Source organism: Capricornis sumatraensis, chromosome 2 (assembly GCF_032405125.1).
Source record: "Capricornis sumatraensis isolate serow.1 chromosome 2, serow.2, whole genome shotgun sequence".
Lineage (NCBI taxonomy): Eukaryota > Metazoa > Chordata > Mammalia > Artiodactyla > Bovidae > Capricornis > Capricornis sumatraensis.
In genome coordinates, this window is record NC_091070.1 from 117,484,620 (window position 1) to 117,555,969 (window position 71,350).

At 48.9% G+C, this 71,350-nt stretch overlaps 1 protein-coding gene across 2 annotated transcripts; it reads right to left on the reverse strand.

The window, feature by feature from the left end:
- Positions 1 to 5,778: 5,778 nt before the first annotated feature.
- Positions 5,779 to 60,231, reverse strand: IL6R (interleukin 6 receptor). 2 transcript variants are annotated; one of them, XM_068963324.1, is made up of 10 exons: positions 60,138 to 60,231; positions 40,513 to 40,761; positions 39,453 to 39,576; positions 35,469 to 35,641; positions 35,029 to 35,195; positions 32,967 to 33,108; positions 20,812 to 20,855; positions 19,387 to 19,456; positions 15,557 to 15,650; positions 5,779 to 9,448 (listed from the first exon to the last, which is right to left on the reverse strand). In XM_068963324.1, exons 1-10 carry the CDS (start codon positions 60,220 to 60,222, stop codon positions 9,202 to 9,204), a joined length of 1,395 nt encoding a protein of 464 aa, XP_068819425.1. In that variant the 5' UTR covers positions 60,223 to 60,231; the 3' UTR covers positions 5,779 to 9,201. The 2 variants fall into 2 exon arrangements, with proteins under 2 accessions (XP_068819425.1, XP_068819429.1); XM_068963328.1 differs by lacking the exon at positions 60,138 to 60,231 and adding an exon at positions 46,830 to 46,848 and having other exon boundaries at positions 5,781 to 9,448.
- Between the last annotated feature and the right edge of the window lie 11,119 nt (positions 60,232 to 71,350).

Genomic DNA, 71,350 nt, shown 5'->3' on the forward strand with positions numbered 1-71,350 from the left:
ATGGGTGATCAGTGAGTTCTCTCCCCACAGGTGAGCCACATGGACACAGGCGGGGGAAATGGGAATTAGGTCCACCTCCTGGACCACCCTGTGCTGGGTCTGACGGGTCATGTCCTGGGCTTGGGCATTCTTTCCCTGCTGAAGAGAGGCTCCATCTGTGGATCTGGTAGCCTGAAGTCCTTCAGGACAAGTCAAGCTCTGATAATGAACATGCGATTATAAATTAAGGAGACTCTGAGCATGGAGATCATCATTCCCAGAGTCCACAAGTAGCACCAGGGTGACTTCCCTCATATTGTGAATCATTTGTTGTGAGTCACGGTTATCATCTCAATTCAGACTTAAAGCACTTCCTACATGACATTTTTTCAATGATTCCTATTGGCTTCTTTAAGCTATTCTGAGTTTATTTTTGTGTATGGTGTGAAGGTGTGTTCTAACTTCACTGATTTACATGGTTCCTACCGCTTTCTGATTTGTGTGTATAAATAAACAAGATTACCAGTTTGGATGAACTGAAGGAAAGAGATATTACCTGTGCACATAAAAGCCAACAGGGTGAGTAGAGGGGTAAATTAAGAGTTTAGGATGTTAATATCTATCTTATATATAATAGTCATACACACTGCTATATATAAAAGAGATAAACATTAAGGACTTACTATATACTATATAGCACATTATGTTCAGTATCTTATAATAATCTATAATGGAAAACAAAATATATATATAAAACTGAGTCACTTTGCTGAATACCTGAAACTAACACAACATTGTAAATCAACTATACTTCAATTAAAAAAAAAAAAAAAGCCAAGCCAAGTAGTTAGTCAAAGTATCAAGCAGTGTACTGTGAACAAATGAGAACTGTGGTTTACATTAAAAGATAGTTGAGGAAGATGTGTTCGTATTCATTTTTTTTTTTGGTTGCTCTGGGTCTTTGTTGTTGCATGCACGAGGGTTTTCTCTAATTGTGGTAAGGTGGGGCTTCTCTTACTGCTGAGCACAGGCTCTAGGCATAGCGGCTTCAGAAGCTGTGGAGCGTGGGGGCCTCATTCGTTTCAGCTTGCTTGCTCTGGAATGGGGGCTCAGTAGCTGTGGCACACAGGCTTAGTTGCTCTGAGGCATGCGGCATCTTCCCTGACCAGGGGTCAAACCCATGTCCCCTGCACTGGCAGGTGGACTCTTATTCACTGCACCAGCAGGGAAGTCCCTATTTGCATTATTTTAAATGGTACGTTTGCAAGTGAAGCATTCCCCCTAAAGTCCTTGCACATTTAAAATGGAGAATGTCAATGCTTTTAAAAGGTTTACTCAACTTCAACAGTTACTGTCTCATAGTCAGTTTTGCTTTATCTATGATCCCCACCTACTGCTTGCACTCTTTAACAGTTTTTTATAGGCAGTCCAACCTGGTTGCACTATTCCAAAATAGAGGGATTATAACGGTTTAATGAAAAGCTTTCTAACTGTAAAAAACATATAGGCTCATGAAAAAAAATTTTAATATGCATAAAAGAAAAAGAAGGAACAAATCTGGTCTTCAGCAGCTTCCTAATGCTCTTAGAATGTCGAAAAATTGCTCTGCACATTGCATGTCCAAGGCAGGACTCACCTCAGGCCCTGTACCGTCAGCCTCCCAAGGCCACCCCTTCCCCCTGGAACCCTCCTGTTTTCACTTTCCCTGTCCCTTCCTTCCCTGACTCCCTAGACTAGATTAGTCACTTAGACAGCAAGAGCATTTGCTTCCTAATTGCCTGGCTCAGTGAGTGAACTGACAGCATCTTTGGGAAGGGATTGGTCTTCTTACATCCTGGCATGGTGATGGAGTAAACATCCCCTGAAGGTCTCAGCCCAGAGAGAACCACCTCTTCCAGCATGGTGATCATTCACCCTTTCAGACACAGTGGACATAAGAAAGTTCTCATGCCATAAATAAAGCACAGTTTGGGGATTTCAAGGTAGTTCATTCAAGTATTGGTGGCACAGTAGTAAAGAATCTGCCAGCCAATGCAGGACATGCAAGAGAAGAGGGTTTGATCCCTAGATCCAGAAGATTCCTTGGAGAAGCACATGGCAACCCATTCTAGTATTCTTGCCTGGGAAATCCCATGGACAGAGGAGCCTGGTGGGCTAGAGTCCAGGAATCTTAAAGACTTAGCCATGATTTAGCGACTGAACAACAAACAACATTAAAATATACACCAAGGAAGCAACCGAACACCAGATCAACTACTCAGAGTTCAGAGGAAAAGATACGGGACTGATACAGAAGGAGGGGAAGTGGTTTGGTTTCTGATGAAGGATCATTAACCGTAAGGAGCTATTTGCTGCCTCCGCCTCTGCGGCCCATCTCCTCTGCGGCTCCTATTTTGTGAGCCTCGCTGAGGTCTGGTGGCCTCAGGGACACACCTTCATAGCTCAGACTCCCAGGGTCTCGGCTTCCGTGCTGATACATGTGATAAACCAGATGAAGACTCCAGGGTCATCTCCCCATGAGGGTGAGTGGGCCGGGCCCCCACCCAGCACAGGGGCAGAGCACCTAGCCTGGGAAAGGGGCTGGAAAGGTGGGCCCATCCTGGCGGTCACCAGGGGCTGAGGGGCCACACAGCAAGGGAAAGAGCACTGGCGTGGGGTCAAGCAGACCCAGGTTTAGGGTCTAGTTCAGCCTCTTACCCAGCTCAGGAGTCTTAGACCACTATCTTCGCCAATATGAGCCTCTGTGGTTGCATCTGTAAACTGGTGAAAACACTTACCTCTCATTAGGATGAGAAAGAATACCCTATTTGTGAAGCACATGGGGAGGGCCCATAAACAGCTGTCATTATTATTAGCTAATCTTGATATGCCATCTTGACCAAAAAGGGATGGTGACCTTCTGGATAACCAGTGGGCCAGTGGTGTAGCTCTTTGCTGTCCACAGGTTTTGTCCCCTGCTTAGGCCCCCAGTAACGTGTTGCCATAGAACCTCATCTCCCACGCTGCAGTCTCCCTCACAGAGACCCTCAGAGCTGGCGGCACGGCAGGAGAAACTGAGCACCTTACACCGATGTAAACAGACGCCCACTTTCGTGATCTGGAGGCTCTGGGGTTGAAGCCTGGGCATCTTGTAATTCCTGGACCCATCCACAGACATGATCGCCTGGAATCTGGGGCCCCAGAGCACCCACCTCCTCATAGAAACAATCAGGGCCCACAGTCACCCTCGGGGTCCGGCACCACCTTCTCCAGACCGATCTGCAAGCCCTGCTGGTGGTGGTGACTCCAGTGTACACCACGTGTACCTGTGCCCTGCAGGTAGTGAACACACTGCCCACACGAGCAGCTGCTGCTGACACAGCCCTCCTCCATCTTTCCCCCCGCCCTTCATCAGTCGCTGGGGACAGACCCTAGAATGTCCCAGTTACACTGAATGGGACATTTCATCATTTCAGAACGTTCATTGTTCAGCATATGCATTTAAAAACCAAAATAGGGGACTCCCCTGTTACCCCTGCGGTTAAGACTGTGTGCTACTGCCAACGTAGGGTTCAATCCCTGTCAGAGCCCTAAGATCTTACATGTCGCTCAGCATGGCCCCCAAAATTAATTAAATAAAAAACAAACTAGAATTCAACTGTCCTCCCGATAAATTTCGTTCTTTAAAAAAATCATGAAGAAGAGAAGTCGCTCAGTTGTGTCCGACTCTTTGCGACCCCATGGACTGTAGCCTACCAGGCTCCTCCATCCATGGGATTCTCCAGGCAAGAGTACTGGAGTAGGTTGCCATTTCCTTCTCCAGGGGATCTTCCCGACCCAGGGATCGAACCCAGGTCTCTCACATTGTAGGCAGACGCTTTACCAAAATGGACTTGTGGTTGCCAAAGGAGAAGGTTGTGGGGGAAGGAAGGATTGGGAGTTTGGAATAAGCATCTTAGTTCCCCAACCTGGGTCCTCCACAGTGAAATGAGAGTTCTAACCACGGGACCATCAGGGAATTCCCAGAAGCAAACTATTATTAATATATAGAGAGAATGGATAAACAACAAGGTCCTCCTGTACAACACAGGGAACTATATTCAATATTCTGTATAAACCATAATGGAAAAGAAAATGAAAAAGTATGTGTATATATATAACTGAATCACTTTACTGTACAGTAAAAATTAATACATCATTGCAAATCAACTGTACTTCAATAAAATAAATTTTTCAAAAAAAAATAAAACGCAGCTTCTCATCACACGATAAACTATTTTCTTTGCGGACATTCGGCAGCCTTACTAAGCATTTTGAAGTTACCTGAGAAAAAGAAACAGCCTAATTGAATACTGCATATTCCCATAGTGCGAGTGTTTCGGGATCTTACTGAAAAATCTCACTGTACTCATGTTTGGATAGTCACTGAAAATTGCTGGTGTGAAATAAGATGTAGCTGAGGTTGTTCTAAGGTTGTTTTAAGTAACACACATCAGCAAGAAGACCAGAAGTTTCTCAGAGGGACCAGGGGGTGGTCAGTATTTGAAGGATCGTGTGGGGCTGGCTCCCCTGCTCAGGACTGTTTATATGATATAACCACTCGGTCAGCTCACCCAGCCAGCCCACCTGGCCACTACCGTGCCTGAGAGGCTGCCAGGCCCAGCCCGGCCCTTGGCTGCTCGGACCAGCTTCAGGCCTTGCAACAGCACGCTTCTGCCATGCAGAAAGGCACCACAGTTCCTGCCTCTGGCCTGTGCTTCTCACAGACACGGGGGAAGGTTTGGTGTCCTTCTGCATCAAAAAATAAGGAAAGCGGTTTCCTTAGTGGTCGTTCCAGTAACTGAGTGTTCCTTGCCATTCTCTACAGGATCCCCCATCTGCTCTCTCATTTCTCTCTTTTGGAAAGAGCACCATAGCCTTACCAACCTAACAGTGATGTGGTGAAGAGGGGGGCCCACCCTCTTCCATTTCCTGCTCCTTACACTCACTCCCACACCCTCTGTGGGGTCCACACAGCCAAGCCACCATGGGACATCTGTTTCCTGCGTCACTTTCTGCAAGACAGGGACCAACCTCGCAAGAAACCGTGGCATCCTCAAGGATGGGCCCCATAGGTGTGGTCGGTCGTGTGGCTTTCTTTTGATTCCCCGGGGGTTGGGGGGCTGCGCAGCAGGGCCTGGCACTTCAGCTTTCGGACTGAGTTACACAATTTCCAGGTTTCCATGCAGTTTCCTCCTCCCCAGCCCTGAACTGTTTACACACCAACTCTTATCCACAGAGCATCCACATGAAGGCTTTCCTCTGTTTGGAAGATTTGGGATGGCAGTGTCCCAAGGTTTATGGAAGATCCTTTTCAACAGGGGACAGATGCAGCCTGATGATGGAGAGGTTCAGGGTTGACTTGTGATTCCGTTAACAACCCCTGTTCAATAAACAGTCTTCTGATGAATAATGGCCCTTCCTTTTCCTTCCCCCCAGCTCCATCACCTGATAATGATGTAAAAAAGGCCAAAGCACCTACGCCCTTTCCAGAAAGCCCAGGGCTCCTTTGGGGAAATAACTTTCCAAATGAAAGTCTTTGAGAAATTGCAACTTATTTCTTAAACTCACCTGATTTTTTTCCAGAGGTAATTTAATCCTGCATTAAGGAAAAGTTCACCCCCCAAATGGTTCTCCTTGACTTTAAACCCATGTTTCTTCACCCCTTTCCCCGAGTAACCATGCAAGTCTTTCCTTGAAAGGACCCAGGCGCCAAAGCATCATTATCTCCCAGGCATATTTTTTAGAACTTCTTTATTTCAAACATTTACAATTTTCATTTTAAATGCAAAATAGCTGATAAAAAGAAAAAACACTGAAAAAAATTATACTGACCCTTTGCCCCATATACAGACATCACCAGCCTTTGGTATTTGCTTTCAGATAATTAGGTTTAAAAAAAAAAAAAACAACCAAACTTAAAACTATTATTTCTCTCCAGAAAAAAATAAAGTTGAGGTATTCTATTTAACAGATGTGTGCTCTCTATCCAAATACGGTTTCTCTATTAATTAATAGCCTTGCTACACGCTGTTCCAATCCTTTCCTTCTGAAGTAGATCTGCATTTGAGCATATGTTCATACATCTGACAATGTTCCTTAATCATCATTAAGGTTGCCATAGAAACTTGCTGGTGCTGGAGCCAGGCTACACGGAGGACGCGATGCTAGAAGGACCTTTTGGGGATGCTCGGGAGTGTCTGGCACAGAAGTGGAGCCAGCTTGGCAAAAGCCCCACTGCCAACTGCTGCATGGGAGGCTGGGATCCAGGCTCATGCTCCCAGGGACCACCAAATTAAGATAAATTCTTACCAACTCAATCTGGAGCTGGGTGTCAGACTCCTCCCCAACTGGGGCAATCTTAAGTGCCTTTGATGAAGCGATATAGCCCAGGACCAAAGCAGCCAGGCAAGACATTCCTGAACATTCTACAGGAAACCCACAAACCATGATCACCCCCAGTCTGTCCCACTGAGCTCTGCTGAGCCGAGCTCTGCTCACCACCAGGTGGGCTCCCAATCCGTTCCAGGAGCAGATTCCACCCCTTGTAATGGTGTTTCCTTCCCTCGGGGACAGCAGACAGATAACAGAGACTGGGGTGAGCCCAGAGCCTGGCAAACAAACTGCCAAGGACAAGGTTCCATCAGGGCAAAGGGCTTTGCAGAAACAGTCAATGCTACTTCCTCGACACTTAAAAACAGAATTTTTTTTTCATTAATGCTACAAGAATTAATGACCACTTTAACTGAAACCCTGAACTAGCATATTTTCAATGTTTCCCACCCAGCAGGATAAGCTGTCCATCTGTAATAAAAAACTGTTGCTGGGCTAACATTTCCTTCTGGCTGTGTAGCAGATTGCTACAGGTATTAGGTGAGTAGCATCACACGCGTGCTGCAGAAACACAGGTAAGAACGACCTGTGAATTGAAACACACATTCACTGACCATAGATTCAAAGACAGAGAGAGCGTGGGGTGTATACCTATGTACACCGAGCAAGAGAAGACAAATATTTTTCCTTCATCTATACTAGCTTATAAAAAAATAAAGGAGGGGGGGAGGCAGTTCCGTTCAAATAATAATGAAAGCAATAACAATTTGGAGATCAAAGCTGCCTAGCTCTCAGCAATCATGAGCTATCTGGATTTCACATCTTCCACCAGCACCGCTGCCTGGCTCTGCTAATATTACACGTGGGTAAAACTTTGTCAAGAGTTAACTGTGGGCAGAGAATCATCCTGTCTCATGCAGATTCTCATTTTCTATATTTCCCTTTAACAGCATTTTTGCTGGTCTCGGTCACGAAAACTTGAGAGAAAAACAAAACAAAACCGCCTGCCTCACTTTTGTCAACTTCAGATTAGTTGCCAAAGGCAGCAACAGAGTCTGAAATTTACAGCCAAAGCCAGCAATGAAAGTCACCACGTAGCCCAACGTCATAACAGTTTGAGCCTGGCAAACAGTAAACAAAACATGACTATTGCTGTCCTTTTCCCACCTGTCTGGTGCTGGTGGTGGTTCTTCTAAAACGGGAGACTACTAGAAAAGTGTTGTGGTCTGGTACATTTTTAGTGGTGGGTTACACGACTGATTTTAATCACAGCTTCTTTCTGGGACTTCCCAGGATACTTGAGGGTGCTTGTCTGGGTAACCACTAACTTCACTGAATTTTCGAAGCCTAGACAGAAAAGCACACTGCAGTGGTTAGCGCAGCGTCACGCCTAGGCGTTCAGTCGGTGCTCCAATGCTAGGGGAACTCAATCACATTCAAGGAACTAACTAAAAAGAGGAAGGCATCAAGCTTAGGATTTTTTTTTTAATGAACCTCGTCGGATACCGGAGGATTCGTGGCTTTCAGTGGTGGGGATTTTCAGCTGACCTGCTGAGTAATCGTGGGAGGCTGGCTTCCCAGCACTGTGACCTGGGAGCTGGACACCATTTCCTTCTCGACCGCCTGGGGGAGTAGTAACAAGCTGCCTTTTCCGCTAAATTAGAAGAGAGGCAGAGTTGTTTTTTCTCTCTCTTTTTTTTTTTTTTTCACTTTTTAAGGCAAAAACAAAATTTAGAAAAGAGTTTCTTCTCTTATAGGGGAAAATCTTTTCTCGTCCTTGGTCACTTGATTCAGTTTTGTGCTAAACAATGCCACTGTGCCTTTCCCCTGTTATTTATATACTGACTCTCAACTAATACTGGATGCTCTACCCTCTGAAGATAAAAGAGTCAGCAGTTTTTTAAAAACCTAATTAAAATCCATTCTTGCCAGGTTCTTTTGTCTTTTTGCATAAATATTATCTTCCCTGGTTGCTCAGGCTCAGTTGAAAACAAAATAAACAAAGCTGGCGCAAGGCAATGTTAATTTCACAACTGGCAGATGCCTTCCTGATGCCAGTTCTCCTTTTGGGGAGCTGGGGAAGTCGGGGAACGGTGTGCAGAGGCCTCCATCCCCCTCAGCAATGCTACTACAGATAAGCTTGGAGACCCTGCCCCACTCCCCTCCTTCCTCTCCTGAAGTCCTGGGATCCAAAAAGGGAAATCGAGCCAGTGCACTTGCTTCTGGATTCAGCAAGTGCCTAGGACGACCATTCACATTCAGAAAATGCTGATGAGGAACTAATTATAATTCCATTTCAAACCATCAGGCCCTGAGATACTATCTGCCCCCACCTCCGCTGCGGGGAAAGAAAAGCACAAGAGACCTCCCCCCCATACGTAGGCCTAGAAAAGAAGGAATTTCGAAGGCACTTGGGTTTCTAGAGTTTGCTGTGGGTCAAGACATAAGCGACTCGGGGAGTCTGGCTGGAAATCCATCCCACCCGTCTGAGGTTGCAGCTCCTCGTGGTGGGCGGGAGTGGGCGGGTGGCCAGCGGCTCATCCACACCAAAGCTGGGGGCGTCCCAAACCTCCCCAGTCACCCAGCTCTGCCCACCTGAGTGGCCAGTAGAGTCTTGACACCCGTCTCTTCACAGGGGCCTGAGTTCACTCACCCTGTAATCAGGGCATTGGGGTCAGGGTGATTCAAAACTAAACAAACACAGCAAATCTTTTTTTCACCCAGCGTAGAATTTTCTGTGAGGCGCTTCTGTAAAGGTGAAGCCAGAGGCCCCAAGTACCTGAGATAAGCTGGCATGGCAGTGAGGAGCGACTTATGCGAAGCATCCACACAGTCCAGGGGCCTGACGCCCCAGGCTGCTAGGCCTACCCATTATCTGGGGAAGAAGTAGCCTCTGTTGCTGACATCATAAGGGCTCCCAAGGCCCTTAGCATCCGGTCGGCTGTTCCTCGATGTGTTGTCAGATTCAAGGCTGCTGGGGGACACCGGTGGGGAGATGAGGGGGACAAGCGCTGGGGTGGGCTTGGGCCTCTCAGGGACCAGCTGGCCCAAAGAATACGGCGGGTGTGCACTCGTCTTGCCTTCTTTCAGAGCCTGCAGTTTCCCCGTCTTGTTGAACCTTCACAGAGATACACAAAGACAAACCACGCAAATGTTGAGTTCCTGCTGTGGCAAACCCAAGAGAAAAACACCAACAGCTGGCTGCCCTGGTGGGCTGGCACTCTTGGGTCTCAGCTCCAAGGACTGATAACTATTTATTCATTGGCTGCTTTCTGTCACTAGGAACTACATAATCCTCTGAAGAGCTATCAAAAATACCCCAAGGGAATAGGTATGCATGGTGGGTCCAACTTACCAATGGGGAAACTGAGGTTTGGAGTGCCTCTTTATAGCACCTGAGAACCTAATTTGTCCTTTGTTCTGCTCCACTCAGACGGTAAGGAATCCATCTACAATTCAGGAGACCTGGATTCGATTCCTGGGTACATAAGACTCCCCTGAAGAAGGGAATGGCAACCCACTCAAGTACTCTTGCCTGGAGAATCCCATGGACAGAGGAGCCTGGCAGGCTATACAGCCCACGGGGTCGCAAAGGGTCAGACACGGACATGACTGAAAGGCTAACACAACCGTAGAGGCAGCCCAGAGGGACACGCTCAGTCTCAAATCCATTTACTCGAAAAAGAGAGACAGTATTCTTTCAGTGGGGAAGGAAAAGGACTGTCCTGCTCCCACAACAGCCCTCCTTCGCTTCTGGCTTCCAATATGCTCACAGTCCCCAGTTCTCCCCACGCCCCTGGGTCCCCTCCCACCACACTCGCACATGCACACAGCCTCGGCCATGGGCACCACTTGGGCACGGGTGACTCATTTGACAGGAAAGTCGATGTTAAACAGGAAGGAGATAGACATCTCTCTGATCACAGCTTCGTTCACCCTGCTCCACTCTGGGCCCAAAGCCAGGGCTCAGTAACCGAGAAAAGTCTCTTGACAGCTCAAAGAAAGATGAGATGGTGATAGCAATCTTCAAAGGTACAGTCAGGTCTCCTCCCTGCGTCGATCGGGGCAGCCCATCTTCCCCCCGCTTCCCACTTTGTCACCTACTAACTTACTGCCCACTGACCCCAAAGCGGGAGCAAGGTGGTCTCTCTCAATTCTACCAAATGTCAGCTACTTCAGGAAGGGCTGGGAGGGGGAAGGGGAAACCAGCCTCAAAAACAAGGTTTGGGGATTTTCCTTAGGTTTCTTTTTATATCGACAGGCTATTCCTGTCCTTGTTATGATAAATAATTGATAGCTGGCTCCAAATATGCCATTGGCTCTTAGCCTGTTATCCAAATGGAACAAACAGTCTGCAGAATGTGACTTGGGCTTCGCCATTCAGGCACTGCACAGGAAGAGAACACAGCAGGGGCGCTTACTGGAGCTATGCTGGGTTCTTGGGTGGAATCCTCCTCTCTCATGAGAGAACTGAAGACAGAGTCATTACACTCTGGATTTCAAAATATTCAGACCCTCTGATCTGAGATTTCCACTTCTGGGAATATATCTATCCTCAGGAAAGCACATAGCTATGGAGAAAGCTTTATGCACAAACATGTTCAACACAGTCTTGTTTATAAAAGCAAAGCAACAGTCCAACTACCCAATAATAGGAGGTTGGTTAAGTGATCTTGGGTATATCCATCTAACGGAGAAGTGATGAAAGTGAGGTTTACAAAAAATTTTAATAATAAGAAGAAGTGCTTATGTTATATAACTAATGCTACATTTAAAAGGCAGGATTCAGAGTTATGGATACAGAATAATCATGGTTCTGAAAAACAAACCCTGGTGGTCCAGTAGTTAAGACTCCTTGCTTCTTATGCAGGGGGTACGGGTTCAACCGCTGAATGGGTAACCATCATGTCACATAGCCAAAAGCAAACAAACAAACAAGAGACTATGCAGAGGAAAAAGGCTTGGAGAAAATTCATCTAAATGTCAAGTGCTCTTGATCTGGGTGTCAACTGCATGGGTGTCTTTGTGGAAACGCATGGGACTGTACACGTGTGACATCTGCACTTTCCTGTATGTTTGTCAGACTTTTACATTTTAAAAATTTAACAGTGGCTGTCTCTGCTTAATGTGTGATTTTTCTCCCTTCTTGCTTTGTTGTTCCGTCCCCAGGTCGTGTCCGACTCTTCGAGACCCCATGGACTGCAACACACCAGGCTTCCCTGTCCCTCACCATCTCCTGGAATTTGCTCCAGTTCATGTCCATTGAATCAGGGATGCTATCCAACCATCTCATCCTCTGTCACTCTCTTCTCCTGCCCTCAATCTTTCCCAGCATCAGGGTCTTTTTGAATGAGTCAGCTCTTCGCATCAGGTGGCCAAAGTATTAGAGCTTCAGCTTCAGCATCAGTCCTTCTTTGCTATTTGTCAGTATTCAGCAAACTGCCGATATTTAGGAAATCATCCTGTGTCACAATTTTTGTTAAGTTTCTATTGATGTTACTTAACCCATATGGAAAGCAGTCTCTCTCCTCAGATGTTTTCAACTGGATGGGTAACTGAGAAAGATCAGCTTTTCTTCTTTTGAACTATTTTGAGGAGTGAATGAGACTTTTTCAGCAAATCACTAAGCTCAAAGGGGACTTAGAAACCTCTGGGCCTGTGGTCCATCCAAACCTGGCACTGCCCTGCCCTTGGCAGGTGTCTGAGCACTGCCTGGAAAATTTCATGGACAGAGGAACCTTGCAGGCTACAGTCCATGGGGTCACAAAGAATCGAACACAACTGAAGTAACTGAACGTGTACGCAGCAATATTTTGTTTTAAGAAAAGTTTCTACAACTAAAAGAAAATTTTTAAAAAACACTTTAAAAACTTAAAAAACACTTATAATTAACCGCGGGGATGGGAGAGTGTGATTTTAAAATATTGAAATGAGACAATACATTCAATACAAAATGATTTAAATCATAGGCATGTATATAGGAAGTCCTCATCTAATGGTGTTAGCCATTCTAAATAAATGTGCAGAAAAGTAACTCTCTGCTATGAAAATCCTATTTTCCCAGTGCCTGATGGCTAAAGTAGAGAGATACAAATGGGGGGCACACTGCGCCACAGGAAGTACAGTGGGGAGAATGGCCCTTTTAAGTTACAACATCCATTTAAAAAGATAGTACACCTTCTTCAACAGCACACTTAAACTTTTAAAAATTGCCACGGATATTGATGGAAAAATACTTAGGAAAATACTGTGCTTTGCTTGAGACACAAAATAAGTGTACTAAAAATAAAAAGATGGGGTCACAGGTTGGTGGGCTTCACTTCCTCCATCTGCCTCTCATTCTATCCGCTATAACAATCTGGCCACCCCAGTGGTCATGGTGGCCCAGCCATTCTGGCGCCCCAGGCTCCCACAGCATCTCTTGATGCTCATTTTTCTTTAGCTGCACTGAGTCTTCGTTGCTGCGTGTGGGCTTTTCTCTAGTTGCAGGGAGCAGGGGCTACTCTTTGTTGCCGTGCACAGGCTTCTTATTGCGGCGGCCTCTCTTGTTGCAGAGTACAGGATCTAGGGCTCGCAGGCTTCAACAGTTACGGCACCCGGGCTCAACAGCTGCGGTTCCCGAGCTCTAGAGCACGGGCTCAACGGTTGTGGTACACAGGCTTAGTTGCTCTGCGGTGTGCAGGGTCTTCCCAGACCAGGGATCGAACCCACATCTCCTGCATTGGCAAGGGGGTTCTTTACCACTGAGCCACCAGGGAAACCCCTACTGATTCTCTTTTCTTGACATGGGGGACTTTGGAAATAGTGTGATTTTTCTACACATGATCTTAGCCAAAAGGCCGAGAAGCGATGTGTGATTTTTCATTGTTTGAAATTAACTGGCCTCTTTCCAAATAAATTACCCTTATACGGGAGGATGGAAACTCATCAGGCTAGGAAATAAATAACTGCTATGTTCTCTGCACAGGGCACTGTGACTTCAGGGACTCTGGTTGTGTAGCAACCAGCCAGTGTACAAGCACCATCAGCACATTAGCAAACTAGGTCTGTGATGAGCACTGTGGCCGGTATCCAGCTTAACACTTCTCTCCTAGTGGTTAACAGCACAGCAAGAGAGCACCGCTTGTTAGGGGGGCCACTGGCCAACAGTGGACGTATAGGACCAGGCCCACCTCTGAGCTGACTGCAGGCTGCTGCGGTGGGCAGGCACTCTTGGGACACGAGTCCTTGTCCTGTCTCTGCTATTAACAAAGTATGTGTTCCTGGGCAAGTCAGCTCATCGCTGTTGTATCATTTGTAAAATTCAAGAGTTTGACTAAATGACCCCTAAGGCCCTATCCAAGAAGCGTAAGCTGTGAGTTTGAACCCTAGCCTCCTCACCCTTTCTAGCTGTAATCACTCTTCTTTCTTTCAGCTTTAATTTTCTCACCTGCCAAGGGGAAATCATAATCATGACATTTACTCTACAGGGCCTGTGGTGGGTTATGATAAAGACCTTTTGAAGCCCTAATGATAAAGAAATAAAAAGAGAACACAGAAGTACGTGTCTGAGGTAAGGCAAGGAATCCCCCAGAACAGGGGTCTCCAACCTCCGTGATCTAACGCCTGATGGTCTGAGGCCAGGCTGATGTAACAGTCATAGAAACAGGGCACAAAAATGAAACGCACTTGAGTCATCCTGAAACCACCCCCCACCCTCTGGTCCATGACTGTCTTCCACAAAACTGGTCCCTGGTGCCAGAAAGGTGGGGGGACCACTGCTCCATAGGGTCTCTGGTGGATTATGAGAAAGTCCATTTGAAACCCAGATGATATAGATACGGAAAGAAGAGCTGTCTGAGGTGAGGCAAAGAATCCCTTAGAAGGGAGTAGGAAGACCTCTGAAAGCTGGCAGGGCCCCTCTCTGGCCCAAAGGTATAAAAGACAGTGAGTTCTTGGCTCCTCCAAGGAGTTACTCTTTAAGAAACTTATCTTCTGCACACCCTTGGAACAGCTTGCTTGCTACTTCATTGAAAAATCAAAGCAAAACAACCCCAAACACAGTTTGAGTTGTTATCTTCCTCATCTTCCAACCCAGACCGCCTTGGTGGCCGAGCTATTCCGGGGTCACTGTGAGACTCCAGTGAGCTAGCACGTGGAAAGCTGTCTGCCAAAGTCTTACCCCTCCTTCCCAAACACCTCAAAGACCACCTCTCATAATCACGGGGTAGAATCCTTGCAAGTTACAAACAAAAAAGACAGGAAAAACAGAAAGAAATAGGATGGAATTTCTTCTCTCCTTATATTATCATTGGAATTTACCACCATCCGAAGCCAGAGCCCAGCCTCATTTCCTTTAGGGCTTCGGCATATGCAAAAGTGCCAGTTCCTGCAGTAAAATCGTGAACACCGGAAGTTTTCTTTATCGCCCATTCCCTGGGAGCACTGTTAGGTGACTTCTCTGCAAGCTTGGGAATGAGTGGAGAGAGCCTGGGATGATTAGGCATGGCACTACAGTGACCAGAGTGCCAACCAAGCCCTCACCACGACTGGAGAGAGGCACCAGGATAGGACATTTAAAGGTGACCCACTAGGTCTGCTTATTTTAAAACACAGAACATCCCCAAGGAGGTAGTCTAGCCAGGCACTCCAGAGGCACCCGTGCACTTCCGCTGCGGTGCTTCTCAAGTGGCACTTTACTCGTCGTAGCCTGTGGCTCTTAGGAGAGGGAGGGTATGTTCCTATTGCAATCCCAGAGCCTAAGGTGTTTCTTCAGTGTTTAACACACACTGTCACAACCAGGCTTTCCTGCCTCTTCTGCTCCCTCAGGCCACCCCTTCTCAGTCCCTTTCCCGGCTCCTCCTCTTCACAATATTCCAGTCGCACTCCACAGATGACATCTTTGGCCCCATCTTCTCCTGTGGCCCCAACTACCACCTGCCTGGTGGCAATGATCTGAATGGCCTCCCAAACTTGCCCGCTTGGGGTTTCCCCAGGGGTACCAACACGTAAGCCTTGTTCTTCTACTTGGTTGCTCTGCTTAAGCCAGAAACTTGAGGGTCCGACCTGGTTCCTTCCTCTCCTTCATCCTCCTCATCTAAGCTGTCCTCAGATCTTGTCCGTTCCGCCTCTCGAATATATCTGGACTCCACTCGGGGCTCTCCAGCCCAAGGCCACCCTCCTAGCGCCGGCAAGGCTGGATGTGAGGCCTGAGATCGCCGCGGGGCCGCCGCGGGGCCCTTCTCACCTCAGGATGACGCAGATGCAGAGCAGGGTCCCGAAGGCCAGGCTTCCTCCAGCCACCAGGAACGCAGGCAGTGGCACCAAAGAAGAGTCTGGCACTAGGGAGAAAAAAAAAAAAAAGTGAGAGGGAGAGAAAGAAGAGGAGGAGGAGGAGCAGAGGAAAGAAGGGGGGAGAAAAACAACCCACTCAGCAGGTGCCGTCAAAACCTCAAAAGAACCTCACCCCTAGAGGAGGAAACAGCCCTGCCTGACAACCTTGCGAGTGTTCTGGCCAAAGCCAACTCCAGAAGGTCTCCCCCAGCACAGTCTGACAGACCCCAGGACGCCACCACTTGGCAAGAGATACACCTCCAGCTGAGAGCTTCTGAGTGCCTGTGGCCAGCCACAGACTCCCACTCACTTTCAAAGCAGCTTTTCTAGCGGCACTCAGCTGGCCCCACAAGGCACAGGGGCGTGCAAGAAGCAGAGCCTTAGGGGACCTCATTGACAGCAGCTCCTGGAGGCTCAGATGCTTTAAATCAAGCGCTTGGGTGCAGCTGCTCCCACTGGATCATCACTTCTCACCTGTCTCCCCAGCTGGTACGCAAGCCCCAGCCATCTGAATTTCAGTCCCTCTTTCTCACGCATATTGTCTCCTGTGCACGCATTCTCTTCTCCCCCAGAATGCTAGTCCACCCTTGCTGCACCCCTTTCCCTTTGCTGGCCAGTCCCCCTGCTTGGCCTTTGAATCTCACATGAGATGATGGCACTCCCTTTGAGAAGTGATCCTGCTCCACGCTGGCCCGCCTTGCTTACTCTCCCAGCTCCACCTCCAGCCTAAACTCCCTGAAAGCAGGGACCATGTGTGTCTTTTTCACTTTTAACATTCCAACTCCTCACGTGGTGCCTTGCACAAAGCAGGCCCACCAAACTGTTTCATTGAATGACTGCGAAAACAAACTAGCTTCACAAACAACCATGTCCTTTCCGGAGAAAACTCCTTCCCAAGGCTGCCAGAGACAGACCCTGGACTAGACAGAGAGTAGTCTAAGCAAAATCATCATTCCCTTCTGCTGAAAATGCAGATACTTACAGTCTCATGGACTTCGGATTCAGGCTCTTCCACCCTAAATGGAACCCACTGCTGATAAAGACATGATGCCAGTCATCACTCCGGGTGTCTAGTAGATGCAGGCTTCGCCTTGAGCCCAAACTGGGGGTGGGCACTGACCACAAGGACAGGTGCCTCCCAGTGCGTCCCACGTCTCTTGGCAGAGACGGCCGTTCCGTGTATGCTTGGCTTACTCTTTCACTAACACTTCATCATCTTTTGTATTTTTCCCTTCATTCATTCAACAAATATTTACTGAGTGTCACGTGCCAGGCTTTGTTCTAAGCCTCACGGATACAGATAGTGGGATGACAGAAAGACTCCTGGCTTCCTGGATCTTACAGTCTGATCAAGGGAGACAGACAAACAAATACGTGTCTAATAAGATGTCAGCACTGACAAAGGCAATGATGGAAAACAAAGCGTAGAAAGGGAACGGCCTCCCTGGGCCGGGGGGCTTTTGAGCAGAGGCCTGGATGTATGAAAGGGCTGTCCAAGGGGAGGTCGGGGGAAGAGCATCCAGGCAGAGCAAGCAGTGGGTGCAAAGGCCATGAGGTGAGCACATGTGGAAGTGAGGAAGGCAGAGCGGATGAGCGAGAGAAAGGAGGGGCTGAGACCTAAAGATCAGGGCCTGACTTCAGGGAGACTAGGGCCTTTGTTAGGCCTTTGGCTTTTACTCTGGGAGACAGGATGGTGTTGAGCCAAGAAGAGCTTAAATTTGTGTTTTAAGAGTCATTCTGGCTTTTGGCTGGAAAAGAGTCAGTTGGGGGTTAAGACAAAAGCCAGGAGGGACATCCAGTGGGTTAGAGGCTGACTCCACACCCCCAATACAGGGAGTCCAAGTTCAAGCCCTGGTCAGGGAACTAAATTCTACATGCCACAACTGAAAAGAATCCAGGTGCCACAGCTAAGGCCCAGAATAGCCAGATAAATAAATTTAAAAATGAAAATAAATATTAAAACAGAAGACTAAAAGCCAACCGCCCAGCAGGCAGACCCTAAAGTCGTACTGGAGAAAAGATAGCAATGGCTGGGCCAGGTGTTGGCAGTGGAGGGGGTGAGAAGTGGTCAGCTCCTGGACAAACCTCAGGATACAACTGGCAGGACCTGCTGAAGGACCGGGCATGGGATGAGGTATAGAAGAGGAAGCCTGTCTTACCCCCCAGCCTCAGCAACCCAGAGGACGTGTTGTCTTTACTGAAATGAGGAAGAAGGATGAGAACAGATTTGGCCTGAAGAGGCAGGGAGGCATCACGCATTCTCTTTTAGACACTTTAGGTCTGAGAGTTTTAGCAGGTATCAGGTGGACACGTCACCTAGGTAGCTGGATGCACCAGTCTCGCTGGATCTTCGTGGGAAGGTCAGAGACAGGGCTATACATTCGGGAGTCATCAGCCCATAGACGGTCTTTAAAGACACAGGGCTGGATTAGACAGATCCTCGGTGAGAGTGGCTAGAGAAGACTCAAGGGTCCTTCCTCCACAGTATCCCCTGAACTGCCTGTTGCCCCAACCTCCTGCTGTCCCACCCACATCATTCAAGGTTCATTCAAACGGCACCTCCTCTGTGAACTTTCTGTGATTCCCTCAGGACTCTAAACCCCACTTTGCTTTACCTACGGCTCCCTTTGGGCCACTCTCTTCTAGTTACTGCTTCACTCTTTCCCAGAGCCTGCCCCCTGGGTGGGAGACTCCTGGGGAGCAGGGATGGGTTCGACTCCAAGTTCCCAGCGGCGCAAGCAGAGTTCAGCCTCAGGTGTTTGGCAGGTCCCCCTAAGTGTACTGCACCAGGTAGGGCTTTGCAATAGCATGGCAGGGCATGGGCAGCCAGGTATGGCAGGAATCTGCCCAGTTAAAGGTATGGAGGCCAAGGACTCCCTCAGAAAGCCCAAGAGCCATCAGGTGAATGCGTTCAGCTACTGGGCCTCCAGAGTCTGGACTCCATGAGTCCCATCCATATATTAACAGTAAAGCAAACACAGGAGCTGGGATCTTTTCCTTCCCTTTTTTTTGGCTGTGCTAGGTCTTGGTCGCTGTGTGAGCTCTTCCGCAGTTGTGGCAAGTGGGGGTACTCTCTAGCTGCGGTGTGCAGGCCTCTCGTGGCAGTAGCTTCTCCTGCTGTGGAGCACGGCTTCCAGGGCACTTGGGCTTCAGGAGTTGCAGCACGCGGGCTCAGGAGCTGTGGCTCCCAGACACTCGAGCACAGACTCAATAGTTGCGGTGTCCAGGTTGTTTCTCTGCAGCATGGGGGTTCCTCTAGGATCAGGGATCAAACTCGTGTCTCCCCAGTTGATTGCCAGGGGGATTCTTTACCACTGACCCACCAGGGAAGCCCTGGTTGGGATCTTTCTCGATAGAAACGTTACTAAGGTTGCCTAGTCTTGCAGGTATAGGGAATCAGAAGCATTGGAATGAAGGCCTTCCCAAAGATTTATTTCATTCCTCAAAGGTGTATTTCATTACAGACGCTAGTAATTTTGTTTGTAGCACATTTATTTGTATTCTGGGCCAAATGTGACGTAGTTTACTGATTTATCTTACTCTTCTTACGGTCCCTTCAGTATATCTTAGCTAACAATATCAAACTTGGAAGTATAAAGTAATAAAAGACTATTTCTGCCATCAATCCTTTTCATTAAGCAGACCAGCCCTCTGCCAACACTTCCAAAAAGAAAGGACTTTCTGCTGAGACGAGTTCTTTTATGCCCCATAAGCAACAGAAACACAAAAATATCTAGTCCTTACCTGGGAAACTGGTTGTTTTTGCAGAATCTTTGGAGAAAAAAATTTCATTATCTTCAGTAGTAGTAGGTGCCTAAAAGAAACATTCCTCACTGTGAGCCTCTTTCTGCAGATTCCACCATCATTCAGGACCCAGCTCAGGCACTATCTCCTCCTTCACCTCCTGCCTGATCCACACATGGCAATCCTTTCTCTGGCTCATGGACCTCTCCTTGTCTGACCCGTCACTCTCAACTTACTTGTATCTATAGCTCACCTACTCAGGGTGGGGATTTCTTCCCACATGTCTCTCCACCAGGAACTTAAGGGCACATCCCTTCCACAGAGGAGATACTCAATAAATAACCTGAAACAGCAGATGTATTATGGGTCTGGTGCCAGGGCGTGGGTACTACCACTTACTGGGAAAAGCTCAAGCTAGAATCTTGGATCCACCACTTACTAGTTATGGAAGGCAGGGGAAATTTCTTAATCCACGTGGGCATCAGTTTTCCTCCCTTGTAGGCATGATCATGGACTTGCCAGGTGGTGCTAGTGATAAAGAACCCGCCTGCCAATGCAGGACACATAAGAGATATGGGTTCGATTCCTGGATTGGGAAGAGCCCCTGGAGGAGGGCATGGCAACCCACTCCAGTATTCTTGCCTGGAAAATCCCATGGACAGAGGAGCCTGGCGGGCTATAGTCCTTGGGGCCACAAAGAGTCAGACCTGACTGATCAGTACAGGCATGATCATTCGGGCACCCAAATCTTGGTGACCATAAGGGTCAAATGAGGAAGGAGATGCCAGGCTTAGAGCCTAGTGAGGCGTGGCAAGTTCTCAGCATCAGTTCCCGCCACCCTCCAGCCCCGTGAGTGTGGGCTTCACCCTGGAGCTGTTTCTGCTGGTCCCTGGACAGTCCTGCATCCAATAGGGCCAAGATGCAAGACCCTGGCTCCTTCCCCATGCTGCCCAGCTCCAGGAGTGGCTGAGCCTCCCCGCTTAGCATTGAGGGAATTAAGGACCAGGAGAGGAGATGTAGTTCAATGGGAAATTGGATTACACAAGGATTTGTTAAGCAGCTTCAGAGGTAATCCTCTTTTCAGAAAATTATGACACCAGGAGTCCACAGGGGAAGAGCACAGATACACAAGCTAAGCTATCGGGATGCCCAGAGGTTCAGAGATGAAACAGCAGCCACCAGACACACAGCTGCTCAGTGAGTCGGGCCAGAACCAATCCACACTCTACGTGGCCTACATCACTGGGACGAGAGAACCGCTCTTCCCCTGCTTTACAGAGCCCCTGTGTTCAGACTAGTTGCTCACATCCACATTTCTGGTAAGTGGTAAAGGTGCAATTGGAGTCAACTTCTGCCTGACGCCAGCCCACAACCCTTAACTCTAGGTGCTGTTGCCATGACCCTTTTATAAGAACATGAGCTCACCTGTGTGGAGGTGGGCAGCTCGGTCGTAGTAGAACTCCTGGGCTCTGTGGATAGAAAAGTCATTATTAACGATTCATGAACACTGAAGTCCCGACTGATAGAATAAAATTAACCATAATGAATCTTACGGGGAAAACGAGCAACTATCCAACCCTAAAGGACTAGCCGTATAAATTCTGATATAATCATACATTGCAATAGTCTTTAAAAATATCTCAGAAAATAACTAAGAATATGATATAATGTTAAATAAAAAATGTAAAACAAGGAAAAGTCCATATAGTGTGATTCAAAGTTTTCCATGCGGTGTGCTAAGTTGCTTTAGTCGTGTCCAACTCTTTGCAACCTCATGGACTATAGCCTGCCAGGTTCCTCTGACCATGGGATTATCCAGGCAAGAATACTGGAGTGAGTTGCCATTTTCTTCTCCACGGGGATCTTCCTGACCCAGGGATCGAACCCATGTCTCCTGCGACTCCTGCATTGCAGGCAGACTCTTCACCACACAGACACCTGGGAAGCCCATGTTATATGATATACCATAATATATATTCTGAATACTCATTGGAAGGACTAATGCTGAAGCTGAAGCTCCAATAATTTGGCCACCTGTTGCAAACAGCCAACTCATTGGAAAAGACTGTGATGCTGGGAAAGATTGAGGGCAGAAGGAGAAGAGGGTGACAGAGAATGAGATGGTTGAATGGCATCACCAATGCAATGGACATAATCTTGGGCAAACTCCGAGAGATGGTGAGGGACAGGACAGTCTGTCGTGCTGCAGTCCATGGGGTCGCAAAGAGTCAGACTTAACTTGGCAACAGAACAACAGAACAACAGAACAACAACAACAAATACATATTCATACACAGAAAGAAACAAAAGGAAGGATATACAGTGCCAGAGAGAAGCACCATTAACATTTTAATCTCCTTTATGCCCCTTTTTCAGAGAAGGCAATGGCACCCCACTCCAGTACTCTTGCCTGGAAAATCCCATGGATGGAGGAGCCTGGTGGGCTGCAGTCCATGGGATCGCTAAGAGTCGGATATGACTGAGCAACTTCACTTTCACTTTTCACTTTCATGCATTGGAGAAGGAAATGGCAACCCATTCCAGTGTTCTTGCCTGGAGAATCCCAGGGACAGGGGAGCCTGGTGGGCTGCCATCTATGGGGTCGCACAGAGTCGGACGTGACTGAAGTGACTTAGCAGCAGCATGCCCCTTTTTGCAATAAAAATACTTATCCAAACCACAGATTCTCTAGGACTTTGCTGGTGGTCCAGTAGCTAAAACTCCACACTCCCAATGCAGGGGGTTCAGGTTCGATCCCTGGTCAGGGAACTAGATCTCCTATGCTGCAACTTAAGATCCCACATGCTGCAACTAAGACCCGGCTCAGCCAAATAAATAAATATATGTTTTTAAATTATGTAACAACAGACTCTTACAGCCTGGATGGATTTAATATACTGTGCCCGAGAAGGGAGGTGGGCTGGGCACCCTTCTGGGCCCCTCCCCCTCCATGGGAACCACGTTGCTGCAGAAACCCCAAGGCTGCAGAAGGGCAAGTATCAAAGCGAGAACGCTGACACGAGGCCTGACTCAGCCGCAAACGTGGGCCCAAGGGACCAGGCACTGAATGCTCTGGAGTTTAAAATATTTTCTTTGCAGTTCATCATTTTTCCATCAAGAAATTAAAAATACCACAGAACCAGTTTATACAAAGATGTCGAGCCTCCCTGAGTCAGGAGTAGAAAGACTAGCAAGGGGTTGGAGGAGAGGGTGACCCTTCTGCTCAGGAAAGAAATTTCCAGAAGGGGCGTGCCTTCCCCAGGAGGGGAAAAACACCACACACCAGCAGCACTGGAAGGGACACAAGAGCGTGTTCACCCTCCGCACTGTATGGAGAGCCCAGAAAGGGAAAGCAACTTGTCCAAGGTCACAGAGCAACTTAGCCCCAGATCAACTTTGGATAAATGGGAGGGACACAGTCTCTTATTCTTTTGTGTTCTTCCAGCCCAACCTAACAGGGAACAATTAGACTCAGAGCAGGGGATGACTGAAGGATTAAAGGAGGGTGTGGGGACGCTAGAGTGAAAGCTAAAACCAGGAGACAGGGACAACTCTACATAGGAAATATGGTTGACCATGGATGGTGGTTCTTAAACCCAGACATGTTCAGATTCATCAGTAGTCTTTTAGGTCCAATCCCTGACCTATAGCCTCAGAATCTCCATGCTAAGTTTCAGCCATCAGGGTCTTTAAAAGATCCCTCAAACCCAGAAAGATATTTCAGGAAGAAAAGGAGACCAGTATACTTTGGACCCTCAGCTCTGACCCCCAACATGATAAGAGGTCCAGAAAAGGATGTGTAACCTTTGGTGGCTCAGATTTCCAGAGATAAATTAGGAATTTTCTCTCAAATAACCCAGGAATGCTACCAGACTGAACAAAATTTTTCCAACACATAGTTAAGATTGTCTTACATAACAAGTCTTTTTAAAAACCTCCCTAGATGACAATAATGTTAGTCTCTGAGTCGTGTCCAACTTTGCGACGCTATGGCATGTAGCCTCCCAGCCTCCTCTCTTCATGGGATTCTCAGGTAAGCATGCTGGAGTGAGCTGCCGTTTTCTACTTCAGGAGAGATGACAACAGGAACCCCTGACTCAGACCATTTGTCCCCTGAGATGGAAGGTGTATTGCTATTACTAATAAACATTTCCATTTTACAGAAGAAACTACAGCTCAGGGGAAAATGAGTTTAATAATAATATTATTAATACTAACTGCATGCTAATAAAATATTGCTAGTACTTCTACCGTTGACCTTGGTCGACGCTCACTCCACTCCAGTCCCAAGTGGTTCTTTGCCTACGTGATGTTCATAATATCTCACAAGGCAGGTACTATTATCACAGGTTTACAGACGCAGAGGCTCAGGAAGGCTATAAAACATTAGCAACAACAGAGAGCACATTTTTTCCGTTTAGACCAAAGTATTTTATATTTCCTAGTGTTTCACTGCAGCTAGCATGTGGAATGAAAGAGGGGAAGGAACTGGCATTCACTGGCTCCCATATGCCCCTGTGTGCCAGGAAGTAACAGGCATAAGGACAGTGGCGGCGGTCACGAGACCACAGCAGCAACAACTATGACAATGCCTGACATTTACTGAGACTTTACTACGTGCCAGGCACCATCTTTCCTATAATACTTTACACGAACTAATTAATTTAATTCTCACAACAGTACTCTGAGTATTCTGAGATTGGCAATAATGTCACCCTCACTTTACAGATGTGGAAAATGAGACACAGGGAGGTTAAATAGCTCGCCTGAAGTTTTGTAAGAAATAAGTGTTAAAGCTTTCTGACTCCAAGAATAAACTTTTTTCCACTTTATTTAAAAAAAATCATCTCTAGATCGAACATTTCTCAAATTCAAGGACTGTATCTTACTCATCTTTGTGAACTCACTACGTAACACGAGCCTGCATCTTGCTGAAAACCTGTGGAATTAGTAAAATTTCAATTATGGAAAATCACCTGGGGACAAAAAAAAAGACTGATACATTAACATCCAACACGGAGTGTGTCCCCATAATAATATTTCCAGATCAGACGATGTACTTTTATATTCATAACAAAGTAAATGAATGAATGACCATATCCAGCAAGTGAGGCTGAGAGAAACTACCTGTGAGTTTTTTCCACGAGTTTTTAAAACAAAAGACATATTTCTGTTGATTTGAAAATGGGTTTGGGTTTGCTTACTTGGGTTTTGGAATAGAGAAATTCAATACAAAAGATGGCAGAGGCCTTCATACCAGATCTGTAGTTTTGGTCAAGGCACTCAGCTTCTATTAGACCTCACTTCTTTGTTAGTAAGGAAGGGGGTGGCTTCCTTCTACACAAGGCACCTCAGATCACAGGCTGAAGGACCTAGCACGTGCCCAGCACACAAAAACATCTGTTTAAAAACTGACTCTAAATTCAGAACACAGAACATAAAACATTTTCTAACACAATACTTTTAAGTTGTATATTGAAAGTGAAAGTGAAGTCACTCAGTCATGTCCAACTCTTTGCGACCCTATGGACTGTAGCCCACCAGGCTCCTCCGTCCATGGGATTCTCCAGGCAAGAATACTGGAGTGGGGTGCCATTTCCTTCTCCAGGGAATCTTCCTGACCCAGGGATCGAACCCAAGGATCGAACCCAGGTCTCCCGCATTGCAGGCAGACGCTTTAACCTCTGAGCCACCAGGGAAGCCCAAGTTGTATAAAAATATGGGCTACTAGGCTCCAGGGTTGGAGTACAGAGAGGGAACAAAGGAGTGGGCTGGGAATAAGAAGAGGCAAAAGAAAGAAAAAGGAAGCCAGAGGGTGACAGAAAGATGAAGGAACAAGGGGAGAGGGACGAACCACAAAGCCAGACATTTACAGAGAGGGGGTGGGGTGGAGACACAGGGACCCACAAGCTGAGCGGCACGCCAGGCAGCGCCCCTACTCTGAACGACATGCCTTCCCTCACACCCTATAAACCACCAACCAGAAAGTTGATCACTTTTCCCCCATTTGTGCAGGACTTCCCTGGTGGCTCAGACGGTAAAGTGTCTGCCTACAATGCGGGAGACCCAGGTTCAATCCCTGGGTCAGGAAGATCTCCTGGAGAAGGAAATGGCAACCCACTCCAGTATTCTTGCCTGGAGAATCCCATGGATGGAGGAGCCTGGGAGGCTACAGTCCACGAGGTTGAAAAGAGTCGGACACGACTGAGCGACTTCACTTTCACTTTTTTCCATTTTTTTCAGAAAAATGAAAAAGGCCAAAACCTCACACTGAGGAGTGGACAGTCTCCTGAGGAGAAAAAAATCACCTCTACCTGGGCCCCAGCACCACCCAGGACAGTCTGTGGAGAAGTCTACTAGTCTGAGGCCAAATGAGAAAAAACAAAGTAGATAGCTACATAGCTTAAGTGTCTTCCTTCTGAGATTTAAGCCCTTGTTTCATCCTCTTATGAAATGAGTGATGGTCAATGGCAATAGCTCCTTTTTACTTGGGCTTCCCTGATGCTTAGACAGTAAAGAATCTGTCTGCAGTGCAGGAAACCTGGGTTGGATCTCTGGGTTGGGAAGAGTCCCCTGGGGAAGGGAATGAAAACCCACTCCAGTATTCTTGCCTGGAGAATTCCATGGACAGGGGAACCTGGCAGTCAAACGTGACTGAGCGACTAAGCACAGCAGAGCACTTTTTACTTAACCGTTTAACTTTAGGTCCTTACTTAGCAAACTGAAAAGCTGGTGACCTTCTTGGGTACCCAAAATTCTTTTCGAAATTTTATAGAAATCCCAGGAAACTGTCAGCTATGCACAGAAATGGAGCAGGTAGGGAGGGTGTGGAAGGAAGTGATGCAGTGGTGGGCCCAGAAAGAAGGTGGGTGAAGAGGCAGACAAGAGTGCCAAACTGCTGGTCCCCCTGGAGGGGGAGAGGCGAGTGAGGGCCAGGCGCGAGGGATGGTGGGCAGGCAGCCGGAGAAGGCCCTCTGCTCCAAGCTCAGGAGTTTGAGCTTCACCTGGAAGTTAAGGGGAGTCATAGCTGTAGATCAGAGAGCAACATTCAGGCTTGTGATCTAGAAAGAGGCCCATGGCAGTGGCGTGGAGGACACCCGGTGCTCTCCCCCCAGAGACAGAAGTCAGTTTCACAGATCCTCGTAGGAACTCTGTTGAGGGACATCCCTCGGTCCAGTGGCTAAGACTCTGCACTCCCAATGCAAGAGGCCCACAGGCTGCAACTAAGACCCAGGCACAGCTAAATGACTAACAAAAAGAATCCTGCCAACATGGGACAAGAACCTGAGCCAAGGGAGAGGGTGGTCCGGCCTGCTATCCTGGGCATGTCCTGGCTCAGAGAGAGGGCTGGATGGTAGTGTCCATCGCCAGACAAAGAACACGGGGAGGTTTGTGGTCCAAGCTCTGGGCAAACTGGAGACAAGAATCCAGAGCTCAAGGGACAGATGTGGCCTGAAACACAGGTGAATTGCTAGCATCTGGTATATACTCACATGTGCCAGGCTGGGTGTGAACTGCTGTCTAAGCTTGGTTAGTCCTCTCAGCTCAGTGAGGCAGGTGTTTGCTTTGGAAGTTCTGAAGCAGGCCTATCATTCCCATCTGGAAACCAAGCAAACCTGGGCACTTCCCTAAGGTCTCGCGGGGAGGGGCAGTGCCAGCGACCAGAGCCCAGTCCGCCCCACGACAACACTGCACCCAGGGGACGCGATAAGGCCGCCCCATGGAAGCGGCACCACGGCAGAGTCAGGCGATGCCTGGGGAGCGGTGAAGGGGCACGGTCTCTTCAGAAACGTGTCCCCAAGTACCCTTTAACCTGCACAACTTCCCCTCGGGCCGTGCCGAGGGGAGGAACGCAGTGAAGTCCCCCAGAATGGGATGACTGCAGGGTTTGAGGTGATAGTATGTGGCTGAAGGGATTGGGCCAGGGAGGCCCACCTGCCCGGACAGCGTGCAGCCCAGCCTCTGGGTCCCCCAAAGGCCATGTGGACGCAAACCTCTAGCACCTCCTCAGCAGTGTGACTCCCAAGCATGGGTCCCCGCTGCTCACTACCTGTCACAGGTGGTTGTTAATATTTCCCAGGTGTCGGTGAGCAGGGTGTGAGAGGGAGTCAAAGGGATTCATGAAAGCAAGAAACAACCCTCTTGTGCCTAAGGGGGCTTTTCCCGAGCATTCTGCCCCAGCTCGCTGTGTGAAGGGCCCACAGGCTTGCTGGATGCCAGCCCTGACAAACGCGAGGAACTCCCAGCCTGCAAAGAGCGGCTGAGCAGCCGCCTGTCAGTGTGCCACCTCTCCTTCCTGGCCTGACCTCAGAGTGACATCAGCCCTGACAGGCAGGGACTCCGTGAGTCACTGTGGCAGGTGCTGCTGGCAGTCACCTGGCCTTCCTGGCCAGAGCAGGGCCCCCAGAACTGTGTGACTCAGTGCCCCGCCCTCAGGCTGGGAACCTCGCTGCCTCCACAAGACTGCGCGCAGCCAGGTCTCGGCCTCAAGAGGGCAGCGCTCGCTGCAGCCCAGGCGCCTGACTCCCCTCCCCCACACCTCTACCCCGCACCCCCTCTCCCTTCAGGCCTTCCCGGGGGGCCCCACTCGGGCCTCCCACCCACACACCTGTGCTCCCCCCGGGCCAAACATCCCTGCGTTGGTTCACAGTCCATGTCCTTGCACGTGCTGTTCCCGCGGCATATAATCCCCATTCTCTACTTGTAGGGAAACCCCTACAACACCCTCCAAGACATAAAGCAAATGTCACCTCCTCCGTGAAGCCTTTCTTGCTCTTTCTAAACTGCCCGGAGTGCTGTCTGCTCCACAGCCTTATCAATTACAGTGGGATGCTACGCCAGCCCCTCCCCCATTTCACATTCCCCTCTACATTCCAACTCAGTGAGTCCGGGACTGTATCCAGGGCGGCAATTCTAGGACGTCCACAGCCCCGCTCTCTTTATCCCAAGAGCTACGGGCTCAACAGTTGTGGATCCTCCCGGACCAAGAACCAATCAACACAGCACTCAAATTACTAATCCTCCTACACTGGCAGTGCTAGTTATCATCTCTAAGAAATGTTTTTTTCTCTAAATTCATAAAAACTCTCCAAAGGGGACAAGATAAGTCATGTTATCTCCATTTTACAGATGACAAGACTGGGGCTCTGAGAGGTAAACTAACGTTACCAAGGTCACACAACCTGATTTCCAGGTCCAATGTACTTCTCTTGGCCTCTGTGTCAGGACCTCCACACCTAGGCAGGGGCATCCTACCTGTCTGGGCTTTAGGGATGGAGGCAGGTCTTTGGGGCTAGAAAGCCCATCAATGTCGTATCTAGTGCACTGACATGTCTCAAACAGTCAAATAACTCTAAAACATATGTAACCTCAGTAAAACATACATAACCTCCCTCTCATTTTCCAGAAGCACTCCCCAGTTTCCAATCCTGTTGCATGGGAATAATCCAGGTTCCTCTTGCTCTGCCCTTAGTGGAGAGGGGAGCAGCTGGTTTCTCCCTTGGCGATATTCACCACTGGGGTTTTGAAGACCCTCCCCTCAAAACCCACACAGGTACAGAATAGGAGCTCAAACCCTTCAGCTGCTTATGTGAGAAGTGGTCAAAAGAGTTCTGTCTGAGCTTACGTGATCACTGTAGCAAGTCATAGAAACATAGGACCTGAGGTTGAACAGTCAAGGACATGTGCCTACCACACCGTCCTCCACTGGCAGGAGACGACAACAATTTAAAGAGGCACATCCACAGATGAGACCAGCTTTGAGGGAAGGTCCCCAGACAGGTAAGGAATCCACAAGCCATCCCATTCAGCAGTCTGGGAACAGAAGCACGAGCAGATGCAAGTCCCCTGGGAATTCCAGAAACATTCAGAGAGAGCAGACTAGCAGACTTATCAGGGGTTACCCTGGAGACCAAGGCCCAGTGAGACCAGAGCTGGGTTCACATGAGAAAGAATTTTCTACTTGAATAGATAGTTCTCCAAAAAAGATATACAAATAGCCAGTAAACACATGAAAAGATCTTCAACACCACTACTTATTATGGAAATGCAATACCATTGTGGACCCAGTGGGAGAAAGAGAGGGAGGGACAAACAGAGAGTAGCATTGAAGTGTACAGACTGCCATTGCAAAATAGCTAGCCAGCGGGAAGCAGCTGTGAAGCGGGGGAGCTCAGCTCAGTGCCCTGTGAGGACCTAAAGGGGTGACATAGGGCTGGGGGTGGGAAGGAGGCTCAAGAGGGAGGGAAAGTATGTATACTTATAGCTGATTCGCGTTGTTGTACAGCAAAAACTAACACAACATTGTAAAGCAATTCTCCTCCAATTAAAAAGCACTCCACAACACCACACCCGTAAGGAGAGATATTAAGAAAGAAAGAAGAAAAGAGACAGAAGGGAAGAAGAAAGGAAGAAAATACTAAGTGCTGACAAGGATATGAAAAAAAGAAAACCCTGCACGTTGCTGATAGCAATGTAGGAACGTACAAAGGGGCAGCCACTGCGGAAAACACTATGGCAGTCCTTCAAAAAATTACAAATAGAATTACCATATGGTGTAGCAACTATGCATCTGGGTATATATTCCAAAGAACTGAAAGCAGAGATCAAAACATATTCGTACAGCCACGTTCATGGGAGCATTATTCAGGACGGTCAAAAAGAGGAAGCAAGCCATGTCCATCTACAGATGAACAGATAAACAAATGATGGTATATGCATACAATGGAATATTATTCAGCCTTAAAAGGGAAGGAGATTCTGACGCAGGTTACAACATGGATGAATCTTGAGGAAGTTATTCTAAGTGATACAAGCTGGTCAAAAAAGACAAATACAGTGTGCTTCCACTTACATGAAGTACTTAGAGCAGTCACACTCTGAGACCAAAGTAAAGCAGTGGCTGCCAGGCACTGGAGGTAGGGATGAATGGGAAGTTACTATTTAACTAGTATAGAGTTTCAGTTCTGCAAGGTGGAAAAAGTTCTGGAGCTGGATGGTGGTCAAAGTAGCACCACGATATGAAAGTGTTTAAGGCCACTGAACCACACGCTTTAAAAATGGTAAGTTGTAAGTTATTTGTGTTTTACCACAACTTAAAAAAAAAAAAAGAAAAGAAAGAATTTTCTAACAAAACAAGATTTTCTAAAGCTGTTTGTGACCATCCAAATTAAGTGCTTGGGATAAAAGGTAAACAGATGTCAGCCTGTATCCAGAACATTTCCACCACACAATGTTATAAATGATTCACTCCCCTCCCAAAGGCTCCTAAGACCATGTTAATGTTTGGTATTCAGCATGTTTTGGCTCAAAGTCCTTGTACAAACCAAAGACAGCTATGGACAGGTCAACACAATCTAGCCTGAAGGATGTTCTGATTTATTTAAATGACCTTTCTAAGGAGGATAGAGTAGTTAGGCTTCCCTTCTTGTCCAGGTCTCATCAGGAAATAAACTTTTGAGGATAGGGTCCAACAGAAGGCTGCCTCCTGCTCTCGATGGACAGAAGAGGGGACGGCAGCGCCTGACCCTGCGTGAGCCTGCACTCGACACCGCCCACTCCGCCGGCTCTCCAGGACAGGAAGGACGAGGACTACATACTGCAAAGCCAGGGTAGAGGAAAGGCCGTCTCATCACAGCATCCGTTCTGGGGGAAGAATGCCAGCTTACATAGAAGTCTCCCGGAAGCCGGAGACAGAAGGAAGTGGCGGAGGTGGGGCTGGGTCTGGACAACTTATATCATTTCTGTCCTTTCTTTTTTATCCAAACATACTCAATAAAATTTTCTTTCTTCTTTGCTGTGTCATGTGGCAAGTGGGATCTTAGTTCCCTAACCAGGGATCAAATCTGAGTCTCCTGTACTCAAAGTGTGGTGTCTTAACCACTGGACCGCCAGGCAAGTCCCTATTATTTTTTAATTGCCTAGTATTTAAGAACAACTAATTTGGTCCAGTTATGCTGCAGGGCGAAAGAGATCTGACACAGAAGCAAACCTGGAAACTATTCTACAGTAAGAATGGACAAAAAAGAAAGGGCAGAAACGATAGAAGTTGTCCAGACCCAGCCCCACCTCTGCCACTTCCTTCTGTCTCCGGCTTCCGGGAGACTTCTATGTAAGCTGGCATTCTTCCCCCAGAACGGATGCTGTGATGAGACGGCCTTTCCTCTACCCCGAGAGTAGTAAGCTCTCCATCTCTGGAAGCATTTAAGCAGAGGCTGGGCTACCACTCTGGTTTGTAATCAGGGAGATTCCTGCACTGGATGTAGGTCAATTAAATCCTAATGTTTCATAGGAAGGAGTGAAAAGATAACATCTCATATTATTTTCTTGGGGAAAAAAATCCAGCCATGTTAGTTTCTTGTTTGGAGAGGAGGGGACAGAAGAACTAAAAACAGCTTGGTCTAGCGAGCAGGGCTGAAAATGGGAAGGGGTGGGACAAGAGACACTGGTTATTATTATAAGCCCTTCTCTGCTTCTTTGCCATGAGCATGTATTAATTTGATAAAAGTTTTAAAAGTTAAAAAAATAATTCCCATGGGTTTAAAAAAAAACACATTAGTCATGCAGTTGCTAAACAATACATTTCCCAAAAATAATTAATTACATGGGAATACCCATGAAATTTGACATATGAATACATAAACACATATAAATATACCTAGAAGAAGAAAGAAGTACAGTAAAATGTTCTCACTGGTTTTCTCCAGGTGGTCAGAATACCGGGAATAATTATTCTTTGTATTTTCCTGGAATTTTTCAATAATCACAGTAATTACTCACAAATGATCATTATTACCTTTAACAATTTTTTTCAAGTAAAAAGCATTAGTAACTGTGGTAGATTAAGTATAGCTACAAGTTCTTCCTATCAAGTTGTGGAGCGGATCTTCCCCCTTGAGTCTAGGCCGGTCTGCTGGAAGATGACAGACCTCAGGGAGACCCGAGGGCCCCCTCCACTAGCCAGCGTCGACCGTCAGACATGGTGAACTGAGGCCATCTAGGGCAGTGCAGGCCTGATGCACAACTAACCCAGACCGGCACAAGAGCTGCCCAGCCGGCCATTTCTCAAAATCTTGAGCAGATAAATGGTTGGTGGTGGTGTTTAGCTGCTAAGTCATGTCCAAATCTTTTGCAACCCTATGGCCTGTCCTCTCTCCATGGGATTCTCCAGGCAAGAACACTGGAGTGGGTTGCCATTTCCTTCTCCGGGGGATCTTCTCCACCCAGGGATCAAACCTGAATCTCCTGCATTGTAGGCAGATTCTTCACCACTGTGCCATGAGGGAAGTCGGACTTGTTACATCCATCCTAAGTCACTTCAGTCCTGTCTAACTTATTTGCAGTCCTATGGACTGTAGCCCGCCAGGCTCCTCTGTCCATGGGATTCTCCAGGCAAGAATACTGGAGTGGGTGCCATGCCCTCTTCCAGGGGATCTTTCTAACCCAGGGATCGAACTTGTGTCTCTTACGTCTCCTGCACTGGCAGGCAGGTTCTTTACCACTAGCACCACTTGGGAAGACTTGTTACACAGCGACAGATAATTGATATAATAAGAAAGCTGAAACGCTCAGTTATCACATACCTGTCCAAGGGATGCCGGTGACCTCGGGGCTCCACTCGCTCCACAACCCATTCCCAAATTCCTCCTGGGCCCGAAGCTGCACCACATGCCTCATGCCGCTCCAGGCATCATGGATGATGCAGTGATACGAGAGATCCTTCATCTGCGGGTGAGAGGCACAATGGACTCTGTGGTGGAGCCTGAGCGGCACCTGTCAGATTCACAGGGCCCTTGCAGTCCTTAGACACCCCTGTCCTTCAGGTTCTCCCTCTTTCAGGTCCAGCGGGCCACTCAGCTGGGCAGGAGGCTCACAAGAGGTGAAGTTGCCCTCAGGACCAGCAGGAGAAGAAGCTAAGTCACTGCCCCTGCCCCCAGGCACCACAGAAACTTGCCAGCACACCCTTGACTCGTAGGCAGCCCATTTCTACCCCCCAGGTCACACTCTCGCCCTCACAAATGGGCCCGTAAGGAGGAAACTGGCCTGGCATTATTATTCCCACTTTATAAGTGAAGCAGCCAAGGCTCAGAAAGGTCCAGGGACTTTGGAAAGGCCGTGCAGGTAGTGAGTGGCTGACCAGGACCCAAAACTCATTTTTTTCCTTCTAGTACCCATTGCTGTGAAAGTGCTGCACTCAATATGCCAGCACATTTGGAAAACTCAGCAGTGGCCACAGGACTGGAAAAGGTCAGTTTTCATTCCAATCCCAAAGAAAGGCAATGCCAAAGAATGCTCAAACTATCGCACAATTGCACTCATCTCACATGCTAGTAAAGTCATGCTCAAAATTCTCCAAGCCAGGCTTCAGCAGTACATGAACCGTGAACTTCCAGATGTTCAAGCTGGTTTTAGAAAAGGCAGAGGAACCAGAGATCAAATTGCCAACATTCACTGGATCATGGAAAAAGCAAGAGAGTTCCAGAAAAACATCTACTTCTGCTTTATTGACTATGCCAAAGCCTTTGACCGTGTGGATCACAATAAACTGTGGAAAATTCTGAAAGAGATGGGAATACCAGAACACCTGACCTGCCTCTTGAGAAATCTGTATGCAGGTCAGGAAGCAACAGTTAGAACTGGACATGGAACAACAGACTGGTTCCCAATAGGAAAAGGAGTACATCAAGGCCGTATATTGTCACCCTGCTTATTTAACTTATATGCAGAGTACATCATGAGAAACGCTGGACTGGAAGAAGCACAAGCTGGAATCAAGATTGCTGGGAGAAATATCAATCACCTCAGATATGCAGATGACACTACCCTTATGGCAAAAAGTGAAGAGGAACTAAAAAGCCTCTTGATGAAAGTCAAAGAGGAGAGTGAAAAAGTTGGCTTAAAGCTCAACATTCAGAAAGCTAAGATCATGGCACCTGCTCCCATCACTTCATGGGAAATAGATGGGAAACAGTGGAAACAGTGTCAGACTTTATTTTGGGGGGCTTCAAAATCACTGCAGATGGTGACTGCAGCCAAGAAATTAAAAGACGCTTTCTCCTTGGAAGAAAAGTTATGACCAACCTAGACAGTATATTGAAAAGCAGAGATATTACTTTGCCAACAAAGGTCCGTCTAGTCAAGGCTATGGTTTTTCCAGTGGTCATGTATGGACGTGAGAGTTGGACTGTAAAGAAAGCTGAGCACCGAAGAATTGATGCTTTTGAACTGTGGTGCCGGAGAAGACTCTTGAGAGTCCCTTAGACTGCAAGGAGATCCAACTAGTCCATTCTAAAGGAGATCAGTCCTGGGTGTTCATTTTAAGGACTGATGCTGAAGCTGAAACTCCGATACTTTGGCCACCTCATGCAAAGAGTTGACTCATTGGAAAAGACTGATGCTGGGAGGGATTGGGGGCAGGAGGAGAAGGGGACAACAGAGGATGAGATGGCTGGATGGCATCACCGACTCGATGGACATGAGTTTGAGTGAACTCCGGGAGATGGTGATGGACAGGGAGGCCTGGCATGCTGTGACTCACAGGGTCGCAAAGAGTCGGACACGACTGAGCGACTGAACTGAACCCATTCTACCATCCCCTGAGTATCTAAGGGCTCTTCACTGTCCAAGAATAAAAGAAAAATTTACCGTCAGTGTTGTGAATGTCTTTGACTGTTCGCTCCGGTATCGGAGCTCAAACTGTAGCCTGTAGTAATGTGAGTTCCAGGAGGGGGGGTCTTGCCAGGTGACCCTGAGCCAGCGGGGGTTTCTGTCCACTGCGCTGACCGTGATGTTGCCAGGTGGGTCGGGCTGCACTGTGGGGAGAGGGAGCACAGCTCCTGTGTGGCAGCAAGCGCGGTGCAGAGAGACCCGGGAGGACGGCAAGCCCCCAGCAGGCAAGACCCCGCCTCCAGCCCCCACCCACTTCGGCACACACATCCCTGCCACAGTCAGACCCCTGGCAAGTAAAGCACAAAGGCACCAGCTCACCAAACCCTTCACCAGGCCACTCCAAAAGGCGCATGAGGAACATTAAATTCAAAAAGAAACAGCTAAAGGGCAGAGGGAGGCCTGAAGAGCTCACGTACGGAGTTTGAAGCCGTCAAATCCTAGGGGGCTGCTGGACTTGTTCCCGGCACTGTTGGCAACACACAGGGACACTACGTAGAAAGAGCTATCTCCCTCAGGGACAGCCAACTGGCAGGAGAAGCGCTGGGTCTCGGGGGAGTACTGGCATGGCTTCTGGAAGCCTTGCGCCGGACTGTGGAGACAAAACAAGGGCAGGGCTCACTATCAGGTGCGGCACTTACCCAGGACTGGGGTGAGCCGGGGGCCGTGCTGAGATGCTGAGGCTCTGGGGTCTCACCCCGGGGGTGTTCATCTCCGCTCCACACACTGAGTAACACTTGCGGTCTTCAGTAAATTCTCCAACCTCTCCAAGCCTCTGTTTCCTTACTCAAAAATGGTAATGTTAATAGTACCCACCTCACAGGGCTTTCTTAGGATTAGTTGAAAAATGAGTGTAAGACATCTAGCTCAGCCCCTGCCACCGCCGTCAAAGGGGCTGAACTAGAGGTCGAACTCAATCGCCGTGGCATCACGGAGGCCATGCATTCAGGCTCTCTGCCAGGCCCTATGCTTTGGCCTCTGCGGGGGATGCAGAAAGGAACCAAGAGGCCCCACCCTGGCCCCAAGATACTAACAAAAGAGACCTGCCCTCAGAGGACTAGGACAGCCAGTGGAATGCCATTCCAGAAGCTCGAAGTGCTGGAGGGGTTTGCAAGGAGATGGGAGTGTTTCTGGCAGGTGAGCCCAGAAAGGATTTCTGGGTGATAGAGATATTGGAGTTGAGTCAGACACTCTCCCACCTAGTCTGGAAGCCTGAGACTTCACCCATGTATGACATGTATGGGCCTGTGAGGCCAGGGCAGCCAACCACCTCACTGCCACAGGACAAATCAACCATCAACCTCTGTTTTGAGTCTGAACCCCAGGCCCAGGACAAACTCTTTTCTTCTTGGAAGCCCGCCCCCACCTTCCCAGTCTGAGTTAGGGCCTCCCTCCCCTCCTTCCACCATCACCCAGCCATCCATCCCGCAGGCCTGTGGCGTGTCTCCTACAATCTGTGGGCCCTAAGAGCAGTGCGTGTTAATCGCTCAATCATGTCTGACTCTGCGACCCCATGGACTACAGCCCTCCAGACTCCTCTGTTCATGGAATTCTCCAAGCAAGAATACTGCAAAGGGTTGCCACTCTCTTCTCCAGGGGATCTTCCCAGCCCAGGGATTGAACCCAGGTCTCCTGCACTGCAGGCGTTTTCTTTATTGCCTGAACCACAAGGGAAGCCCTAAGAGCAAGGGCCAGTCTTTTTATTTTTATTTTTGGCTCACGCAGCACAGCATGTGGGATCTCAGTTCCCCGACCAGGGATCTAACCTGCACCCCCTTGCGTTGGAACCGTGGATTCTTAACCACTGGGCTGCCAGGGCAGTCCAGGGGCCCAGCCTTGTTTGCCTCCTGTCTCTCCTTCAGCCTGGTAGAGCACCCAACCCACCGCAGATGCTGAACTTGACAAACACTTATGGAGAGAGTGAGCAAGCAAGTGCAGTGGGGCAAGGGTGTGACCGCAGGCACACACATAAGCAAAAAGAGCAGAACACACAAAACCTCTTTGCGTTTCACCCTCACAGTCCCAGGATGGGCCTGAGTGGGTTCTGGGGGGACCTGAGGCTCTCATGAGGGCTCCCCATTCCCCCTTCCTCACACCAGTGAAGACAGCCCAGGAGAGGCAAGTAGATGTGCCTGAGGCTGCTGTCAGGAGCGGGCTGTGAACAAAAACGCCCTGTCCGCTCACACTATGTCAACACACCAAGTCTTCCAATCAATTGAATAAGCTTTCCCTGGGCTGGTCTGGGCAGTTGTCGGCCACAGTACGGAACATCTCATCTAAGCAGAAATGCCTTGCACGTCCCAGACAATTTATATCCTAGCTCAGCTTCAGGTTGTGGAGACTTCTGACCCTCCCCGACTTGGAGTGTGAGCCGTCAGTCCTAATGGCAGCTGCGTCTTGTGCAGACGGGCAATCTATACACATCTGTGCAGAGACCAAAACACAAAAGTCACCACCAGGTGACTCTCTGGAGACGGGCACAAGTGCAGACCAAAACTCCCTGACGACATCACTGCTTGAATTTTTTGATACTCTGATGACCGTCAGCTCAAACTCAGGGATAAGCATGTAGACTAGCCCCTTAGTCTGGATGGACTTTCCAGGGGTCACAGCGGTAAAGAATCTGCCTGCCAGTGCTGGAGATGCAGGAGATGTGGGTTTGATCCCTGGGTGAGGAAGATCCCTTGGAGGAGGGCATGGCAACCCCCTCCAGTATTCTTGCCTGGAGAATCCCGTGGACAGAGGAACCTGGTGGGCTACCGTCCAAAGGGTCACACAGAGTCAGACACGACGGAGTGAGCACTCAGTGGGACCTTGGCTCTGAGATGGAAACAGAGAAAACTGCAGAGGTGTGATCATCCACCTGCTCCACATCCATGCCTGAACTCGTCCCACTTTGCGCTGTTAGAGCTGAGTAATATTCCACTGTAAATGTGTACCACAATTTCTGTATCCATTCATCTGTCAATGTGCTGTTAGGTAAAGTGTCCAGAGTGGCAGTTAAAAGGCAGCAGTTTAAAGGCAGACAAAGAAGTTTAAAAGCCCATGAAAAACAGAGCAAAGGGAAAACCTACAGCCAGGAGCTTCAGCAGGAAAAACGCACCCAACACGCCCGCTTCCCTAGTTGGTCTCAGATACAAGCCCTGTTTGACGCGGGCAAAACAAATCAGACACGGAGGACTGCTTTGGGGAGGGAACAAGGACATAAAAGAAAAACGTAAAATAGAGCGGCCCCACTCCGATGGGGTCAGCCCACTCTCACATCTTGGGGGTGCACTTTGTCATGCCCCTTGTTTAATAAATCCTGCCTGAGTGAGCTTTCTAGTCTCGTTTAACTCTACGACAAGACAAAGGACCAAGCACGGAACCACACCTGACAGGGCCATCTTCTGGTGCCACAGGGACCACGGACCAAGTGTGACTTCCCGCCCCGCTGCCCCCAGCTCCCTCTCCCCACTCTATCACCACTTCCTCTCACCCGCCATGATGATGGGAAAGTCCTGATAAGCTCACAGTCAGGACTGATCAGGAGTTGCCCTTCCCTACCCAAGGACATCTGTGTCTTCTTAAGAGCAACACCCAAAACCTTTGTATTTTGAATGAAATGAGATAGACTGGGGTTTGATTCCTGGCAGCGCTACTTACTAGTTAGATGACCTTAAACAAACTAGTTAGTCTCCGTGGTTCACAGTTTCTCCATCTGTTAAGGAGAAAAATAACAACTCCCACCCCTCCACCCTGGCTACTGTGTGGACAGCGCAAATAGGGTAGCACCCTGACCGGCACAGGGTGTGTTCTCCTGGCGAAGTCCCCTCATTCCCTTCTCCTCAGGTGGCTCAGAGATTAAAGCGTCTTCCTGGAATACGGGAGACCCGGGTTCGATCCCTGGGTCGGGAAGATCCCTTGGAGAAGGAAATGGCAACCCACTCCAGTACTCTTGCTTGGAGAATCCCATGGAGGGAGACGCCTGGTAGGCTACAGTCCATGGGGTCGCAAAGAGTCAGACACGACTGAGCGACTTTACTTACTTACAGCTTAAAGTACTTGTTCAATCGCTCATTCGTGTCTGACTCTTTGCGACCCCATGGACTGCAGCACACCAGGGTTCCCTGTCCTTTACATCTCCTGGAGCTTGCTGAAACCCATGTCCATTGAGTCAGTGATGCCATTCAACCATCTCATCCTCTGTCATCCCCTTCTCTTCCTGCCTTCAATCTTTCCCAGCATCAGGCTCTTTTCCATTGAGTCAGCTCTTCCCATCAGGTGGCCAAAGTATTACTTTCCAGTAACATTTTGGACTCACTGGTTAACCAGTTCCTCTGAGAGCTCCCCCACTCCCCATCACTCCTGGAGCTTCAGGAAGGATGGAGGAGACAGACACACTGCCCAGCCAAGATACTTACAGCTTTTTCACCAGTAACACGGCCTTGGTGGTCAGGGATGGAGGGCTCCGGGGACTCCACTCACAATTCACGCTACTGAGGGGGCTCTTCTGGAAGCAGGAGATCTGAGGCTTCTCCGGGGGGACTGGAAGGAGAGAACAGAGGCTGACGAGGCAGCACACGTCCCCTCCTTTCTGGGCTCACCTCCCTTCTGAGGGAGCTCTCAGCTCAGCCCTGCCACCCCACCCTGCCCTGGTGCCAGGCTTCACTCCAGCCAACAGCCATGAACAGATCTTACTGGGCTGGGAAATTAAAGGACACCAAAGTCCTCATGTCAGGCTAGGAGGTGGGCAAGTGAGGGGAGAAACCTGGGAGGCTAACTTGCCTAAAGGGGAGCACGATTGACAGAGAAAAAGCTGGGGGCTTTGGAGTTACACTGGTTGTGTGGGCAAGTCCCAGTCTCCCTTCAGTTTTCTACTATGAAATTAAATCATTGAAAAATGACCGTAATAATACTGCTTTCTCTCACTGGGACATTGGGAGGACGATGCAAGACACCAAGAAAGAAAGTCCCTCAGCACAGGGCCTGGCACACTGGGTGTCTGACTCTAGGGTGTGTTAATGAGATACGAGGGAGCTAGGAACCAGCTAATTCTAACAATAAGAAGAGTTCATTCAAGAGCTTACTATGTGCCAGTTTTTAACACCATTATGTGTGCACGCATACATACTCATTTAATCTTTACAATAAACTTGAACTAGATTAATAAAATGAACCTTATTTTATTAACAAGGGAACTGAGGAGCAGAGAAGTTAAGCCGTGAAGGAGGAGGATTCAAACCCAGGCCCCTGTCTCCGGACCCTCAACCCTTAAGCACCCAGCAAGACCGGAGAGACGGCATCTCCTTCAGCCAGCTACCCCCACCCAGCTGGAAGCTCGGCCAGCCTCACTGGCAGGCGTCACTGGGCCTTTCCCCGAAATGCTCGGGCCAAGGAAATGACAGGAATTTAAAGGGTCAAGTGGGGAATCTCTCCCTGGAACACGAGAGCCATGCTGGGTGCTCTGAGGACGCCACTCACCATCTACCACCAAGCGCACTCTCCCAGCTGGGTGGCCTTCCCGGTAGCATGAATAGTTTCCGGAGTCGCTGGGCTGCACGGACGGCAAAAGCAGCCACCGTCCCACGCCAGCCGGTCTGCCGGGGTGCGAGCCTGTCATCTGACTCCTGAGCACCCAGTGGACTGTGGCATTGTCCTCCGGTCCCCCACCTGGGCAGGTCAGGGTGACATTGGCCCCTGGCACGCTGGTCAGCACATCGCTCGCCACCTCTGCCAGGGGAGAAGACACTGGGTGAGACCGCAGCAACCCGAGCAAGGGACCTCATTTCCAATTTGGGGAGCCACAGAAGGTTCCGGTGCTAAACATCTGGCCCAGGCCACCATCTCCTGGGTTATAGGAACGGCCTCCCAGCCCCAGCCTTGGCCGTCTCCACCCAGTCGCTCCACTGAGCCTTCCAAAGAGGCTATCTGGTCACCCCGCTCCTTTGACTGGCAGCCCCTTCAAGGGCCTGCCATTGTCCACAGCAGGAAGTCCAAGTTTAGAGGCCGGCCCACAGGGCTTTCCACCATCTGCCCCCTGCTGACCTCTGAACCCTCACCTAGCCCACTCAGCCTTAGAAGGGATGGAGCCCCTCCCCACAGGCTCTTGAGCTCCGCTCACACTCACTGCCCTCCCACCCTGATCCCCATGCTGCCTCCTTCTGTGGCCCATCTCAGCCCATCTGTCGCTTCCCCACAGGCCTTCCCTCAGCTGCTTTGGGCCCCCATTCTACCTACCTCACCACATGACCTCTCACACGCTGCCTTTCAATTACCAATTTTATATCCATCTTCACTTCAGGACTCCAAGTGCCTCAAGAGTAGGTACCCTGTCTTGTTCTCTGCTGTATTTCAGTGCCTAGATGGTTGCCTGGAACCCAGCAGGGGCCCACTGAGCACTTGATGCATGTATAAATGAACATAAGAATGAAGGCCAGGAACCCAGTGGGATCCACGAGTACACATGAAGCCTCAGAATCCGGGCGTCTCCGTGGTAAGTGGCCCATTTTACAGATAGTATCCAAGGCACCAAGGAATCGGGAGACTAGTCCAAGATCACCAAGAACAGCGACACAGCTGAGATGCAAACCAGGTTTTCCAGCTCTGTTCAGCGCTCCCTCCACCTCCACCTCCACCTATCTATCAGACCATTCAGGGCAATGCTATTTTTATTCTAGAGACAACTTTGGAAAGTAAAAGAAAAGAAATGCACTCCCTTGAAAAATATCATGAGTGCTATTCAAGGCAAGGATATTAAAGATTAAAGGAACAACCAAACTTTTTTTTTTAAGTATAGGTTAAGGGGTTTCTCTGTTGCTCAGACAGTAAAGAATCCACTTGCAATGCAGGAGACCCGGGTTCAATCCCTGGGTTGGGAAGATCCCCTGGTAACCCAAGGGAATGGCACCCCTCTCCAGTATTCTTGCCTGAGGAATCCCATGGACAGAGGAGCCTGGTGGGTTACAGTCCATGGGATCACAAAGAGTCAGACACGACTGAGTGACTAACACTTTCATAGGTTAAATAGATTCACAGCATCTAAGATTTAAATTAGTCTAACCAGCTATGGAAACTGAAGCCAGGGAAAACAGCAAGTTTTCATATTAAGCACACTTGGTCCTTCTAACCAAACGTGTGGTCATGTATTAGCAAACAGAAGCAATTTCTGGTCAAAGATTTCCAAAAGGCCCAGAAACAGTGTCCCCCCAACCTGCAAAGCTTTCTTGCTTAGAAGGCACTCTTAATCTCTCTCCTTCCTCCCGCCAAGGCAGCTGTCAGAGAGGAGGGACTAAGGATAACTGACTTCCAAGAGGACGACACTCCCAAAGCCAGCTGGGCTGGCTGTCTAGACAGACCCCGGGCACAGCCCAGCAGCCAGGGACACGGCCACAAAGGGGACAGTGACTGGGGATTTCCCTGGTGGTCTAGTGGCTAAGACTGCACACCCAATGGAGGGAAACCAAGCTTAATCCCTGGTCAAGGAACTAGATCCTACAAGAGTTTGCAAGCCACAACTGAAGATCCTGTGTGCCACAACCAAGACCTGGCACAGTCAAATGAATAAACAAATGTGGGGGACAGCAACAGCTTCTCTCCGGCTATACAGACTCCCTTCAAGCTTCCTTCTCACCTTATCACTTGGAGCCCGAGATCCCGACCGAGGCACCCTCTGCCCCAAGACTGGCAGGTAAGGGACACATCCAGGGACAGGATAGCAGCCTATCACCTATGGTTTCTTTCTCTTCACCACCAGGGCCTTGGACTTAAATGGTTGCATCTCAGCATGCAGCCGAGCAAGTGTGGGCAGGTTCCTTACACCCTCTGCCTCACCTTCCCCCACTACGGGCCAAATGACCTACATCCAACGAACATTTGAAGAGGCCCCCAGAGCCAGGCACCAGTGAAGAGGATGCAGCTGGGCAGCAGAGAGACCTTGCCCTCAAGGATAAGACACGTAAGATGAATTCACTCCTGGAGAACTGGGACAGAGAATCCATGGCTCCCCTGACCATCCCCGTGCCTAGAAGACCAAGTCCAGTGACTGAGGGTACCTCCATGCCCACAGGGCTTAAAAAAGATATAAGAAGCCCTAAGTACACTTTTCACACATAATCTTTAGCAGTATATTTTTAGCATTTCAAACATCATTTTTAAATGTGGTCTATGATATTGAACACATGCAAATTTATATGTGTAATGTACAAGAAAGTTACGAAGCATGAAACACCCCTGATTTCCTGCCAACCAAACCACTAGTAATCATTGGCTCTGAAGTTCCTCCTGTGCTTCTGAATTCCCCAGTCTCCCTGCTCATCCAGTGTTACATTTGGGGCCTATCATTCTCTCACTTTTACTTTTTAAAATGTATTTTTATTTATTTTGGGCTACACTGGGTCTCCGCTGAGCACAGGCTCCAGAGCGCAGGCTCAGTGGTGGTGGCACGCGGGCTTAGTTGCTCCTCAGCAGGTGGAATCTTCCCAGAGCAGCAATCAAACCCCCATCCCCTGCACTGGCAGGTGGGTTCTTATCCACTTCCCACCACCAGGGAAGTCCACTCCCTCTCTTTAAAAAATAGGTTCAGATTCGCTATTCACGGATCCCTAAATTGTTCTCAACTTTGTGTGATATCTGAAATTTACACAGATTGTAGGTAGTCTTCTGTGACATGCTTCTGTCACTCATTATGTTTCTATGATTCATGCAGCTACAGTTATTTGTTTTCACTGCTGTGTAATGTTCCATTGGACAGCGATCTCATTCTCCTGCCGAGGGAGGTTTTAGGTCATTTCCAGTGTCCTGCTGTGTACTAAAGAGTGTGCTATCAAATTTCTCCAATGTGGCTCTCGGCGCATTCGCCCAAGAATTTCCCTGAGTAAAACTGCTGGTCCCAGTGTGTATGTCTATGTCACACATGTCCTTTCCCTTCATGACTGACACACAGGCCAAACCGCTTGAACCTGGTGTGCACCTGACGGAGGCTATGGCCAGCCACGTCCAGTCCACATACTGAATTCCATCTGTGCCTGAATGAGGTCTATAAGACCCATCAACACTTTGAATCACTACATCAACACTTTCACTTCTCCATTTTCTACTTGATAAAGCAGCTAAAGGACATACCCTAACATGGATGTCAAGTTCATGAAAACATTACCAACCCTGTAGGAACAACGACGGAAACAGTCAGGAATGCCCTGGTGGGTCAGTGGTTAGGACTTTGTACTTCCACCGCACGGGGCACAGGTTCAATCCCTGCTCCAGGAACTCAGATCCCACAAGCCTCTTGGTGAAGCCAAAAACAAACAAACAAAAATAGATGGAGACCCTGTCAAAACAGAACAGTCTTCTGGTGGGTGGCCCCGCTGCGCAGTGCTTACAACACCCCTCCATCAGCTGATGAGCAGCAATTGAAATTCACAAGGAACCAGCACACAGTAGACTTTCAAAAGTGCTCGGAAGTCCAAGCAAGGGTCAAGGACCACGGCAGGATGAGCTTGCCCTGGTGCTTTCCACACGGCACTGTCTTTAACTATATGTAGGTCTCCATCCCCAGTCATGAATACGAGACTGTGAACTCTAGGTAACACTCATCAGAGAACTCAGTTCATGCTTAATAAATGTTCAATATAGGGTGCCAGAGAGGGCCCCACAGGGTCAGGTTCTCCACAGTGAAAACTCCCAAGAGGCCCTGTCACACAGGACACCGGGGTCCACGTGGTATTCCCCATGTTGTGCAGTGGGCAGGCCCTATACACAGACCAAAGTGCCAGCTTGTCACAACCAGGAGATGGTGAGGAAGACAAGTGGGAGCCTAGAACCAGAAGGGGTTCTCTTTCCTGCTTCCGCCTTTGCCAGTTCCAGGAAATACATTTCTCTGGTCATTTCCCTTACCCCCAGGTCAGATGGAAGCTCTTAACACGGTCAGTGACCAGCTTGAACAATAGCAGGGGCTGTTCTGTTCCTGAATTCACGAACAATGGCCAGAGTATCTGGGCAGCTCAGAGAAATCACGAATAAAAAGACTTTTTTTTTCTCTTCTACTAAAGCAGAGCTTGCGGAGCGACATAATGGTCACTTCCTCTGCCAAGGAACTTGAGTAATGGTTTTCTGAATCTTTAAAACTGAGTCACTATCCTTTTATAATGGGGAATGATTAATTATAAACACCCATTGGCAAGTATTGCCTGTCCCTGCCCTTCTTCAAAAAATACATATTTCTTCTCGAACCTGTGAACAGCACTATGTTAACTATGCTTTTGAAAGCATTCTGTGCTCGATCGTCACAATCAAATACTCAGAAAGCAAAGACCACAAGAAAATATACTTGCTACTGTCAGAGTGGGCAGTGCCTCCCCTGCCCACCCTCCCACCCCTCTGCCTCCTGACCCAAATCTCTGAGTCAGTGCCTGTGACACTTGCAGGGCTGCGTGGGAGCCCCTGGGCATCTCTCTCTCTCTCTCTTTTTTTTTTTTTGGCCACACTTCAAGGCTTTTAGGATCTCAGTTCCTCAACCAGGGATTGAACCCGGGCCAAGGCAGTGAAAGCCCAGAATCCTAACCACTAGGCCACCAGGAAACCCCCTCCTGAGCATCTCTTTGAAAAGGAAGAGGTGATAATCACAGAATGCCCTCCTGGGACTTTCACTCACCTCCCCAAAGGATGGGATGAGAGGCAATTTCTTCCTCTTTCTTTCATCCTTCTGCATTTTTTCAATTTTCTGTAAGTTGTTTGCATTACTCTTATAATGAGCATATATATATGTAAAACAAAGAGGCTACATAGCCTGGATCTGTCCAAGATATTATACCTAAAGAGGGTGGAAGCGGAGCAGAGTGCAGGGAACAGGGGTGGGGTGAGAGTGGGTTTTTCAGGACAAGCAGCTTCTGAGAGCTCGATCCAGGCCAGAGTGTACACACCCCACCCTTGCAGCTCTGCCCTCCCACCCTTGCAGCTCTGCGCTTTGTCACTTTTGCCGGACGCTACACGCTTAGCCCTCAGCTGTGCTGGCCTCATCCCCTAGTGGACACAAGGTCACTATCCCTCCCCACGTGCCCTGTCTGCCTGCTCCTTGGAGTCTGCCAGGGCCCCTCCCTGAGGGGGAAGAGCCAAAGGAAGAGACACAGCGGGGAACAGTGAGGCGGGAGCCCCAGGTAAGGCGGAGCTCCCGAGAGCATCCCCTCCTGCTCCCCACAGATGGGTCCCAGACCTCCTCACGCTCTCACTCTGGGCGGTGAGGGCCGGGTTAGGAGAGCGGGGAGGGAGGGCTTGGCCCTGCACGCTCTGACATTCAGCACAGCACGCAATTTAACATCTGCCCTTGAGCAACTGCTCAGACATTTGAGCCAGGGTTGCAAGCTGATGCCTGTCCCCTCCTTAAGAATTCAAGAATTTTTTTTTTTTCTGTGTCCCATCAAGTGAAAGGCCAGAAATCCTAATCCCAGAGACAGAACTGACAGTGAACACTTACTATGCGCTGACATTCTTCTCCACAAAACCCCATGGAGAACTCAAAACTGCCTATAACGCAAACCACCCTAAGGTAAATGTCCCCAACATATTGAGAGAGCCAAGAGGGGGTGTTAAACCATTCCTAAAGGGAGGGACCAAAGGAAGAGAGTTTTGAGACACAAGCGGGAGTTTGATAAATGGAGCTACAGGGAATTTATTGTTGTTCAGTCACTAAGTCATGTCTGACTCTTCGCCACACCATGGCCTGCAGCACGCCAGACTCCTCTGTCCTCCACTAGCTCCTGGAGTTCACTCAAATTCATGTCCACTGGTCAGTGATGGTATCTCACCATCTCATCCTCTGTCACCCGCTTCTCCTGTCCTCAATCTTTCCCAGCATCAGGGTCTTTGTCTAATGAGTTGACTCCAAAGTACTGGCGCTTCAGCATCAGTCCTTCCAATGAATATTCAGCGTTGATTTCCTTTAGGGTTGACTGGCTACAGGGAATGGCATTCTATACAGAGAGAACAGCATGGAAAGGCGTTAAGAAGTAAGACCTTAGGGAGAGCAGGTATCTGATGTCCTCCAAGGGGATCAGAGCTGACTCTTGCAGACAGAGCCATGTGTAGGCTCCCTGCCCACCACCTCCAACCCCAGCCTCTGGGACTGAAGCCAACAGTGCCGCCTGGCATAGGGGAAGCAGCCCTATGTTATCAGAAGAGCAAGTGCTATTCCTGGTCTTGCCACCTGGACTTGCAATGAGCCTTGGGCCTGTCACAGCCCCTGGTGGAGCCCTACTCACCTTCTCTGTGAGATGAGGATTCAGACCACAGTCTGGAGCTCCTTGCTGTCCCACCCTCCCTGTTCCTGCCATCTAGCATCTTATCACTCTGAATCACCAGCTCACAAAGGGCAGGAAGCATGTCTATGTCTGTTTATCTCAGACAATAGCCCAGCTTGAAAATACAATTAATCTGTGGATGTGTGACTCTAAGAGGCGATGACGTTTGGAGAAGGACAATGGCCAGAGCATCCCAGTGCTGTCAGACAAATGCACCTCCCTTATCCCTCAAGAGCCCCGGGGAGGAAAATTCCCTCAACCTCCTTCACCTCTCATTACCTAAGGGGAAGAGAGTTTAGGTCCTGGTAACCTCTGACAACCAAAGCCACACCTCCCTGGACCAATGCTCATGCAGCCCCACTCCCTGGGGCCCCCCACCACGGCCAACAGCTCTCCAGCCTGGGAACTTTGCAGTACAGCCCTGGGAAGTGGGGCTCTTCCCCATCCAGGACCTGAGGTCGGATGCCAGAAACCCAGACAGCTTTGTTGTTTTTCCACTTCTACCCTTCTTCAAGTAAACTCGCAAATGTCAATAACCAGAGAAAAACACGCACACGGAGACACATATTTCTCAACTCCTTTGCAGCTTGTTGTTGCTCCTGCCAGCAAAAACAAGTTCAGCTTCCTGGCCCCATTTATGTAAGCCTTGGAGCCGCTGCCAGTGCCACCGCCGCTGACACAATTTAGCTCATGCCTGCTAATCCCACCGCCCCTGTTTCTGAGCAGGGACAGTTCTCCCAGCTGTCGGCCAGCCAGCTGGCAGCATAGAACGGCCTCCAGCCTCTGGGGCTTCAGGGACACAGGATCTCAGAAGGGGTCACAGAGGAATCATGGGGACCCCGTTAGCAGGCAAGACCCTGACCTAGAAGGAGGTGCCTGCCGAGACGTCTCCAGGAGGAAAAAAACCATGGGCACCTAATGTCCAAAGAGAAACAGAAGCAGGATCTGGTCCCATGGGGCCTAGAACAAGTCCCCGATGTGCTCTATCCCCTGTCCCTACACAGCCCCCTGCCCAGCTAAGGACTGAAACCCATGTCCTGACTTCCCGAGTAATAATAACTATAATACTCAGCACCACCTACAGCGCTTAGCACATGCCAAGCTGCCGGGCGCTTCACCTAAGAGCCCTACCCTCCTAACATACCTTGCTGAGGAGGAGGCTGGTCCCTACTTCCGTCCGTGTAAGTTCAGAGAAGTTGAGGAACTGACCCGAATGCACACAACTAGTGAGGGAGGGAGTCTGCAATTGGTTCCAGGTGGGTCTGACCACAGTCACCCCACCCCCACTCCCTGGGGGTCCAGGTGCCTCCCTGCGCTCCAGCCCTGCCCCTCTTCTCTGGGCTGCCCACCACCCTGCATCTCCCCTTCCTGATTTCTTCTCTCTGCCTTCCCCAGGTGTTTCTGACCATCACAGAGGTTCCAGGAAGACAGCCCTGGGGTTGAGCCCTGGGGTTGAGAGGTCTTGGGGGGGCGGTTGGGAGGGGAGTGAGCCTGACCCCACATAGCCCTGCCACATTAGTAAGCCCCTGGGGGTCTCTCACTGGAAGCCAGGGCCCAAGCAGCAGCACGCCTGTGATGATTTATAGTTTAAAAGTGTCCCCCAGACCCCTAATCTCACGCTCTTACCAGGTCACCCACTCACTTTCTAAAACTCCCCAGAATGCCTTCCCCTGCCACATAGGGCCGTGTGGTCCCAGCCACCCCTTTCCCACAGACCCCTCCTCAGATTGCTGACTCCTGCCCTCCTCCCCGCTCTAATGTGTTTGTACTTCTGTGCCTGCTTGTATTTGTCTTGTATTTGGCAGAGTCAGTATTTACCTTGGCGCGGTCTTGCCCTCTATCCGCACCACGGACCCTACATCTACTGATTGGAGAGAGGGCCTGGGAGGCTCCTCTGGACCATAAGAAGGTAACGATGGCTGCTGACTCAGAGACCAGCACGTGTGACCAGCTCCGCGGGAGAAAAACATTTAATTCTCCCCTGGCAGCATCACAAATAACAAGCTGGCCCCAGGCCCAGAAGGCCTGACCTGGGTCACTTCTCAGAGATTATAAGCTAATTAGAGGAAAAGATATCAAAGGAGAGCAAACAATCTAACTTCCCTCCCCCACCAACCCCCAAGAAGCAGATTGAAAAAAGAGTAAAGGCAAGACTCAGTAAGCCATGAAGAAGGGCACGTGGCTGCAGGTGGACTTGGGTCCAGGAAGGGGCTGGGCTGGGGCTACAGCCACAGAGGGCTGCTGAGCAGAGGGCCGCTCTTCTAGGGCTGTCAAGACCCTTAAAGGTGATTTAGCCAACCTGCCCATTTTTATAGATGAGGGCAACCAGGGCCCAGAAGTCACACAGCCAGTGTGTGGTGTAGCCAGAACTGGAAGCCTGGCTCATTATTGCCCCACATCCTTCCCAGGAGTACAGCAGCAAGGGTCCTGTCATCTTGCCTCTGAACTTGGCCTGGGAGTCTAATCAGGAGCCTGGCCCTCTTCAGGGTCTGTTATTAAGTGTTTGTTGAAGCAGAGGGTGGATGGGGTGCAGCACACACCTGATACCTATTCCCCTACCCCCATCCCAAGCCCCATCCATCACCACCCCTCCCACCACCTGCCCCAGCTTCCACTCCTCCACCCCTTTAGATATGAGGAAGCAAAGCTAAAGATTTGAGAAGTCACAAAGTGGAGGTGTGGTAGAGTGACTAGAAGGGACACAGGAGGGCCTGCTGGGGCTGGCCATACAGCTGGCTGGTGGTTATGTGGCTATGCTCAATTTGTGCAAATTCACTGGGCTGTTAGACTTATGCTGGGTACACTTTTCTGCATGCATCTATACTGCGGTACTCATTTTATAAAGCCCCAAAGTCCTCCTGTCATTCTTCCCCTCACCCCCACTGCCATGAGCAGACACACACACAAGCACACTCTGGTCCAGCTTCATGTCACCATGAAGCAAGCTGCTCAGAATGGAAGAACAGGCACGTCTACCCTTAGTGAAACTGTGAAACCCAGATTCCAGCTCTTCTGCCCCCAGCCTGTTCCTCTCACAAATAAACCTCACCAGGCCCACCAGGTTTTGAGCTAGGGAGATTCAGCATTATAAATATGTCAATGCTCCCTAAGTTATCTCTAAATTTTACTTGATCCTAATAACCAACAGGACTTTTTTTTTTTTTTCTTGGAACTAGGGAAGCTGATTCTAGAGTTCAAACTGAAAAGCAAACAAGCAAAGATAGCCTGGACAATTTTGAAAAAGCAGAGAACTAAGAGGAGGGTTAGCCCTACAAAACTCTAAAGCATATTATAAAGCTATAGTGATGCGAACAGCCTGGCACCGGCGTATGAGCAGATGGACAAAACTAGAGACTAGAAAGTTCAGAAATAACAGGAACCACAAAGAGCTCAGCCTGCACGACTGAACTGTGCCCTTCAAATGGCTCAGATGGTGACTGTTATGCAATGCGTATCTTACCACAATTATTTTAAAATAGCTTAATTTGAGTGTTGACTATATACAGATGCTATTCTAAGTATGCACATGGATGACCTACCTTGATCTTCTCAACAGCCTATCTTACAGGAGGCTGGTTACATAACTAATTCGGAGTCAGCCTAGACACAAACCCAGGCGATTAGGCCTCAGAATTTTTGAAATACTCAGTCTCCATCAGGCAGTATAAACCCAAGAATATACAGTAATTTGGTAGATTTTAAAGGTGACTTTTTAAAATCAATGAGGGAAAGATGGATTATTCAACAAACTACAAAAAAGGACATCAGGTAACAACCAGGAGTCAAAAAGTTAGAGCCATACCTCACTACATGATAAATTTAAATGGATCAAACATTTAAATATTAAAATTATTAAAAGTACCAGGAAAAAAAAAAAGAATCTTTTTTTTACACACCCCCCCCAAAAAAGAATCTTTTAAAACAGTTTTGGCATAGGGAAGATCTTATTAAGCATGATACAACATTTAAAAGTCATAAAATAAATTGATAAACTCAACTACAATTTTTTTAAAATATGCATGGCATAAACTAACCCCCACCAAAAAGTCAAAAGACAAATGACAAACTAGAGAAAAGTCTTCAAAACTCATATCATAGAGGACTAAATTCTTTAATATATTAAGAGCTCCTGTAAACAAGAAAAAGACCAACAACCCAATTCTTTTTTTTTAGTGAGCAATGAATATGAACAGGAAGCTCATAGAAACAGGCTATGCAAATATCTCTTAAATAAGCAAAAACCTGTATAACCGCACTCAGATAAGATAAATGAAAATTAATTCCACATAGACACCATCTCAGGTTGATTACAAGTTTTCATCAGAGGTGTGGAGACAGGCATTCTCTCATTGCTACTGGGAGTATGAATTGGTGAAGCTTCCACTCTCACTCAAAAGCACAAACACACATGGCCTTCAACCCACAGATTCACCTTCGAGGAATTTATGCTGCCCATGTGCTTTCACTTAGGCAACACGATGGGCAAGCAAACTTACTCCTGGAAGCACTATCTGTAATGGCTAAGCCAGGAAACAAGCCTAGAGACGATGTCCATCAAAAGGAAACTGGCTAAAGAAATTCAGTGTGTCCATATAATGAAATACAAAAAAAAAAAAAAATTAAGAGGAAGTTCTTTAGGGACTTCCCTGGTAGTCCAGTGGCTAAGACTCCGTGCTCCCGACACAGGGGGCCTGGGTTTGATCCCTAGTGAGGTAACTACATCCCATATGCAGCAGATAATCCATTCTGCAACTAGAGATTCCTCATGACACAAGGAAGATCAAAGATCCTGTGTGCCATAACTAAAGATCTGGTGCAGCCAAATAAATAAATTAAAATAAATTTAAAAAAAATTAAAATAAAGAGGAAGTTCTTTATTTATCAAAATAAATGAACTTTTTCCTAGTCCATTGTCTAAAGTAGTTAAGAGGATTCAGACACACCCAAGTTCCAACCCTTGGACAGCCACTTACTACTTGTGTGACCTTGGGCTAGCTTCTCAACCTCCTTAGGCCTCACTTTTCCCATCCCAAAAATGGAAATAATAATAATGTGTGTTTATCTGTTAGTCACTCAGTCGCATCTGATTCTTTGCAACCCCATGTAGCCTGCCAAGCTCCTCTGTCCATGGAATTCCCCAGGCAAGAATACTGGAGAGGGTAGCCATTCCCTTCTCCAGGGGATCTTAACTACGCAGAGACCGAACCCAGGTCTCCTGCATTGCAGGCAGATTATTGTCTGACCCACTAGGGAAGCCCAATAATAATTATTTCTAAAGGTTGTTGTGAGAGTTGTATTAGATAACTAATGGTAAAAGCTTAGCACTATTCTCAGAACATACCTAATCTCTCAAAAAACATGAGCAATTATAATTATTTTTCCCACTGCAATGGCGGGTCTTTCCCCTTTTCTATGAGAAAGTCTTCATACTACAGCCTCTCCCATCAAAATAGGCTCTTCAGATCAGTAACAGCAATCAAGCACCTGATTTTGTTTGTTTCGGCCTCAAGAAGTGTTGCTCTGTCTGAGCTTAGAGTGACTTGGCTTAAGGTTGGCTCATTTGGTAAGTGGGCAGTCTAGAGACAGGCCTGAACTGTCTGCCCCCTGAGATGTTTTCTCTCTCTCTGCTCTCCCAGCTGCCTTGCTTAGAGATACAGAAAGCTCATTTGCAGGGACATGGGGTTATAAAACATTTCCCTGACCCAAAGTGGTATGAATGTATACCAGGGAGGAGGGGGTTATAGTGCAACGGCTTAAACATACACAGGGCCTTAAGTGTTCTTAAAAGTACTGAAGAAGGACACTCCTGGGGCGAAATCAGAGCTGTCTCTGCCACATCAGCGTGTATGGAGTTGGTAAGTCTCTGAGCATGCTGAGAAAAGAAACGATGCCCTTGATGTCTCCGAGCTTTGAGAAGGGTGGGCGCTGTGGGCGACCCATGATACGGTGGCAAGAGCAAGGTTCGGCGCAAAGTCTGTTATTTCCTTGCTGTGCCATCTTGAGTGAGTTTCTTAACCTCTCTGAGCCTCGGTTTCCTTTCGCCTACTCAAGGACACGGCCTCAGCAATTCTCTGTCAATGTTTGGTCTCTACCAGATTATTTTCATCAGCATACAAACAGGATGAGATTTCAGTCATCTTTTTAAAAAGTCTTTTCATGACCCCACGTCTCCAGGCAACGAACACCCCATTTCTTTCCTCCTCTTTACAGGTAAAACCCTCAGGAGAGTGGCCTCCACTTGCTGGCTCCTGTTTCTCTCCTCCTGTTCTCTTTCTAGCCCACTCCTGTCAGCCTTAGGCCTCCACCATTTTGCCCAAATGCCTCACAGCAAGGCAAGGTCACCAACGGCCTGAGGGTGGCTACGTCCCCTGGTCAGGCTGTCTTCTTGCTCTCTCAGCGTCCAGCACCACTGAACTGTTCCCAGCTCTTGACGCACTGTCCTCGCTGCGTTTTCAGGACAACTCTCCTGGTTCCCCTCCTGCTTCCCTGGCCTCATCGTCTGTCTCCTCCTCCCTCTTCCAGGTCAGAGTGCCCCAGGGCTCCGCCCAGGACCTCTTCGCTTCTCCATCTACACTCTCACCCTCTGTGATCTCAGCCATGCTCAAGACTCGACATAACCTCTGTCGTCAGCCGACTCCCAAATTCATACCTCAAACTCACTCTGCATCCCCAAACTCTGGACTCCTATACCCAGCTCCTCAGCATCTTCTCTCCATTGTCTAAAAGACAGTTCAGTTTCAACAGGTCCAAAACCAACTGTCTGATCTCCTCCCCACCCCCCGACCAAACCCGCGGTCCGACAGCCCACCCTCTCTATGCCAGGCACCAAGACCCCTCTCACACACAGTTGCTGTGAACAGTAAGGGAGATCATAGACGCAGAGAGCTTAGCACAGTTCGGTGTACAGTCAGCATCCAGGATGGTGGCAGTTGCTGTTAACCTCAGGGTAGAGAGGCAGGATTAGAGGAGGCAGGGAAGCTGGGAGGTGGAGGGAAGCTGAACGAAGGAACTGGGAGACAGCCTGGCTGGAAGTCAGGCCAGACTCAGGACCGTGCCGGAAAAGTCCCCGACTCTACCAGAGATTTTGGACCTTTTTGGATCTCAAGTGCAGAAGAGAGTAAAGCACACAGATGACCCCAAAGAAACTCCCCAGGGCTTCACCAAACAAAGTCTGAGAGTTGAAAGCCTCTTTTTGTGCTATCTTACAACTCCGGTCCTCAAGGACTCTCTTCCAAAGACGTAACACCTCAGTGACAATTAAGGACAGGACATCTAGAACCTCCCCGTCCACCTGGAGTCTAAAGAGCTGATGACCCAGGCTTGGCTTCCCCAGAGACAAACCCAAACTTCACCAGGGCGGGGGGCATCCAAGTGTCCCGACAGAGCCCTCTGCTCCAGAACTCGACAGGCCCTCAGGTAGGACCAGATTGTTAAAGAGGAGGCAGGAATTTGCCTGCACAAGTTGGAAGTATCAAGAATCCCTCAATATTTTTAGATTTCCTCAGACTTTCATTCCAACCTCATCTTCGTGGTGAGACCTTCCCCAGCTTCCCCTCAAAAAGATCAGTTCCACATCCTTCTTGATTTGTACACATGGTTCCTATCTCCATCCCCTGCTTTGTTTTTCCTCCTTGAGTGTGTGTCTGTGTCTGTGTGTGCGCGCACGCTTAGTTGCTCAGTGTATCTGGCTCTTTGCAACCCATGGATTGTGTGTGGCCCTCTGTCCATGGGATTCTCCAGGCAAGAATACTAGAGTGGGTTGCCATGCCCTCCTGCAGGGGATCTTTCTGACCAAGGAATCAAATCTGTGTTTCTCTTGCATTGCAGGCATATTCTTTACCATCTGAGCCACCAGGGAAGCCCTTTCCTCCTTAGCACTAGTATCATACTATATATTTAATTTACATCCCTAATAGAATGAAGCCCCAATGAGCCCAGGAATTTTGTCTGTTTGGCTCACTGCTGTATCCACAGCTCTTAGAATAGTGCCTGGAACATCAGAGGAGCTCAAAATGTTTTTTTCAGATGAATACATTGTTGGCTACATGTATTTAAGCACTCGCTCTGTGTTAGAGATCTCATTATGTGCTCTGAGTAGTACCTTACTTAGCACATTTCATCTTCATAACCACCCTATGAGGTAGTATATTATTTCTATTTTCCAGATGAGGACAGCAAGTCTCTGAGATGGTAAAAATCCCTTGCTGAAGCTCACATTATTCTCCATGGCAGGGCTGGGCAGAGATCAGTCTGGCTCCAAAACCTTAACCATTAACTGTTCAAGATGAGCTGTGTTCATATGGAAAGAAGGTCCAGAGAGGGATAAAAAGCAACAGAAAATCTCTGGAAGAAACTGCTTGGCACTCAAGACCAAGCGCTGTCCAGTAGAACTTTCTGCAGTTATCAAAATGCTCTGTATTTTGCTGTCCAATATGGGAGCCAAGTGTGACTAGTGCAACAAAAGAACTACATTTTAAATTTGATTTCATTCTAATTAATTCAAATTCAAGCAGCCCTACTTAGCAAGTGGCTACCATATTAGAGAGAACAAATCTAGATCTTTAAGCCTCACCTGGAAAAGCCCAGATTCAGTGATAGGAATGCTCTGGCTTGCTGGGTGGGCTGGTAGCAGGCAAGGCTGGTGGGGTGGGAGAACCAGAGGGGAAGTGAAGCAACTGGACCAGCTTTGTGTAATCCTTCCAAACACCCTGTAAGGGGAGGATTTGTTAACCCAGTCCACAGGCCAAGCCGCAGAGGGTCAGAGATGTGATGTGCCTGCTGCCTCGGGATCTTGGTCCACCCCGCTCCCCCAACAACTTGGTCCTTGAGTAGCAGGCACCAAGCAGGACGGGACAGAGGGTTTCCTCAGTCCCTCCTAGGGATTCACCCCTGACCATTTTTAAACTCCTTTTAGGCGGTCTTTAGGTGGTGACTGTATAGTCCATGGGGTCATAAAGAGTCGGACATGACTGAGCAACTTTCACTTCACTTCACTACACTGAGTGGCTGATTCCAGGGCTTCACAGGATTCATAACCGTTTTCGGCAGTGAGTAAACAAGTGAAAACAAGTGAAAGTGTTCATTGCTCAGTTGTGTCCGACTTTTTGAGATCCCATGGACTGTATTCCGCCAGACTCCTCTGTCCATGGGATTCTCCAGGCAAGAATATTGGGCTCCAGGGGATCTTCTCAACCCAGAATCAGACTTGGATCTCCTGCATTGCAGGCAGATTCTTTACCATCTGGGCCAGAGTCAACAAGAGGCGGGCTTCCCTGGTGGCTCTGCCGGTAAAGAATCTGCCTGCAATGTGAGAGACACAGGTTTGATCCCTGGGTTGGGAAGATCCCCTGGAGGAGGGCATGGCAACCCACTCCAGTATTCTTGCCTGGAGAATCCCCATGGACCCGAGGAGCCTGGCAGGCTGCATGCAGTCCATGGGGTCGCAAAGAGCCAGACACAACTGAGCGACTAAGCGCACACAGCACAGCAGGACGTAGAGCTAAAGCAGGAGGGGTTTCCCACAACTGGAAGCTAGAAGCATGGAAGGCCTTCCTCAAGTTCTTCATCGCACCGTTTAGCCAGTTACCCTCAAATTTGTGAATCACAAGTGGTAATTGTTGAAAAGGACATTTCCTGAGCCTTACTTCCAAATATTTCTCTTCAGTAAATCTGGGGCAGGGGCCAAGGATCAGCATTCTTGTCAAGTACCCACCCCCCACTCCCAGGGCACCCAGGCAGGTACACACACACAGACACACACACCAACGTTTATTCAAATAGACCCAGAATGAGCCTTTTGAGAAACATTGATTTAAGGTGAGACTAGGAACTAAAGAGCCTCTTGATGAAAGTGAAAGAGGAGAGTGAAAAAGTTGACTTAAAACCCAACATACAGAAAACTAAGATCATGGCATCCGGTCCCATCACTTCATGGCAAATAGATGGGGTAACAATGGAAACAGTGACAGACTTTATTTTGGGGGGCTCCAAAATCACTGCAGATGAGGATGCAGCCATGAAATTAAAAGACACTTGCTCCTTGGAAGAAAAGTTATGACCCGCCTAGACAGCATATTAAAAAGTAGAGACATTACTTTGCCAACAAAGGTCTGTCTAGTCAAAGCTATGGTTTTTCCAGTAGTGATGTATGGATATGAGAGGTGGAGTATAAAGAAAGCTCAGTGCTGAAGAACTGATGCTTTTGAACTGTGGTGTTGGAGAAGACTCTTGAGAGTCCCTTGGACTGCAAGGAGATCCAGCCAGTTCATCCTAAAGGAAATCAGTCCTGAATATTCATTGAAAGGACTGATGCTGAAGCTGAAACTCCAATACTTTGGCCACCTGATGCGAAGAACTGACTCGCTGGAAAAAACCCTGATGCTGGGAAAGATTGAAGGCAGGAGGAAAAGGGTTGGATGGTGTCACCAACTCAATGGAGATGAGTTTGAGTAAGCTCCGGGAGTTGGTGACAGACAGGGAAGCCTGGCGTGCTGCAGACCATGGGGTCACAAAGAGTCGGGCACGACTGAGTGGTTGAACTGAACTGACTGAGGAATGCAGGTAGGCACTGGAACTGAAAGAGGTTGCCCTGAAGGGAAATTTAGAGGTTAAGATAGGACTTTGAGATTTAAAGGTGTAGGTGTCTGTTTTGTGCACCGTCTTGCAATACAGAAGGCGAGAGGAACCTCAGTCACAGATGTTCAGGCCTTCCACACCTGACACCTACGTCCCAGCTAGTCCAGGCCCCTAGACAGCAGTTCACTTGCGCAGCCCTGCCAGCTCTCGGATGTGTGGGCAGCAGCTGATCCCAAGGAAAACACGCCTCCTGGCTATAAGGGCCCACAGCCAGGAGAGTCAGCGGATTTCCCCTCTAAACCAACTCCAGCCTCTGCTACTCAGCTCGGCCCCTCACTTCTCCAAAGCAAGATATCTCACAGTCATTTGCTCCATGCTTCCTGTACAATGTCTTTATTTTTGCTCTCAAGTTTGTGGGTTGAGTTCTGTGTGGGTGTGGGAGGGGAGCTGGGTATTTTCTACCTCTCTGCATGTTCCTTCTGAACTGGGAGGGCTTTCACTTCCTCCCCAAACTCTCAGTTCTGCCTTTTTCACAAGGCTGTCCAGGCCTTGAGACCACCTCGCCCAAGCAACCTGAGCACCAGGAAAACGGAGAACTGACTGCAACCGCCCTTGCAGTGCTTTATAGCCACTTAGGAGAAAAAGGAAGCAACAGCTACAGCAGTAACCTCCCTGGGGCAGGTGCCCTGGGGGGTGGTGTGAGTAGCAACAGAGGCAGGCAGGGAAGGCTTGCTCCCTGCTGGGTGCCCCAGGCCTCAACCCTGCCTTGCCTCTCTCTGATAGAACACCGGGCAAACCCAGGCCTCTCCTTCCCTTGGCCTCCTCTGACCAGCACTGGGTCAGCCAGGGGTGATGGCCAGGTTGTCCTCGAGACACCCCCAGCTCTGCCTGCCAGGCTAGTTCTCCATTTGGAGGTCTTGGGGGTCTACCACATCGGAGCACAGCGCCTTGGAGGGGTGGGCCTCCACCAAGCCGGCCTGAAAACTTCCCGACCCAGCCTCTCTAAATGCTGGCCTCCTCTCTGGAACAAAGTATTACTCAGATCCAGCAGAGAATGTGTGTAAAGCACAGGAGGCCTTCCGCAGCCCCTGTTACCGGCTGGGGTTATAAACATGTGCTGTGAAAAGGAATCCCTTTTCTTTCCTCCTTGAAGCACAACGATCACAACCATTCAGAAGGCAAAAGAAGCTGCAGGCACACCAGCCCCTGGTTCTCTCCAGCAGGGAAGAATGATTGAAGGTGTTCACCCAGGGCAGGGGCACAGTGCAATCTAGCCGTGGAAGCCAGAGTCACCGGCCCCCAGCCATCTATTCCCAGAAGCCTGCCGGCTGCCCCCTTGGGTTTCCACTGTGGCCTCAAGAAGCCTTCAGACCCTAAAATAGACCTCTGGGGAAAGGGTCCTCCAGAAGAGAACCTTAGACGCGCTGCAGGGCACGCCGCCAGAGGCCAGAGAGAGGACTCGGCCAGCGGCACGTTACAGTCCACAGGAGCAAGAAGTGCCCTGTGCCCTCTGCCTCACCCCTCCTTCTCTCGTCTGAAAGTGGAGTCCAGTGTGTACCAGTCTCAAGACGTCTCAACCCCCTGGCCAAACCTCCTTAACTTGGCTTCAATTCCCAGATCTGAGGCACAGGGCTTGCTAGAGCCGGTGTCTGCCTAAGCAAGTGCAGGCAGCGAACGGCAGGAAGGTCCGTGATTCAGAGCCCATGATGTCACTCCCTTCACAGTCAGGGCACTGTCATCCACACATCAACCCGGGGTCCGAGGGGAGAACCAGGCGGGATGCCTTCTCCAAAAGCTGAGGGGCAAAGGCGGCGCTGGCATAAAGGACGCCCGGGGCAGGAATTCCACTCCGCTAGGGCATCTCCTTTTAAAGTAACCCAGGACGCCGTCGTGTAAGGACTCCTGGGGGCACTGGGAAGGAGACCCGAGGATCGGGTTGCTGAGAATACACCACGTCCTGTACGAGGATCGCAGAGAGCTTACCGGAGGCAAAGTCACGGGGAGAGCGCGCCGGGCCGAAGCGGCAGGACGCAGCAAGGGGGCGCGCGAGCGAGCGCCCGCGGGGGGACAGCTCGGGGAGCCCGGGGCCGCACCTTGTGCCGCGGGGACCCCAGCTAGCCCGGGACAGGGGGAGCCGTCACCGCCCCCTGCCTCCCTCCGCCGCCCAGGGTCTACCGCAGCCACCTCGGTTCCCCCACCCGCCGGCTGCCCCAGCCCTCCGGAAGCGACCGAAGCCCTTACCCGGCGCGGGGCAGCCCTCCAAGGCCAGCGCCGTCCCGGACGCGGCGAGGAGGGCGGTCAGCAGCGCGCAGCGGACGGCCAGCATGCTTCCTCCTCGGCTAATGCCCCATGTTCCCAGAGAGGCGGGCGGGCGGGCCGGCGGGCTGGCCGGGAGCCGACGGCTGGGGCGGGGCAGCGGGCGGGCGGGCGGGCGGAGGGCAGCCCCCATCCCCGAGGGGCCCGCGCTCCGCACGCACGGCGAGTCCCCGAGCCCTGCGCCGCTCTCGGCTCGGCTCCCTCTGGCCGAGCTCAGTGTCAGTGCGACTTCCCACTTGCACATGACTCAGAACCGCGGACGGTCCCGACAACGCAGGAAAACATTTGAGGAACTCGCCCTGGAGCTGTCTCTCGGCTGTCCCAGGGTGCTGTTACGAAAGTCGAGGAGGATGGCGCAACAGCCCCGCGCACCGGCCGAGCGGAGGGGGTGGCTTCCTGCCGCCGCGCCGCACCTGAACCCCGCGGGGGCGAGCTCGGCCGGGGACCCTCCCCCTACTTCTGTTGATCAGAGCAGGGGAATTAGACACCACTGGCTCGGTTTTGATTTTTGGTTTCGTGACCAGGATTACTCTGTGAAAGGAGCACCTGGAGAGCGCTGGAGGAGGCGATGTGCCTCTTACAGTTACAGTAAAGCAGGGCTTGGCAGCCCTTTCTGCCCCTCTGAACCACCTGGGCGCCCTTAAAACCATCAGAGTCTGGTTCCCACACCCAGAGATTCTGATTTAATGGATCTGGGCTGAGGCATCGGGAGACTCACTGCAGTAAAGGTGCATTCTTTCCCCGTGCCTGTCTGTCCCCCGCAGTACTGGCAAGGAAAAGTTTTGGGCTTTGGAAGAGGATTGAGACCTGGGTTCCCATCCAGACCTCCACCTACTGTGTCTGTGACTACAATTCCCTTGAGTTTCTGTTTCCTCGCCTGTCAGATATAAGGAAGTCTGTCAGGATAGTTATGAAGACACTGTGGCTGTGGTTGTGATCTATGCACCTGACACAGGGTCCAGGCGGAAGGTATCAAAACGTGCGTGTCCGCCCTCCCCATCTGACAGACAGAAACTGGAACTCAGCTTTTCAGAAGCAACCACAAACACCTCTTGAAAGAGCCCACCAAGGTTCCCCAAGGAGCCTGAAGCTGACAGGGTGGCCTCATGGCTGAGTTTGGAGGGAATGAAAAGTGCTGAAACAAGGTGTAGGCTGAGGAGTTTCTGGCAGGGCAACTGCTAATTAGAATGTGCTTTTCCATTTGGGCTTCCCTGGTGGGTCAGAGACTAAAGCGTCTGCCTGCAATGCAGGAGACCCGGGTTCGAGCCCTGGGTCGGGAAGATCCCTGGAGAAGGAAATGGCAACCCACTCCAGTATTCTTGCCTGGAGAATCCCATGGACGGAGGAGCCTGGTGGGCTACAGTCCACGGGGTCATAAAGAGTCGGACACGACTGAGCTACTTCACTTTCACTTTCCATTTGGGCTTTAGGCAGATCCGAACCAGGATCCAGGTTCCTGGGATAACATAATGGGTGTGGCCCGATGGAAGCCCGGGTGGATGGGACCTGGACTGAAGAAACACAGCTTCTGAAACTCAGAGCTCAGACCCAGGGGCCTCTGTGTTTCTCTTTGGGAACCACCCATCAGCAGTGCCTGGAAGGACCAGACACGTGCCCTGACCCCACCCCTGACCTGATAGAGGCTAGTTCGGGGGGCTTGCTTTGGCCACACCCGCAGAGGGGGAAAAAGCATGTTGGAAGCTAAATTTTTTTTACCACAAGCTCTCTCTCCTGATATTTACTTATTAAAAAAAAAAAAACTTCTCTTTTTAAATTTATTTGATTGTGTCAAGTCTTGGTTGCAGCATGGGGATCCAGTTCCCTGACCAGGGATGAACCCAGGCCCCCTGCATTGAGAATGCAGAGTCTTAGCCACTGGACCACCAGAGAAGTCCCCTCTCCTGATATTTAAAATAGGGTTGCAGGGAGCAGTTCCCACTATGGTTGCCCCCTTCCCCCGCTCTTTGTGGCAGACCTGAAAAATAATCAAAGGGGACTGAAACCAGAAGGCTTCAGAAAGCCCTCTGTGTTAAAGCTCAAGAATGGGTGTGTCAGACCCCACCTAGGTCCTGCATCAAAGTGGGCTACCCTGTCTAATTCACCAGCTGGAGCCTGTGTTCCAGAGTCAGATCAAGCTCCCATCTCAGTTCTGCCATTTGCTGACTGTGTGACTAAGAGCAAGCTACTTAACCTCTCAGAGCCTCCGTTTCCTGATTTATATGAGGAGAGCAACAATAAAATAAAGATCGGGCCTATCTCTATCTTCTCAGCCTCATTTTCTGCATCTCCAAGCTTGAATATAATTCTGTCTCTACAGTGTTCTATATGCTTTCTCATCTCCACACCTTTGTTCAAGCTGTACTTTCTGCCAGAAATTCCCCTGGAGAACTGAAATATCGCCTGCCATATCAGTAAACAAAGGATGTTATAGCCGTCAAGAATCACCCTGCCAACCGGATGATGAACGCTGAGGGAACTCAGGATGGAGACAAATGGGTTGCCCACTGCCAAGTCCATACAACAGTCAGCTAGATGCAGCCACCCCTCAACTGGTACTCCCTGAGGAGACTCAGGATGAGAAAGCACAGAACACTGGCCCCGGGTAGTTGAGGCATATAACAAAGGAATGATTGCAGTGAGATCCGACTCTTACATCTTCGCTTAACTTGAGGTATCTGGTTTCGTTTAACAGTAATCTTTTGATGTTCTGACTACCCAATCTTTTGTTTCGAAAACGCCTGTATATCCTGGTTTCCCTCTTGCTTCTTTGGAGCAGTCTCAGATTTATGTGAGATGCTGTCTTGAAGTCCTAAGAATGTCCACTGAATAAAATACAACTCTAAACTTTTAGGTTGTGCTTTTCTTTTCGGTCAACACCCTCCTTTGTCCTACACCCTACCACCCTTCAGATGTAGCTACTGAGCCCTCCTTCAACTCCTGCACCCTGAATGCCTAGAGTCTTTGTTCCCCCCCAAGAGAAGCCACCACAAGGCAGCAAAGTGTAGCCCCCACTTGCCCCAAGTACAACAGCGAAGACCTAGCACCGCCCCCCAAAAAAGCTAAATTTAAAAAATAAAAAGACTTAGCTGGGATGTCTTCTCCAGGAAGGTGACTTCTCTGGAATCCTATCATCCAGGAGGTCGGATTAGGTGGCTTGTCTCTGTGCTGTCTCAGAACTCCGTGCTGGCCTTCCCTGGTGGCTCAGTGGTAAAGAATCCACCCGCCAATGCAGGAGACCATCCCTGATCCAGAAGATCCCACATGCTGCAGAGCAACAAAGCCAGCGCATCACAACAATTGAGCCTGTGCTCTAGACCCTGAGAACTGCAGCTACTGAGCCCCTGTGCCCCACCTACTGAAGCCCGTGGGCCCTAGAGCCCGTGCTCTTCCACAAAAGAAGCCACCCCAATGAGAAACCCACACAGTAAAACTAGAGAAAAGCTCGCACAGCAATGAAAGCCCAGCACAGCCATAAACAAATGAAATCAATCAAAAAAAATGACAGCAACAACAAAATAACTCCACCACCCCATCTTTCCTGCCACACCTAAAACTCATCTCTATCCGCACTGCTGAGCAGGGCATGGCATATGGAGGCCCTTTGCTGGGGAGACATGGCCTCCCCTGAAACACAGTTGAGCAAGCTCTCTGACCTCCATCAAGCGCCACCTGAACTCACTGTGGTGTTGGAGAAGACTCTTGAGAGTCCCTTGGACTGCAAGGAGATCCAACCAGTCCATCCTAAAGGAGATCAGTCCTGGGTATTCTTTGGAAGGACTGATGCTGAAGCTGAAACTCCAATACTTCAGCCACCTGATGTGAAGAACTGACTCACTGGAAAAGACCCTGATGGTGGGAAAGATTGCGGGCAGGAGGAGAAGGGGACGACAGAGGATGAGATGGTTGGATAGCATCACTGACTCAAAGGACATGGGTTTGGGTGGACTCCAGGAACTGGTGATGGACAGGGAGGCCTGGCGTGCTGCAGTTCATGGGGTGGCAAAGAGTCAGACATGACTGAGTGACTGAACTGAACTGAACTGAACTCTGCACTAAATATAGGTTCAAAAATCATGGGCCAACGTTCCAGGCTTTATGATGAAAAATACTGATAAGAGAAGGGAACATACATGCTTGGTTCAGCCTGACTTGCCTTCTCCCAGACCTGATTCCTGATAACCAGCACCCATGGAAGTCACCTGGTCTCAGGCCCAGCTTCTTGCCCCCAGGAAAAGGCGAAGACTCAGGCCTGCCAGGGACACAGATTTGGCAAGAGCTCCAAGGTGAACTGAGGAGTGGGGACGGGGATAGCAAGTCACTGGAAATCAGAAGTGAGGACCAGGCAGGGCTGACGGCTGCGGGTCCCGGGGTTGTTAAACACACTGCAGGCATCGTGCCGTAGAAGTACAGCAAGCACTTTAACCCGGGCTCCTCTCTTAGGGAACCGCGCTGCTTACAAAGTTCTCTCACAACGTGATCGCTTTTGAATTTCTTAACCCTGACAACTAGGTGATATACATTGTCCCCCAAATTCAGAAGAGTACCCTGAGGCTCAGAGAAGTGAGGTGACTTGTTCAGGACAGTGTAGCTGGTACCTGGCAGCTCTGAAGTCTGGCTCTTGACCCAGAACTCTCCCTGAAGGGAGGGCGGAGTGGGCACAGGACCAGGGGCGCTGGAGCACATCCGTGGACCCCATCACAGTGGGCACTCGACGGTGGGTAGATTAGGAGGGAAGAGTAGGCGGACGGTCCCTGGCGCTTGGTACGGCCCCTTCCTTGGGCCTCCCAGACCCTCTCCCCCTCCCCAGTGTGAGTCCCTGCAGTTACCCTGGTTCCCCTAGAGAGGGAAGCTCTGGACTGGCACCATTTTTTGTATACCCTGGTGGCTCAGATGGTAAAGAATCTGCCTCCAGGGCAGGAGACCCAGTTTCTATCCCTGGATTGGGAAGATCCTCTGGAGGAGGAAATGGCAACCCACTCCAGTATTCTTGCCTGGAGAATTCCATAGACAGAGGAGCCTGACCGGCTACAGTCCACGGAGTTTCAAAGAGTTAGATGTAGCTGAGCGACTAACACTTGGATTCCATAGTTAATTTACAATGTTGTATTAGTTTCAGGTGTACAGCAAAGTGATTCAGTTACATATCTATATACATTTTTTCAGATTTTATCTCCTTATACAAAATATTGAGTGTAGTTCCCTGAGCTATACAGTAGGTCCTTTTATCAGACTTTTATCTTTTAAAAGACTTCTCCTTTTCATGTGAGTTTTATCAGACTGTTTCTCAAGAAGCAAGTCCTCTCTCATCTTTGACAGAAGAGATTAGGCCTCTGTGGAAAATTCTGAAAGAGATGGGAATACCAGAACACCTAACCCGCCTCTTGAGAAATCTGTATACAGGTCAGGAATCAACAGTTAGAACTGGACATGGAACAACAGACTGCTTCCAAATAGGAAAAGGAGTACGTCAAGGCTGTATAGTGTCACCCTGCTTATTTAACTTCTATGCGGAGTACATCATGAGAAACGCTGGACTGGAAGAAACATAAGCTGGAATCAAGATTGCCGGGAGAAATATCAATCACATCAGATATGCAGATGACACCACCCTTATGGCAGAAAGTGAAGAGGAACTCAAAAGCCTCTTGATGAAAGTCAAAGAGGAGAGGGAAAAAGTTGGCTTAAAGCTCAACATTCAGAAAACGAAGATCATGGCATCCGGTCCCATCACTTCATGGGAAACAGATGGGGAAACAGTGGAAACAGTGTCAGACTTTATTTTTTTGGGCTCCAAAATCACTGCAGATGGTGACTGCAGCCATGAAATTAAAAGACACTTACTCCTTGGAAGAAAAGTTGTGACCAACCTAGATAGTATATTCAAAAGCAGAGACATTACTTTGCGTACTAAGGTCCGTCTAGTCAAGGCTATGGTTTTTCCTGTGGTCATGTATGGACGTGAGAGTTGGACTGTGAAGAAGGCTGAGCACCGAAGAATTGATGCTTTTGAACTGTGGTGTTGGAGAAGACTCTTGAGAGTCCCTTGGACTGCAAGGAGATCCAACCAGTCCATTCTGAAGGAGATCAACCCTGGGATTTCTTTGGAAGGAATGATGCTGAAGCTGAAACTCTAGTACTTTGGCCACCTCATGCGAAGAGTTGACTCATTGGAAAAGACTCTAATGCTGGGAGGGATTGGGGGCAGGAGGAGAAGGGGACGACAGAGGATGAGATGGCTGGATGGCATCACTGACTCGATGGACGTGAGTCTGAGTGAACTCCGGGAGTTGGTGATGGACAGGGAGGCCTGGCATGCTGCGATTCAGGGGGTCGCAGACAGTCGGACACGACTGAGTGACTGAACTGAGCTGAACTGAACTGATGCTTTGTCACAGGCAGACATCTGTTGGAGGCCCCATAGGATAAACGCACAGATTGTTTTGAATCCAAAACGTACTTATTCATCATTTGTTCCTCCTCCCTCCAATGTCCTGAGGTAAAATGGTTTGCCAAAGGTGACACGAGCAGTGATCCCTGGTCAGGACCCCAGATATCTCAAGTCCTGAAACACTCTTTTTTTAAATTTATTTTTTATTGAAGAATAATTGCTTTACAGAATTTTTTTTTTCTGTTAAACCTCAACATGAATCAGCCATGGGTATACATATATCAAGAAATATTTTTTTTGTCTTTTTTAAAATCCTCACCCTGCCTCCATCCCATCAGGCTTGGGCTGACGTGTTAGGGTATTCTCAACGGAGAGAGTTAAAAACAATATCCTCTGTTCTCTATTCACCTTTAGAGGCAATGATGATCCTAAGAAGGACAAGGGTGGAGAGTGGGGTTGGGCTGACCTGCAGACCCCCTCCCCTGGCCTCTGGCCCTGCATTAACCAATAATTACCAGAAAGTGCTCTTTATTCCCTGAAACTTTCCACTCCCTTTCTTCTCAGCTGGGAGGTGGCCAGCTGAGGTTTAACATGGGGACCTCTCCCCATGTTAGCAGAACGTGGTCTTAGACCAGCAGCAACCCCCACTCCAGGATCAAGCCCCAGCCAGGGCCCAGCACTCTTTTCCTGCCTGGGTAGTCTCTACTTTCAGAGCAGAGGAATGCGAATCTCCAGCTCTAACAAGACAGTCCCGCTCCCTCTAGTCACTATCACCATTTTTCCTTTCATCACATCACCAGCTGAGTTTATCTTTGGAAAAGGAATTTTGTTTATTACTTTGGGCCATGCCACGCAGCCTGTGGGGTCTTAGTTCTCCAACAAGGGATTGAACCCAGGCCCTCAGCAGAGAATGGGCAGAGTCCTAACCATTGGACCTCCAGGGAATTCCCAGGATTTGTTTTTTTTTTTTTTTTTGACAGTGCTGGGTCTTCATTGCTTCACTGCTTTTCCCTGGTTGCAGTGAGCTGGGACGCCTCTCCAGCTACAGTACGCAGGCGTCTCACTGCAGTGGCCTCTCCTGTTGCAAAACACAGGCTCTAGGGCTTGTGGGCCCCAGTAGCTGTGGCTGCCAGGCCCCAGGGCAGGCTCCATAGCTGTGGTTGGCATGTGGGACCTTCCCAGATCAGGGACGAACCCATGGCTCCTGCGCTGGCAGATGGATTCTTTACTACTGAGCCCCCAGGGAAGCCCCCAGGGATTTTTTCAAACTAAAGTATAGTAGATTTATAGTATTATATTACGGTAAGTCGCCTATATACGAACCTTCAAGTTTTGAACTTTCAAAGATTCAAGCGTCCGTTCCCATGTCCAGGCACCGAAGTCGGTTCTCGTGTCTTGCAGACGTGATCACGAAAGCGCATCCTCTGCAAGTGGCTGCGCTTTTGTGTGCCTTCCTGTGCGATACCGTATAGGGTACGACAGGATGCTCGTTTCAAGCCCAGGGGCTCCAGAAGCCAAAGGGTAGACAAGTGAACCCAGTGAGGAACCAGAACCTGTGCCATCACTGTCACGTGTGAGTGAGCTTGCAGCTTGCCCTCTGTCTCCTATGGTTGACGACCCTTCAGCTGCACCATCTCCCACCTCCTCTCTCTCCTCCAGTCAGTAACTCCTTTCGCCTGTTCACTCGATGCCACCCCCTGTTTGCTAGCTGTTGTACTGTGTGTACTACTGTACTTTTCAAGGTACTGTACTGAACTGTAGGGTTAAAAGTATTTCATTTTTCATGTTTGTTTTTTAATGTATTACTTGTGTAAAAGGCTTCCCTGGTGGCTCAGACCGTAAAAACTCTGCTGCAATGCAGGAGACCCGAGTTTGATCCCTGGGTCAGAAGATCCCCTGCAGAAGGGAATGGCAACCCACTCCAGGATTCTTACCTGGAGAATCCCATGGTCAGAGGAGCCTGGTGGGCTACAGTCCATAGGTTGCAAAGAGTTGGACACAACTGAGTGACTAACACACATGTGTGTGAAAAGTATTAGAAATTTATTATAGTATGTACTTTTTTCTTCCAAGGAGTAAACATCTTTTAATTTCATGGCTGCAGTCACAATCTGCAGTGATTTTGGAGCCCAAAAAAATAAAGTCTGACACTGTTTCTACTGTTTCCCCATCTATTTCCCATGAAGTGATGGGACCGGATGCCATGATCTTCGTTTTCTGAATGTTGAGCTTTAAGCCAACGTTTTCCGCTCTCTTCTTTCACTTTCATCAAGATGCTTTTTAGTTCGTCTTCACTTTCTGCCATAAGGGTGGTGACATCTGCATATCTGAGGTGATTGATATTTCTCCCGGCAATCTTGATTCCAGCTTGTGTTTCTTCCAGTCCAGCGTTTCTCATGATGTACTCTGCATAGAAGTCAAATAAGCAGGATGACAATATACAGCCTTGACGTACTTCTTTTCCTATTGGGAACTAGTCTGTTGTTCCATGTCCTGTTCTAACTCTTGCTTCCTGACCTGCATACAGATTTCTCAAGAGGCGGGTCAGCTGTTCTGGTATTCCCATCTCTTTCAGAACTTTCCACAGTTGATTGTGATCCACACAGTCAAAGGCTTTGGCAAAGTCAATAAAACAGAAATAGATGTTTTCCTGGAACTCTCTTGCTTTTTCCATGATCCAGCAGATGTTGGCAATTTGATTTCTGGCTCCTCTGCCTTTTCTAAAACCAGCTTGAACGTCAGGGAGTTCATGGTTCACGTATTGCTGAAGCCTGGCTTGGAGAATTTTGAGCATTACTTTACTAGTGTGTAAGATGAGTGCAATTATGCAGTAGTTTGAGCATTCTTTGGCATTGCCTTTCTTTGGAATTGGAATGAAAACTGACCTTTTCCAGTCCTGTGGCCACTGCTGAGTTTTCCAAATGTGCTGGCATATTGAGTGCAGCACTTTCACAGCATCATCTTTCAGGATTTGAAATAGTGCAACTGGAATTCCATCACCTCCACTAGCTTTGTTCGTAGTGATGCTTTCTAAGGCCCACTTGACTTCACATTCCAAGATGTCTGGCTCTAGATTAGTGATCACATCATCATGATTATCTGGGTCGTGAAGATCTTTTTGGTACAGTTCTTCCATGTATTCTTGCCACCTCTTCTTAATATCTTCTGCTTCTGTTAGGTCCATACCATTTCTGTCCTTTATCGAGCCCATCTTTGCATGAAATGTTCCCTTGGTATCTCTAATTTTCTTGAAGAGATCTCTAGTCTTTCCCATTCTGTTGTTTTCCTCTATTTCTTTGCATTGATCGCTAAAGAAGGCTTTCTTATCTCTTCTTGCTATTCTTTGGAACTCTGCATTCAGATGCTTATATCTTTCCTTTTCTCCTTTGCTTTTCGCCTCTCCTTTTCACAGCTATTTGTAAGGCTTCCCCAGATAGCCATTTTGCTTTTTTGCATTTCTTTTCCATGGGGATGGTCTTGATCCCTGTCTCCTGTACAATGTCATGAACCTCATTCCATAGTTCATCAGGCACTCTATCTATCAGATCTAGGCCCTTAAACCTATTTCTCACTTCCACTGTATAATCATAAGGGATTCGATTTAGGTCATACCTGAATGGTCTAGCGGTTTTCCCTACTTTCTTCAATTTGAGTCTGAATTTGGTAATAAGGAGTTCATGATCTGAGCCACAGTCAGCTCCTGGTTTTGTTTTTTTTGACTGTATAGAGCTTCTCCATCTTTGGCTGCAAAGAATATAATCAATCTGATTTTGGTGTTGACCATCTGGTGATATCCATGTGTAGAGTCTTCTCTTGTGTTGTTGGAAGAGGCTGTTTGCTATGACCAGTGCATTTTCTTGGCAAAACTCTATTAGTCTTTGCCCTGCTTCGTTCCGCATTCCAAGGCCAAATTTGCCTGTTACTCCAGGTGTTTCTTGACTTCCTACTTTTGCATTCCAGTCCCCTATAATGAAAAGGACATCTTTTTTGGGTGTTAGTTCTAAAAGGTCTTGTAGGTCTTCATAAAACCGTTCAACTTCAGTTTCTTCAGCGTTACTGGTTGGGGCATAGACTTGGATAACTGTGATATTGAATGGTTTGCCTTGGAGACGAACAGAGATCATTCTGTCGTTTTTGAGACTGCATCCAAGTACTGCATTTCGGACTCTTTTGTTGACCACGATGGCTACTCCATTTCTTTTGAGGGATTTCTGCCCACAGTAGTAGATATAATGGTCATCTGAGTTAAATTCACCCATTCCAGTCCGTTTTAGTTCCCTGATTCCCAGAATGTCGATGTTCACCCTTGCCATCTCTTGTTTGACCACATCCAATTTGCCTTGATTCATGGACCTGACATTCCAGGTTCCTATGCAATATTGCTCTTTACAGCATCGGACCTTGCTTCTATCAGCAGTCACATCCACAGCTGGGTATTGTTCTTGCTTTGGCTCCATCCCTTCATTCTTTCTGGAGTGATTTCTCCACTGATCTCCATTAGCGTGTTGGGCACCTACTGATGTGGGGAGTTCCTCTTTCAGTATCCTATCATTTTGCCTTTTCATACTGTTCATGGGGTTCTCAAGGCAAGAATACTGAAGTGGCTTGCCATTCCCTTCTCCAGTGGGCCACATTCTGTCAGAACTCTCCACCATGACCCACCCGTCTTGGGTTGCCCTGCAGGCATGGCTTGGTTTCATTGAGTTAGACAAGGCTGTGGTCCTAGTGTGATTAGATTGACTAGTTTTCT

Excerpts from the sequence above, each read along its gene's own strand:
- IL6R (XM_068963324.1), bottom strand. The coding sequence starts at position 60,222 with ATGCTGGCCGTCCGCTGCGCGCTGCTGACCGCCCTCCTCGCCGCGTCC. Across the intron at positions 33,109-35,028 it reads AGACATTCACAACACTGACG|ATGAAGGATCTCTCGTATCA; the intron begins GTAAATTTTTCT and ends TCTCACCCGCAG. Across the intron at positions 20,856-32,966 it reads CACCGGCATCCCTTGGACAG|AGCCCAGGAGTTCTACTACG; the intron begins GTATGTGATAAC and ends TTCTATCCACAG.